Below are 72,089 nucleotides of genomic sequence, written 5' to 3'. Positions count from 1 at the left end.
TGATGGCAAGATTGCATTGACTGGTGTAAGACATGCTAGTTTATATGAATCCAGGGTCTCCACAAGTATTGATAATTCAAAAGTTTGTCTACTGAGTAGAGCATCTGTGGAAGACAGCTGGAATTGGCATAAAAGACTTTCTCACCTCAACTTCAACAATATCAATGAACTTGTGAGGAAAGATCTTGTGAGAGGATTTTCCAATGCAGTTTTTACTCCTGATGGCTTATATGATTCATGCCAGAAATCCAAGCAAAGGAAAACTTCTTTCAAGAGTAAAACTGAATCCTCCATTGTAACACCCCCAAATCCGGGGTCGGGGATCCGGGTTGTCACGAGTTCCATTTCCCTAAATAACACCCAATCTTAATAATTAATCAACTACTCTGTACTGTGACCCCATAATAAACACACACACCACACATTATAGTCTCAGAGATGAACATCCAAAAATAATCACAAGTCATTTTATTCCACAATTATCTGCCAATACATCTTAAAAGGTTTTCTGAATAAATTTACATTTTCTTTGACATTATTATAATTCATAAATATACATAAATCTGGTACATCAAAAGTTGAAAGCCTAGCCTATTGGTATTTCCTACCTCAGCTACAGTGACTTCAATGCCTATAGGAAGCTTCGGAACGCTTCCTATCCGCTCGCGAATTGGGAGCTTGGTCTTGTTCATCTTGTCTATCTGATGTTGTGTGATGAAAGAAGAAAGCAAGGGTGAGCAACAAGCCCACCAAAATAATATGTATATAATGATTAACAATATATGAGCCTTCTCATAGTACTCATGAAAGTCTTGGTCAAAAGAAATGAACCAAGTTTGATATTTTAATGCGATGAAGTCGCAAAATATTTAGTATATATACATATATACTTTTCAAAATCTTGGAAATCCTCTGACATGTATAATATACACAAAGTTCCATTTTATAAATGTATAAAAATATCGTTGCAAGGTGATCTCATATATCTAACCTTGTCTCAACATTTTTCTGAAAATCTTTGTCATTCATAAGACAACCATTAACTAGATATAAGTTTAAAAGATGAAGTTACAAGATACTCCAATATGCTTATATCTTTTCCGAATACTACTTGAACTACCACCGTTCAAGTTATAATGAGCTTTCAACAGTTCATCACATAGATGAGACCACAAGACAAGATTTGAATAGATTAAATCTTTGAAATATTATTAAAGGAAATGAAGTTATGATATACTTCATTAAGTAGTGATATATATATATATCCACATATACATCTTCTTTATACATTTCCTGAAAACCTCTGTCATGTAAAGTATGAACAGAGTTTGAAACATCTAATGAATTTTGGAAAGGAAAAGAATTTTAGCATAAACCAGATATCTTGCTGATCAGGCAAAGATACCAATAAGTAACCTTTTCTACTAGTAGATGGACGAATTCCCCACTGGTCATCACCCTGGTCGCAATAGGACCTTATGTTGGACTGCCACTCAGCCACTTATGCATTTGATGGACTCCCACTGAGCCACTTACACTATCATGGACGCCCACTGAGCCCATGTTGCTTATGCCGACTCGATAGATGGACTTACTTCCCGAACGTTGGGTAAGTAATCAATTCATTTACCAAAACTGCAACCTTGTTGCGAATATAAAATACACCATAGAGCCGGATCCCTTAGATTTTTGAGCGAGTATTCAAGTCCCCTTAAAATGGAAGATCTTGAATTTGAAAACAAGTTTTGGGATCCGCTCTACCCTTTTTAAATTCATTTTGAAGACTCGAAAACATTTTTAAGAATGTTTGGAGTAATGCTGATTTAATAAAATAAATCAGTCACAATATGAAAGAAATATCTGAATATTATTATTTAAATAATATTCCCATAAAGAATAATTGAGGTATAAGTTGGAAAAACTTATACTTGAAATGAATAGCAAATAATCAAAGATATACTTATACGAAAGTAATATCTTTATTTGAATAATCAAAAATAAGTCTGATTATCGACACCTTATTCTTTAATACAATAAAGAATATTATAATAAGCGGAGTCATAATACCTCGAATGAATACTATAATTAATATTCATAAAATAAAGGATTCATACATCCTCAAATGAATATCCAAGTAATATTCAATAATAAATAAAGGAGTCATAAGCCCTCGAATAAATATTCGAAATAATATTCAATAAATAATATAAAGCTATCGAATAACCCTTATTCAATTAATAGTTTTGAAAAATATAACCATATATATATATATAAATATATATATACATATATACAAAATCTACTCGGGATCCTCGACTCCCGGTTTTAGAAAATGTTTTCACCTTTTGGGTCCCTATACTAAGGGTATATGCAAGTTACCGCTATCCTCTAGCATAGGTATTATCAACTGAACCAACAGATATATATGGCAAGAATACGAAGCAGGCATGCATACGTACCATATAACATGCTACAATATATCGCAAGAATTTGCTATAACAAATATGCATTTAACGCAAGGTCATGCATATACACATATACATCACAACAACAGTTATAACGGGTAGAAAACTTACCTGAGCAGCTGGGGGTTACGAATGGCTCGGGACGAGTCTGGTAACCTATAAGCAACAAGTAAGTTGGAATTAAACCAAAGTCACTTGTAAATCTATACTCTAACCAACTCAGACTCTAACGCTCGTTTTGCGCTTACTAATTCTCTTAAGTCACTCGAGTACCCTCGGCTCCACCATTTTTAATAATTTAACCATTACGAGTTTTAAGGCGATTCCTTCGCGAGTATCTTACCAACTGCCTATTACACCTTACATAAATGTTTCATACTTCAATTAGTCCTTTAAGGTCTTTAACCTATGTTTCAAAGTAAGGCGAGGGGAAATGTTTCGTTCGCGAAACGCCGTTACTTGAAACGGTCGTTTCTCCTAAACCGTGCATCGGAATCGAACGAACTACATATCAAAACGAAGCTCGTAACATGAGCTATCTAGAAATGGCAATGGTCAACATCTAGCAGGGGGTTCTCGGGTCCTAATGTTATGAACAAAAGCAGTCCAAAGTAAATCGGACATTACGACGGCTATGTTTACGCGATTTCCCAAATTAAACCATTCCAAATCAACCACAATCACAACCCAATAAAAACTCCATCCAAACTACATCATAACAGCCCCAACAACTCCACATTAACAATTTATACTTATTCCCCACATGAACTAAAAGCTTTACTTAGGTTCATTAACTAATAACCAAGATTTCCAACTCCAAAAATATCACAAAATCAACCCATCTCTAAACACACAATAATCATGCCTCTCACCAACTAAACTACTCATAACAAGCTTTAAACATGATTACAAACCCATTACACTAACCCAACATCTCAACATTAGGAAATCTAAACAACGAACTTAAAACTAAGATCATGAAGAGTTATACCTTCCTTGAAGCTTTTAATCCATGAAAGATCCTTGGAATGCCCATGGAAGCCTTAATCTAACCTCCTACAAGCTTGTTCTTTCAAAGAAATCAAGAACACAAAAATTAATTTCAAGAAAGTACTATTCACCATCTTCTTCCTTGATTTCTAGAAAAAGATTGGCTTGGAATTAGAAGCTTAAACTTATAGGAAGTATGTAACTTAACTAGGAGAAGCTAGGATAATTACCTTGTAAAATAGCAAGTGGAGGAGCTTGGACTTCCCATTTCTTAAGAAAGAAGCCGAGAGCTTCATGAAGAAATGGAGGGTTTGGTATTTTGTGATTTGTTTTGCTTGGTTGCTAGGTTTTTTTTTGTTTTAGGTCAATTACCCATTTACCCTTGATTTTGTGTGGTTAATATTCCACCACATTTCCTTCCCTCTTATGTCATGCTTGCATCACTTTGTGATGTCATCACCCCTCCTTTGTCCTCTTTCTATTGGTTGGATGACACCATCCTCTCTTATCCTTTTGATTAACTTCCTAATTGTTTGCCTAATGACCGCTGATCTGTTATACGGTTCGCTTAACTTTCGTTTTCGTTTATCGTTTGAGGGATCATACCCGGGATCTTATTACTTAGGTTCCCTTAACCTTTCTCCATATATTATATTCCTTTTATGATCCTCCCTTATAATCCTTTAATTTAAATCCTTTTTATCCTGTTACCTTATACTCAATTCTTTCCGTATCTAGTGGATTTCCGGGAAAAAATCAAAGTGTTCGGAATTGGATTCTGACGATCTTTACATACACTTATATACCATATAGAGTACTAATAAAATCTCAGTATATCCATAACAGAACCCCTACATAGTGTGGCATGAAAAGTTTTCTCATTCAGCTAAAACACTATTCATAAGGGTTTCAAAAATTTCCAAAAATTGGGGTTATTACAGTCTCCCCTCCTTAAAAGGATTCCGTCCCGGAATCAGATAGAAAATGAATAGGGATACTCTCTTAGCATTGCACTTTCTAACTCTCGAGTAAATTTTCCCACATTGTGGTCCTTCCATCAAACTCTGAATAGTTTGATAACCCTTCTCCTAAGCACTTGTTCCTTTTTCAATCTATAACCCTTCCTGGTTGCTCCATATAGGTTACGTCTGGTTGCATGTCTATGCGCTCATATGCCCCTATTTGCCTGGCATCCGAATTATACTTCCTTAACATTGATACGTGAAACACGTTATGACTTGCTACATGTTCTGGGGTAGGGCTAGCTCATATGCTAACTTCCCAATACTTCTTAATATATCCAAGGGTCCAACAATTCGTGGACTTAAACTTTCCTTTCTTTCCAACCCTCATCAATTCCTTTTTTTAAGAGAATACTTTTAACAATTCAAGGTTCCCTCCTTCATACTCTTTGTCCTTTTATTGTCAAGCCAGCATACTTCTTATGTCCATCTTGGGCTACTACCAGCCGTCCTCTGATTAGATCTATCATACCCTTGGTCCTTTGGACTACTGCGGGTCCGAGCATCTTGCGTTTTACAACTTCATCCAAACATAAGGGAGATCGACATTGTCTTCCCTCAAGGATCTCATAAGGCGATATCTCAATACTGACATATGATCTATTGTCGTAAGAAAACTCAATCCATGTTAAGTGATCATTCCAAATTCTTTCAAGTCTATTGCACAGACTCTCATTATAGCTTTTAGCATTAGAACTTTTGCTTCTCAATACCCATTCTTTTCCAGTTCGTAATCGCTATCCCCTTCCGTTCCGAATATTATACTGGTTATACTTTTGCCCGCTAGCGTTCTAAACCTTTTAATAACCACGTCAACCTTAGTATCACGAATGTGTTTCCATTCCGAATACCACCATAACTTTACTACTCCTTTTTCAGCTGTTTCTATTTTCCAAAATTTGATCAATCATATAGAAGTAAAGGAATTTGTTGAGAGATCACTATGATCATGAACACTTGTTATATTGTATAGTTAGTACAGCAGGTGGCCAGCCTTTAGTACTTGACAAGCAATTAAACAATAGCTGGTATCCTACTCGGCTTCTATCACACAAATAGATAGTCATTCGGCAATACCTCCCCTTCTGGAAGGGTTGTTCTTCTCAGCTTACATGAAATGAAAAGGAGAGAAAAGAACGAACTGAAGAGAATTGTATATACGAAAAAAAAAATTATTGCCATAAAATATCTGGCTTGGAATCTACTTCTGAACTATAGAGGTTTGTCATAGTAGAACAAAACATATATGTATTTATATCAACATCAAGTATTATAGCATCGTATTTCACATGCCTAAATATTTTTGTTATTCCGTCCATCACTCTATGGACCCATGCTCTTCCTCGAGCTTATACACAATCACCTTTGAAACTCCCTCGATATCGAAAATCGAATCTGGGATTTCATTCTAGATATCATCGTTACTAGAATTCTATGCTTGCATCGCAACCTTTCTCGTATAGTCATACGACCCTCTATTGATAAGGAGGAATATATATTCAATAGGTAAATAATCTACTTAATTAGTCTATTCAATGGTAACTTATACACCACCACGACCCGATTAGTGGTACTCAATCTCAACATCCATTCCAATACAACTCTCACGGTTGTAATCCGCTCATTACTCGCAGAATCATTGCTGCATTACTATGGTCCCCCACTGACCTACTGTCGTCATTCATTTTCCATGAAGTCTTAATAGCTAACCATACGAAGTCCATACATATCGTATCGAATTCTTCTAAGGAGTTAACATAATCACCATTCATAATTCATGAAGAACACTCCAAATTCTGACGTACTTTCATGACATGAAGCATATAAAATTGCAGAAGAGTTTCAATCAAAGCACCGATAGCAGGTTAATACCATTCTTAATCATATGCCTTCAATAAAAGACTTAACTCAAAGGTTTGTTTAGTCCTTTTTGAAATATGGTCCTGGCTTATTCTCAAGATAGTACCTTCTGAGATAGATAGCCCGCTCATGGCGATTACATAAATTAAACCTTTACCAACTACTATTACGGTTGGGTATTGCACAGTCATCAGAAGGAATGTCAATCTTCCAAACCATAGTACAACCTTCAGCTTTAACCATCATCACTGTATTCCTTTGGCACAAGCGCCTATAATTATCCTCTTACCTTTAAAGTGTCGGCCACCTCTTTGGCCTTTCCTGATAGTAATATTTCCTTACAATCAATGTCGTCTTAACCACTTTCACTAATTTTCTACCCTATTTCCGATCACTGCTTGAGTGAAGATGTTTTCCTTAAAATCAGATGAGACAAAAAAAATATCACCATTTTTCCATAAGTTATTGCCTCAGTCTTTAGAGGTTAATCACTGTCACGACTGACTTTCAATTATACTTAGAACATCTTTTATCTTAAGTCCTAATTGCCCTGAACAATTTCGACCATTACTGGTTCGATCCATACTTTCTCGTGGTTTAACATGCGCCCCACTTGGCAACATTATAATTACGTCATATTTCCTTTATCAACATTTCTATTCTTGAGAATTTTGAATATTACCTTTCTCCTTATAAAACCTCTAAGGTTATCCTTGAATCGTTCCTCCTGTATTCCCTAGATACAGGGCATATCGAAATACCCTTTACTAATACTAGAACCATTGTCTATATGTTTCTGAAAAATTTCCCCACTGATACTTAAAGGTTGTTATTACCTTAATCCTTTCCAATTCATACTGTCAAGACTCATACTATCCCTATTAAGGGTGAAATGCCAACCTTTATGCATTCCCCTAGGATTCATTTTAAGTTACCGATGTTCTATCCTTAATTCCACCTTTAAAAAGGTACTTGCATCCTTCCATGGATAAATCAAGTCTTATATCCTTGATAGATTATCTTATTCAATCATTCCCACCTCGATAGTTTATACCAATTTCACGATAGTATCCTTATTCAAACTGAGGTCAACCCATATGGCCTTCAAAAGATAACAATGGTTACCCGCTTTTCTTTCCTAATTTGGTAATGACAACAGGGATGTTCTGGAAGATATTGGTCGTGTTCAACGTGAACTTCTTCTTAATAATTCCTCATTTACTTTTGTTATTTATCTCAACAGTCATCTCAATGCTGGGATGTCTTTTATACCTGGTGTCTCCCTTTCTGGGTATCATGCCACCGGTCTTACACTTCACATTCTTGAAGGTCACTTCCTTCATCCAATTTTCTTAATTTCTTACTTTCTTATCTCCTCAGTCTATCCGCGTCTCATTATTTATCCTTCGAACTATCTCAAGGTTTCCTCGAATCCTCCCAACTTACAGGGGATAGAATATATGTATCTCTTATTCCTTCAATCATCAACTTTAACTCATGGTGAATCACCCTCATCCTGACGATTATATACTTTTCTATTTCTATTGCTACGAGTCTTTAGGGTTTCCTCATACCCAACTCCCTTATCATTCCTCAAACTCTATTGCCTTTATATTCCTTTCCACTTCAGTTTCTTTTTTTTTTATTTTCCTTTCTCTTATCATTATTTCATGAACCCACTAATCATTGACTTCAAACATCACGTCATTCTGGGTTCGTGTCCTTAGAACGAATCTTGACAACTTTTACCACTTAGCTTCATATTTCATCATACTCGTCCACCTTTGCTCTGGCTCTAAAGCTTTTACACTATCTCCATAACCTTGGTAATTACTTTCCCGAAAACAATTGACTGAACTTTAATCAGTTTATTCTAACCTCTGGGTCCGTGCCTTTCTTGGTCTTTCACCAGCGGGTGGTCTCTCTCTTAGGAGGGTAAGTGACAAAAACAGTATTTTGTGGTTCATCAATCATTTTGAATCTCAAACGATTCCTATATTTCCTTTAGCCAGGCTCTTGCCTCGACTGGGTCAGCTTGTTCCTTGGAACTCTAAGAGCTTAGCGACTTAAAGAACCTGAAAGAATTTCTCACCGCATTGTTTCCTCAGGGTGGTAGTTGGGGTAAATAGTCTAAGTTCTTTTTAGACAGGTCCATGAATTGCCGTATAGGAGTACCGTCTCGGGTCTCCTTTCCTTTCTCGACTTTCTATTTCCTTAGTATGAAATGTTTCATCCTTCTCCCACAATCAGGGTTATCTTATACGTAAAAATCCTTGTTTTCCACTTCATTATATTATGGGTTCCTCCTATCTTGATGGCGTCCTCCCTGACTATCATATTCAGGGTTTGCCCTTAATCTTATTCCTTGAACTATGACTTTCATCTAAGATCTCATCTTTAAGCTCTTGAACATTTGGAACCCAAATTCTATAGGAATACCTCATTATTCCCTTATCATCTTTCTCGGTATTAATCTTTTATCTAATTGTTGGCTCTCTGCCTTCATTCATCACTTTTTCTTGGCACAATAATAAATTTTCCAATAATTCAGACCGCATAGCGATCTCAAACAGCTTTTCGGTACCGGCTCCAGTTACCTTCACTTCTATTTCCATTTTCTCAAAATCTCTTATAAACTCTCTCAAAGACATTATCATCTTGAGTCTCTCCTTTTTACTAAGGGCATCAGCCACCACATTGGCTTTCCCCGAATGATAAAGAATCTCCCAATCATAATTCTGGATTAGCTCTAACCGCCTCCTCTGGCGTATGCTGAGCTCTTTCTACGTGAAAATGTATTAGAACTCCTATGGTTTGTGTAAATCTCGCACTTCTATCCATACCAGTAGTGCCTCCAATATTTAGGGCAAAATTATTGCCACGAGCCCAAGCTCATGGGTGGGGATATCGAATTTTATATTCCCTTAATTGTCTTGACGCGTACGCGATTACCTTGTTGTGCTGTATAAAAAGCACCATAATTCCTTATGCGAAGCGTCACTAAACATCACAAAATCTCATTTTCCATCCGGCAACGCCATCATAGGGGCTGTCACCAATCTTTGCTTCAGTTCTTGAAAGTTGTTCTCGTATTTCTCTGTCCATTCAAACTTCTCAGTCTTACGAGTAAGCCGCGTTAAAGGGGGCTACTATCTTTACAAACTTGAACGAACCTCTGGTAGTGACCGGCCAATCCTACCTCTGGTAGTTGCCCTAACCATGGTCATCAATTCCTCAGTGGTCCTTTATTCATTCTTGTCAGGATCCTCCATGGGATCCTCCTCAGCAACTATCCCTTCTAGGACAACATCCTCAACCGCTACATCCTCAATATCAACATCATCTGGTCCTGCATTAGGACACTCTATCGGATCCACAATTCGATCTCCAATTAGTAATAAAACATCATCGCGCTGTTGCTCCTCAACCTCAGGGTTCGGAGTCCTGCTACCATCTACGATAACGAACTACGCTTCTATCACGATATTTATAAGGGTTCCCATAAGGGTTTTAACTGTCGGTACTACGTTAGGTAGCCCGACTATGAACTTGGCAAGAGTTCTTATTATCTTAGTGAACTTATTATCTTAACGTCACATCATCTCTGAGGTTTATAACGCTTAGCTCTGATACCACTTCTGTAACACCCCCAAATCCGGGGTCGGGGATCCGGGTTGTCACGAGTTCCATTTCCCTAAATAACACCCAATCTTAATAATTAATCAACTACTCTGTACTGTGACCCCACAATAAACACACACACCACACGTTATAGTCTCAGAGATGAACATCCAAAAATAATCACAAGTCATTTTATTCCACAATTATCTGCCAATACACCTTAAAAGGTTTTCTGAAAAAATTTACATTTTCTTTGCCATTATTACAATTCATAAATATACATAAATCTGGTACATCAAAAGTTGAAAGCCTAGCCTATTGGTATTTCCTACCTCAGCTACAGTGACTTCAATGCCTATAGGAAGCTGCGGAACGCTTCCTATCCGCTCGCGAATTGGGAGCTTGGTCCTGTTCATCTTGTCTATCTGATGTTGTGTGATGAAAGAAGAAAGCAAGGGTGAGCAACAAGCCCACCAAAATAATATGTATATAATGATTAACAATATATGAGCCTTCTCATAGTACTCATGAAAGTCTTGGTCAAAAGAAATGAACCAAGTTTGATATTTTAATACGATGAAGTCGCAAAATATTTAGTATATATACATATATACTTTTCAAAATCTTGGAAATCCTCTGACATGTATAATATACACAAAGTTCCATTTTATAAATGTATAAAAATATCGTTGCAAGGTGATCTCATATATCTAACCTTGTCTCAACATTTTTCTGAAAATCTGTGTCATTCATAAGACAACCATTAACTAGATATAAGTTTAAAAGATGAAGTTACAAGATACTCCAATATGCTTATATCTTTTCCGAATACTACTTGAACTACCACCGTTCAAGTTATAATGAGCTTTCAACAGTTCATCACATAGATGAGACCACAAGACAAGATTTGAATAGATTAAATCTTTGAAATATTATTAAAGGAAATGAAGTTATGATATACTTCATTAAGTTCTGATATATATATATATATATATCCACATATACATCTTCTTTATAAATTTCCTGAAAACCTCTGTCATGTAAAGTATGAACAGAGTTTGAAACATCCAATGAATTTTGGAAAGGAAAAGAATTTTGGCATAAACCAGATATCTTGCTGATCAGGCAAAGATACCAATAAGTAACCTTTTCTACTAGTAGATGGACGAATTCCCCACTGGTCATCACCCTGGTCGCAATAGGACCTTATGCTGGACTGCCACTCAGCCACTTATGCATTTGATGGACTCCCACTGAGCCACTTACACTATCATGGACGCCCACTGAGCCCATGTTGCTTATGCCGACTCGATAGATGGACTTACTTCCCGAACGTTGGGTAAGTAATCAATTCATTTACCAAAACTGCAACCTTGTTGCGAATATAAAATACACCATAGAGCCGGATCCCTTAGATTTTTGAGCGAGTATTCAAGTCCCCTTAAAATGGAAGATCTTGAATTTGAAAACAAGTTTTGGGATCCGCTCTACCCTTTTTAAATTCATTTTGAAGACTCGAAAACATTTTTAAGAATGTTTGGAGTAATGCTGATTTAATAAAATAAATCAGTCCCAATATGAAAGAAATATATGAATATTATTATTTAAATAATATTCCCATAAAGAATAATTGAGGTATAAGTTGGAAAAACTTATACTTGAAATGAATAGCAAATAATCAAAGATATACTTATACGAAAGTAATATCTTTATTTGAATAATCAAAAATAAGTTTGATTATCGACACCTTATTCTTTAATACAATAAAGAATATTATTAAGTAATAAGCGGAGTCATAATACCTCGAATGAATACTATAATTAATATTCATAAAATAAAGGAGTCATACATCCTCAAATGAATATCCAAGTAATATTCAATAATAAATAAAGGAGTCATAAGCCCTCGAATAAATATTCGAAATAATATTCAATAAATAATATAAAGCTATCGAATAGCCCTTATTCGATTAATAGTTTTGAAAACTATAACCATATATATATATATACATATATACAAAATCTACTCGGGATCCTCGACTCCCGATTTTAGAAAATGTTTTAACCTTTTGGGTCCCTATACTAAGGGTATATGCAAGTTACCGCTATCCTCTAGCATAGGTATTATCAACTGAACCAACAGATATATATGGCAAGAATACGAAGCAGGCATGCATACGTACCATATAACATGCTACAATATATCGCAAGAATTTGCTATAACAAATATGCATTTAACGCAAGATCATGCATATACACATATACATCACAACAACAGTTATAACAGGTAGAAAACTTGCCTGAGCAGCTGGGGGTTACGAATGGCTCGGGACGAGTCTGGTAACCTATAAGCAACAAGTAAGTTGGAATTAAACCAAAGTCACTTGTAAATCTATACTCTAACCAACTCAGACTCTAACGCTCGTTTTGCGCTTACTAATTCTCTTAAGTCACTCGAGTACCCTCGGCTCCACCATTTTTAATAATTTAACCATTACGAGTTTTAAGGCGATTCCTTCGTGAGTGTCTTACCAACTGCCTATTACACCTTACATAAATGTTTCATACTTCAATTAGTCCTTTAAGGTCTTTAACCTATGTTTCAAAGTAAGGTGAGGGGAAATGTTTCGTTCGCGAAACGCCGTTACTTGAAACGGTCGTTTCTCCTAAACCGTGCATCGGAATCGAACGAACTACATATCAAAACGAAGCTCGTAACATGAGCTATCTAGACATGGCAATGGTCAACATCTAGCAGGGGGTTCTCGGGTCCTAATGTTATGAACAAAAGCAGTCCAAAGTAAATCGGACATTACGACGGCTATGTTTACGCGATTTCCCAAATTAAACCATTCCAAATCAACCACAATCACAACCCAATAAAAACTCCATCCAAACTACATCATAACAGCCCCAACAACTCCACATTAACAATTTATACTTATTCCCCACATGAACTAAAAGCTTTACTTAGGTTCATTAACTAATAACCAAGATTTCCAACTCCAAAAATATCACAAAATCAACCCATCTCTAAACACACAATAATCATGCCTCTCACCAACTAAACTACTCATAACAAGCTTTAAACATGATTACAAACCCATTACACTAACCCATCATCTCAACATTAGGAAATCTAAACAACGAACTTAAAACTAAGATCATGAAGAGTTATACCTTCCTTGAAGCTTTTAATCCATGAAAGATCCTTGGAATGCCCATGGAAGCCTTAATCTAACCTCCTACAAGCTTGTTCTTTCAAAGAAATCAAGAACACAAAAATTAATTTCAAGAAAGTACTATTCACCATCTTCTTCCTTGATTTCTAGAAAAAGATTGGCTTGGAATTAGAAGCTTAAACTTATAGGAAGTATGTAACTTAACTAGGAGAAGCTAGGATAATTACCTTGTAAAATAGCAAGTGGAGGAGCTTGGACTTCCCATTTCTTAAGAAAGAAGCCGAGAGCTTCATGAAGAAATGGAGGGTTTGGTATTTTGTGATTTGTTTTGCTTGGTTGCTAGGTTTTTTTTTGTTTTAGGTCAATTACCCATTTACCCTTGATTTTGTGTGGTTAATATTCCACCACATTTCCTTCCCTCTTATGTCATGCTTGCATCACTTTGTGATGTCATCACCCCTCCTTTGTCCTCTTTCTATTGGTTGGATGACACCATCCTCTCTTATCCTTTTGATTAACTTCCTAATTGTTTGCCTAATGACCGCTGATCTGTTATACGGTTCGCTTAACTTTCGTTTTCGTTTATCGTTTGAGGGATCATACCCGGGATCTTATTACTTAGGTTCCCTTAACCTTTCTCCATATATTATATTCCTTTTATGATCCTCCCTTATAATCCTTTAATTTAAATCCTTTTTATCCTGTTACCTTATACTCAATTCTTTCCGTATCTAGTGGATTTCTGGGAAAAAATCAAAGTGTTCGGAATTGGATTCTGACGATCTTTACATACACTTATATACCATATAGAGTACTAATAAAGTCTCAGTATATCCATAACAGAACCCCTACATAGTGTGGCATGAAAAGTTTTCTCATTCAGCTAAAACACTATTCATAAGGGTTTCAAAAATTTCCAAAAATTGGGGTTATTACATCCATTCTTGAACCATATCATCTACTTCATGTTGATCTCTTTGGTCCAGTGAATGTTATGTCAATTTCCAAGAAGAGGTATGCACTCGTAATTGTTGATGAATATACAAGATATACATGGGTGTATTTTCTGCACACCAAGGATGAATCTCCATCCATTCTTCTTGATCATGTGAGGGAGTTGGAAAAAGGATCAACATACAAAGTAAAGATCATTAGAAGTGATAATGGAACTGAATTCAAGAATAGCTCTATGAAAGAGTTCTGCAAACTCAAGGGGATAAAACAAGAGTTTTCTGCTCCTGGAACTCCCCAACAAAATTGAGTTGTTGAAAGAAAGAATAGAACTCTGATAGAAGCTGCAAGAACCATGTTAGAGGAAGCAAGATTGCCTACCTACTTCTGGGCTGAGGCTGTGCAAACTGCTTGCTTTACATAAAATGCAACATTGATCAACAAGCATGGAAAAACACCATTTGAGATGGTGAAGGGAAAGAAGCCAAATTTGAAGTTCTTTCATATTTTTGGTTGTGAGTGTTTTGTTCTCAAAACTCATCCGGAGCAGCTGACCAAGTTTGATCTGAAAGCTGATGAAGGAATTTTTGTGGGTTATCTGTTGACCACAAAGCCTTCAGAGTTTACAATCTGAGAACAAGAATATTCATGAAATCTATACATGTATCTTTTGATGACAAGAACTTAACAGGTCTAGAAGATGCAGAGGACAATTACATATTGAGATTTGAAAATGAAGTACCTTATGCTGAACTTTTAAGTCCTGATTCTGATACAGTAAGTCCTGATATCACTCAAAGCTCTGAGGCTCCATAAAACAGTGAAAATACTTCCAACGCTGAAGCATATGTTGAGAGGAAGCAACATAACTCAAATCTAGAGACTACTACAAGTGATTCAACTCAAGAGACATCGGAAGAAAGATCATCATACTCATCTTCCTCAAATTCTGATGAGTCAAATACTGATAACAATGGGAACACTGATTCAGGGGGAGCATCAGGAAATAATAGTGGTACTAATCAAAGAAATAACAAAGAGTTCATGGATTAAGGGGGAGGTTCTTCTTCAAGGAGTCAACTTCCATCTGCAAGAAAATGGTCTAAGTTACACACACCTGACTTAATCATTGAAAACTCTGACAGTGGTGTAAGAACAAGAAAAGCCACTCGGAATAAATGTCTTTACCATTCTTTTCTATCTCAAACTGAACCTAATAAGGTTGAAGAAGCCCTGCAAGATGCTGACTGGGTTACAGCAATGCAAGAGGAACTCAATGAATTAGAAAGGAACAAAGTCTGGACTCTTGTTCCAAGACCAAAGAACAGATCTGTAGTTGGCATAAAGTGGGTGTTCAGAAACAAAACTGACAGTGAGGGCATTATTACAAGGAATAAATCAAGACTGGTTGCAAAGGGTTACTCACAAAAAGAAGGCATTGATTATGATGTGACATTTGCTCCATTTGCAAGGCTTGAGGCAATTAGAATCTTTCTTGCTTATGCTGCTCACAAGAAGTTTAAGGTGTTCCAAATGGATGTGAGGAGTGCATTCGTAAATTGAAAACTCGAAGAGGAAGTTTATGTTGAAAAGCCTCCAGGGCTCATTGATCCAAAGTATCCAGATCATGTCTAATTACTGGATAAAGCACTCTATGGACTGAAGCAAGCTCCAAGGGCCTTGTATGAAACACTTGCTCTATTTATGCTAGAGAGTGGTTTCACAAGAGGTACTATTGATAAAACTCTCTTTTATAAATACCATGGTAAGGACTTATTATTAGTACAAATACATGTTGATGATATCATTTTTGGATCTACTAATGATAAACTTTGTGAGAAATTTGCAAAGCTAATGCAGCCCAGGTATCAAATGAGTATGATGGGAGAACTGAGTTATTTTCTGGGGTTACAAGTTAAACAGAATGATGAAGGAATCTTCATAAGTTAGAACTTACATCAACGGATGATGATGACATCGACGGATGATGATATTGATGGATGATGATGTTAACTGATGATGTAATCAGTATTTGTCACATCAGTTGATCTTCGATAAGGAAAAGGAAACAGGAACTCAAGGCGATGAAGGACTTTATCTCAGAAGCATTGTATAGGTTTCCTTGTTGTTATTAGAATAGGATTCCTTATACATTGTGTAGTTGTGCTCTATATAAAGCACAGATTAGGTTCATGTTATAAGCATTGCAATATTGTTATATCTTTCGCATAACCTAGCAGCTCTCAAGGATATTTGTTCATCCTTTCGACGGAGTACGTTTGTAATAAGTTTTTATCTGTTAATAAAAAAATGTTGATTTTGTTGAAACTTTGTCGAATTGATTGTATTAACTGTATTCACCCCCCCCCCCTCCTCTACAGTTGATTAAGGGCCTAATACACTTTCATGGAACGCTTTAGATTAATCGTGACATAATCTTCTTCCTTCTCCCTGATGAATTATCTTCCCAATACTTTTTGGGCATTTTCAATGAATTCCTTCAACCCCGTTTCCGAACTCACATAATTATCAAAGAAATAATTCATCCCCTCACCCCTTGATGTACAATTTCGAAACGCCGAAATGTGTTTCTAGTATATGAAATAATCCACTTACGCTTCAACTCATATAACCCATTTAATCATTTATGCTCTTGCAACCGATACTTATCCACAAATGATTCCCATCTAGCCTCAAAAATATCTTCGGTGAGGGAATTATAAATACAATGGTTGAAGTCCTTGAATTCCGGGAAAGCCGAATAATAATGAGAAAATTTCTCGAGGAATTTCTGACTAATGTGCCAAGAACACAATAAATGGGTAGTACGAGGGAGTACCTCCGCAATAGCGCTTGCCATGGTTTGATCTTGATCCGTAATTATAGTCATTGGAGTCTTATTCCCCACATCTTCAAGCCAAGTACGAAGAATCCACTGAAAAGTCAACGCGTGTTCATCCCCCATCAGTGCAAACCCAAAAATCACCGATTGATAATAATGGTTGATTCTGGTAAATGGGACAAATGGCATTGCATATCTATTTGTCCAATAAGTGGTATCTAAAGCCACAACATTGCCAAAATTTTGGTAGGCCATTAAACATCTCAGATCAATCCATACTAGACACTTCAAACGATTCTCTTCATCAACTTCAGTCCTAATAAAATATTTAGAACCACTTTCTTCATTCAATCTATGCAACAAGTCCAACCCCGCTTGGGCATCACTAATATCAAACCTTTTCTTCCTCTCATCTCTTATCACATTCCTAACATGTTTAACATTGAAACCAACTTTATCATTACCTCCATGAATGTTACCAATCACAATCATCACTTGACAATTACGAACTCCTGAACCAAAAAGAGTTTTAATCAAACTACGGGTAGCGGTGTTGACATGTCTTTCGCGTTATAACAAATTCATCTTACTATGGGAAACAAGACCGTGGTTGTGTACCAACTTAAGGCTAGTTATCTCCCAAAGACATTTTTTCTTTTGATAATTTACATACATTCTCACCTTGCACTCATTTTTAGGAAAAACCTCTCTACGCCGTTTATTTTTACTACTCTCGGCGACGACACTTTTTACCAAAAGCCTACAAACATATAAACGATCATATATCTCGTTCTCTTTATTACAATGGGTCGCTTGAATTTTAATAAAAAAATCCATTTCTTAAAGCATAAGACCTAAAAAATGTCCGGCCTCATCCAAACTTTAGAAAAATTGATTCATATATGGAACTCCTCCCCTATCAACATTTTCATACATATTTGTATCCTCTACATTATCTTCTTCATCCTCACCCTCAACATTATCATTATCATTTTTAAGCTCATTTTCATCCTCTACATTATCATCTTCATCCTCAACATCAACCAAATCGTCATCTACATTAATAAATTCCTTATTATTTTCAATATTATCTACAAACTCATCATCTTCAACAAAACAGGGGTTTTAGGTTCTTCACTAGTACTTAAATCATCAAGATATAAAACATGACCAATACCCTATGTTATGCAAGACATGCATATATTATAATAAGACTAAGTCAAATTGACAGCCCTAAGAATTAGTTGTATGATAGTCTAAATCTGTATTTTATATTGTACTACTTGAGTCTGTAAAATTGCTAATGATCATACTAGAGTATTTTTCTGTGAACAGTCTCAAGTCTAAGAATAAACTCTGGAAGAAGATCAACAAGATCATGCCTCAGACGAAAAGGTGAAGAAGCTTGGAGTTGAATAAATTTATTTTAGAAAAAATGTTCCAAGTCAAGAAATCTACAAGTCACAGATCAAGTCATATAGGGAAGTCATTCAAGAAATACAAAATGACTTATCGAGAAGTCCAAAATGGCTTATAGAGAAGTCTCAGAGATATCGATAAGTCAAATGAAGATTGGTGATATCGACAAGTCAAATTTATCATTAGAGATCTCAGAGATTTCGACAAGTCAAAATGTATATAGAGATCTTTGAGATATTGACGAGTTATTTCTACATATAGAGAACTCAGAGATATCGACAAGGCAAAATGAAGACATGAAGATTGGATATATCGACAAGTCAAATTCTCATTAGAAATCTCAGAGATATCGACAAGTCAAAATGCATATAGAGATCTCAGAAATATCGACAAGTCATTTCTACATGCAGAGTTTGGAGGCCTCGACAAGCCAAGTTCACTTATAGAGAACTCAAAGACATCGACAATTCAAAGACACTTATAGAGAACTCAGAGATCTCGATAAGCCACTATACTTATCGAGATGTCAGTTCACTATAAAACAAACTGGAGATCTCGATATGAACCTCAAGTACAGAATGCAGACCAGTTAAAGATTCAAGATTATCAATCAACAAATGATCTAATTACTTAGATTGAAAAGTCTACAAAAGCAGTTTGAAGAGTGTAAGATCAAGGGCCAAGATTAACTGACAAAGGAAGGTCACAGACCTAGGAGATTTGCAAGGATTTACTAAGTCAGAAATGAAAAACTTTAGAGATAAATTAAAGTAGGATTTAGTACATTTTATTGCATGTTGTGTAAATCTGCGTTTACTAATCTATAAAGTAAACACCGCTCCTTTATTTTTAAAAGTAACAAACAATTCTAGATTTTCTTGTACTATCTCAAGATAGAAGCTTAGAAGCTGAGTTTTTTACTTTCAACGAGCTCATGATTTGTAGCAAGACATGACTTGATTTTAATACAAAATTAAGTGAGTTTTGAAATATTGTGTTTGTTTTTTTATTTCTGCTAACATAATATAATTGCATTTCTTATCTGCTTTGTTCATACAACCAAACAAATCGAAAAAGACTTAAAATATCCAAAACACATTCGTCCCCTCTGTGTTGTATTCAATATCTAACACCCTCTTTTTTTTCTTATTTTTACGTTTATGACAAAATATGCGAGCAAATAAATTTTTTACCATGCCAAATTAAAATTGAAGAGAAAAAAGATACCTTGAATTGAGAAATATGCTTGAATTCCTTGATAAAAAATTCCCTTAAATCGCCTAAATGTTAACTTGGAGAATATTTTTTGAGTTTTTGGTGTAATTGTATGTAGTGAAATGAGAGTGAGGGGACCGCTGGGGTTAAGGAAACAGTATCAATCGCGGACAATATCTGCGGTCCGTCCATACGAGCTGCTAACATTGTCCGCCCTTGTTGTCTTTATCCCAGCCGTTACTTGCCTCATCCAAAAGTCTGGAAACCATTTGTTACACAAACGATTTGAGGCAAACGCTTGTTACAGACCGTCCAAATAGACTGTCCAAAACTTGGTTTTGTTTTTGAAAATAACGTCATGTTATATTTGCTTGGTTTATACTCCCTCCGTCCAGTTTGACTTTTGCACGTAGTTTAAGGTGCATTGACCGCAAAGTTCCGTTTATTTTTTAAATTTTTTTTTGTGAATAAAAATTTAAGATTTTAATATTTATTTACAGAAAAAAAAATTGAAAAATAATCAACGGAACTATGCGGTCAATGTACCTTAAGTTACGTGCAAAAACTGGACAGATAAATTGGGACGGAGGGAGTAATTGATATGACGGCCACCTTAATGTATCCTCCCCCTGCAAACCTCCAAAACTATCTTGTGGCACTATTTCTCAGAATAATTAGGCTTCTCTGCGTCAGCTTAATAATGGCTTCAATTAGGACATGGATGTAGACATTCTCAAACTTCAAAAGGTACAATCAGGTCCTCATTCAATTCCTTGGCATTATTCTTGATATCTCCAAAAGTTCAAAACAGAACAATCAATTGGGTATTCAACTCGATTATATTGATCACTTCTCCCTTCAACACTTTTTTTGCCATTTCGTTGGAAAAGACCCAAGACTATTCGCCACATTAAGATGCTAATCTGAACATAGGTACATTAACAGATACTGATCTCAAGAACAAAAACGCTACACCATGTAACTACATAATTCGTTATTGAGATGCTATTGGAGAGGAAGGAATTACATATGTTTGCGGAGAAGATCGAGTTATTACATAGATGAAGACACGTATGTATATGTACAGAAAGTCAGAAAAACATAATTGAATTGTACTTGAAAATGTTACACTAAACAAAATGATTAACTCCGTAATGAAAGATTCATAATCCACTAAACAAAGTTCAGCATGTAATCTTACTCCAGCAGATAGCAGGAACAACAAAAGATCTACTGGGGGTTCGGTGGGCGGCTGTTGGCAGCAGAGACCAAAGATCTACTGGGGGTTCGGTGGGCGGCTGTTGGCAGCAGAGACCCTAGATCCCCACTCGAGCAGCTCTTTGCTTGTATCATCCTTGTGACAAATCACTTCAATGAAGCAAAGACAATCTTTTTTGGCTCCCGTTGCTGTCTCTATTGCTTCAACAAGATCTTCCTCACAGCGGACCTGAACAATTCAAGAAATGCCGGTGTCAACAATACTTTTTTTAAAAAAAATAAGCTTCGCTGTTCTAACTTGTAAGTAACTGATACATTATGTATTAGGTTTTCTCGACTGACCTTAGTCGTCCAGCATTTGCCTTCACCATTGTGAATCGCATCAACCAGTGCAGTGTAGTTCCAGTTCTTGATCACATTGTATGGTCCATCATGGATCTCAACTTCAATGGTGTAGCCACCGTTATTTATCAGAAAAATGATTTGATTCTGACCGCATCGCAACATTGTCGACACATCTTGAGCAGTAACCTGCAAGGGATATAGAATTTGTTAATGTGAAATTAAGAAGGATTCCGGTAAAAATGGTGGGATTTCCAACAGTTAACACCATATATGGTCCATTATTGGAAAAACTTACCTGAAAGCTTCCATCACCAATGCAAGCAATTACTCGCTTATCCTTAGCAGCCTGTGCATACCCTAGAGTTGCACCAACTGACCACCCAATGGATCCATACTGCATTTGGAACTCATACCTGCATTATTGCACTTACATTAATACATGCAAACACATTATATACCTTTAGGAAATTATATTGAAAGGGATGCTCACCCGCATCCTTTTGGCAATTTCAGCTTCTGGCAATTGAACCAAGAATCCCCTGTCTCAGCAATTACAGCAGTATCTCCGGACAACATGTTCTGTATATGTTGGAACAGAACATTGACCCTTAAAGGCTCCTTGGGTGCACATTTGAGAGGGTGCCCTTCTGGAACATAAATTCTGTGATAGTTCTCGTAGGCAGTAGTGTTGCACTTTAGTCTTTTCGCAAGGGCATGAAGAAAATCCTTCATCAGAATACACCCAAATGTTGGACCATTTGCTATCACCACACGGTCGGGCTGCAAAATGATAGCCTTCTCCTTCTTGAGGAGGAGTGAGTACCCAACAGAACTGTAGTCATTAAAGATGGGTCCAGCAAACAAGTAAGCATCAGCTGATTCGACAATCTCTGCACAAAAAGCAGTGCTCACCGCACCCCAATACGTTCCAATGAAATGTGGATGATGTTCAGGCACCATCCCTTTAGCTGATGGCATCACAGCAACAGGATACCCACAGACATCTGCTAATTCAACAAAAGCTTCACAAGCCTTGGCCACACGCATCTTCGGACCACCCACCATCACGGGCTTAACAGCCTTGTTCAAGAACTCTGATGTGGCCTCCACAGCAGCATCCAAACCCATCTTATTACTCAATCTACACAACCCAAAACCACATTCATAAAATTAGCACACAACCCATTAAAAAGGAACTTATAAACAATACCAAAACCAGATGATTAAACATAACTAAACATAGTAGATTGATAGTTAGCAAACTGAAAATTCTTACTTCGGAGAAAGTGAAAATGGAACTGGTTCCCGGCTAAAAGTAGGATGTGGTATTGCAGCCAAATTACATCCCACACTAATATATACAGGTTTGCTTTCTTTCAATGCAGTAGAAATCGCAGTATCGATCAATTCATGAGCATCTTCTAGATTATTCACCACAGCCTAATAAAAGGTTCAAAAAAAAAACAAATTAACAATCATAATACAATAACATTTCAAAAGTATTACAGCAATCACCAACAGCAACATAAGCATTTCAGCAGACAGATTTGCAAAAACAACACCATGCAAGATTGGAATCGTAATCTACTTTTTCAAGTATCAAAATAAACACTAAAATAGTAATAAATTTAATCTCATAATAATGAACAAATCAAATTAAAATAGTCTTTCCTCAATACTTAGATCTGTTTTTATACAATGACATGAACACAATCTTAGGGTAATTAACACAAACTAAGAGAGAGACAGAGAGAGAGAGAGAGAGGGAGAGTTGTACCTGAAAGCAAGTGACAGTTTGGAAGCAACGAAGCTCCTGAGAGAAATCAGGCAAGCCAATAGTATGATGAAGCACTCTACTAGTTCCATAATCATTACTATTAGGTCCTCCAACTATACAAATCAACGGCAAATTCTCACTATACGCTCCCGCAATCGCATTTATAACACTCAATCCTCCAACCGTAAACGTCACCACACAAGCACCTACGCCACGTGACCTTGCGTATCCATCAGCCGCGTATCCAGCGTTCAGCTCATTACAACATCCTACAAGATTAAGCCCTGGCTCAGCTAGTAAATGATCTAAAAGCGTCAAGTTGAAGTCGCCGGGAACGGAGAACACGTCGTTGACGCCGATCTGAACGAGTCGCCGTGCGATGTGACGGCCGAGAGTCGCTTCCGATGAGTTAAAGCTGATCGGAGTGTGAGAGATCGTTGAAACGGCGCCGTTCGCCGGCGCAGCGATGTCGTTGCATGCCGCCTTACAGGCGTCTACTGCTCCGACTTTAGTATCCATGATTTTGGTGATTATAAAGACAGAAAAGTGTATGTATTTTGTAAGTATTGTGAATGTGTGATTGGAGAGATAGAAATGTGTAAGTATTTATAGTGGGGTGTTTAAGAGGGGGTAAATAAGGGAAGAGAGTGGACGAAAAGAAAAGAAAAGAAAAGAAAAGAAAAACCAGGGGCGGTTTGGACTGAGAAGGACTCACAGTAATTATTTGTTGTTTCCGGTGTTTTGTAGAGGCGGTGGGGCTAATTTCGACTTTTTACTGTCGGCTGTTTAGAGGGTTAAAAATGTTTTAAATTTGCATGATTAGGAGAGCACTATCGGTAATTTGTACGAAAGTTTTGGAATTCTAGGATTATGATTTATGCTGCGTGTATAAATTTGTGTCAATAATTTAATTTTATGAAGGGGTTATATATGTTCGATATATAGGCGCTTTTCTAGAAATTGATCAATGGGAAGCAAGTCTCGTTTCGATTAATCAGAAATTAGATTAAAATGTGTTTTTAAATAAAATTGGTTAAAATTGTTCAAAACAGTTAGTTCGGTCAAATTGTGAAAAATATAAAATAAAATAAAATTTAAAATAATAGTTAATATTTAATAATAATATATTAACTTATGTTGAGTATCATATGCCCTTAAATCATAATCCCTGTATTTGAATAAGTTTAATCAGTTAAATTACTCTTATTTCTCCTCAAACTTTTATAATCTCATGTAGTTGATTTGGTACATTAAAACCTCTATACAGTAATATCGTTTCACTGACAAAAAATATTATTATAGAGAAATTTTTCTTTAGTAGAGGTTGACATAAATTTTGAATTTCAAAAATTAATTAAAATATTTATTATAAATTTTGAATACATGAATTTAAAATATGAATCCCACGGGAGGAGAGTTTATGATTATGTCTCCTGAGTCAGAGCATGTCGCTTAAATGCGGTTTAACTTGGTTCACGTGGTTTGCAGGGTATTATGTGAGCCCGTACGGTTTACCCAGTACGCATTCGAAGAATAGCGGTTGCGGGTTAACTACGATTTAAAAAAATATATGTATCATAACTTTTTAAGACAAAATATGTAATATAATAAGCATGTTTGTCTACGGGCTTATAAGTTACTTATAGCTTATAAGCCCGAAATTACTTATCTCGGATTGTTTGTCGACCCAACTTATAAGTCGAATTTACAACTTATAAGCTGATAAGTTGAATGTTAGCAACAACGTACTTTTTTTCAACTTATTTTAATTTTTCAGTTTTTTATTAATTTTAGTTTTTAATTATGTTATGGATAGAAAACTAGGGTGTATTAATTGTTGTATTTATTACTAGGGTTTGGGAGCTCAAGGCTTTTAATGGTTGCACTCGTGTTTCGTAGCTTAACTCTGCCTTTACGAGATGCCTACGTATCTTTGTAAATTAGAGAATCAAGCCAAAAACGTAGTTCTGATTGATAGAGTGAGACCCTTTATATAGATGTTGAATGTCCTTGAATTGGACTAGGGTTAGGAGTTTTGGTGAACAAGTCTCATACTTTGGATAAACTTTGAAGTCTTAGAATGAAGGAATCAGACTCCTTGTTGGTGTAGGTGCCCTCAAGGCAGTCTTCTATAGATTTATATCACCGATTGGACTCATTTAATGAGCTGTTAATCCCCCTATTTATTATTTACGAAATTAATAAATAATCAGGGCTTCGGGCCTCGTTAATTGGGCTTCGTTATTGGACCGTATCAGGTCTAATCAATTCAACATGAATTATATTTCTAGGCTAATTTTAGGCACATATCATTTGCCCCCAACTTTTGTGAAACCTTACAAAGATTTCGCAGAAGTTAAAGTTTATACCTTTTCTGGTTATCGTTTTTATCGTAAATTGTGGAGCGACCTACATGTTAGGCACAAAACAGCGCTAATAATTCACGCAAGTATACGCGTTCGCAAGTAATATAGAATAATTTCTAGTTCGTTCCCACATAGACTCAGAATAATTATGTTCAATTAACACTTACTCACCAATGTATGATTACTTCTCAATGTCAAGACAATAACACGTAGATTTGATTAACTAATTATTAACTATAATTAACTACGAGAATTAAACACTTAATTGACACTTGAATTAACAATATTAACACACATGAGATCATAACTTCATTACTACTTACTTCAATAGTTATTGTTATTACCCTTAGCATTTAACGGTGATGATATTAACTGAACAACAAGAAACTGATAAAAGCCAACTTTCGTTGTACTAATACATTCTACCAAACATCCACAATTAAGATAGAAGTTGAATACGCATCAATTATGTTGAGACCCTATATATCTATAGCTATTAACAACATAACGATTTAAGCATAAGTTATTCCTTATGATTACACAGGGCAAGTAAAACGGTTAGAGTTACCCACAAATCATGCATACACATACATGAACCTATGCTAGCATGGCAAGTTCTAAACCTCAAGATCCACCGTCGCTTCACAAGAGATTAACAACCTATCTTATATGTTCGCGACGCACATAAGACGAATAAGCGCAACCTATGCTAGATATCATACAATCATCACATACTAAGATATTAAACAAATAACTAAAGACTTCCATAGTAAATCCGTTACGACCTCATGATCACGATTAGCCCATGATAGAACTCATCGTCACCATGGGTTCATATGAAAACATGATAATAACACACAAGATAAACTAATAAAAATACTTATTAAAACCAGAGTACGTCAAAAGAGTAATAAGGTTCAAAGTAAAGAAAACTAGCATCCACTGATACAACGAATAAAAGAATCACAAGAAAACGTATGTTTCCTCTTCTTCGTTGCGATGTGCTAAAACGGTCTTCTTCCTTCTCTCATTGCTCCTTGATTGATACCACGATTCATATGTGAAACGTCTCTGAAAACTACTTATATAGAAGCCCCACAAGACCCAGCCATCTCAGAAGTCAGAAGTCCAACAGAATCAGGAGTCTAAAAATCAGTATTTTAATTTACGCCCCTGAGCGGCCGCCCAGCAATCCTGAGCGGGCGCCCAGCTTCCTGAGTGGTCGCCCAGCCAGGCTGAGCGGGCGCCCAGCGGCCAACACCTTACTGGAAAAAACTTTATTCTGCTCCTGTTTTTTGCTGCGTTCTGCTCCTAACTTCCTACTTGCAATGCCAAGCACTCCCCTAAAATTATTCCTAATGAAATCTCCCCACAAACGCAAGTTATACCCTGAAATGCACAAACACTAGAAAAACGCATCAAATACATAAAATACTTGATTTCAAGACATCAATTCAAGCCATTATAAGACGTTCTAAGTGGTATAAAATGCCACATATCACACCCCCAAACTTAAATCGATGCTTGTCCTCAAGCATCACACACTCAAAAACAAAACAAAATTATGCATTCAAATGCAGCGATCCCCCTCACAATGACTAAACCAACCAACTCATAACATCTCAACAAATGCAGTTAGGCGAATAAAGATCAATCAAATCATGCAATCTAACATATAACTAGAAACGTGGTGTGTGCGGATGCTTAACAGATATGCTTCGAAATTAGATCAATTATCATAACTCGACTATCCTCAAGGCAATCACATGATTATACGAAGAATAAATTCTAGGCACAAAATGACTTATAACACTTCAAGATCACTGGAGCTTATTACGGAATCATGCTTTTTATTCAACACAATGACAAATGCTTATTTGACCGTGCAATGAGTGAGGTCCACAAAAGACTTATGCAATGGCATCCATTTAGCGAGCGTTAGGTTAGCGGATCCCAGACTATAAAAGCCTTAGGTCACTAGGCACAAAGTCCCCTAAGAACTTAATAACTCGAATACCAAAGAGCCCACTCGTGATCAATTATGCATTAACTCTTTTTTTTCTTTTCTTTCTTTTTTTTTTCTTTTTCTATTTTTTTTCTCTTCTTTGTTTTTCAAATTTCTGAGCAAGTGCGTTTCGCTCCATCTAGCTCAACCCTAAACTACTCGCATAAAAATATGAGCCGGCTACTGGCCATTTGACGCCTAGCCACAATTAGCAATGAATTCCAATTTTTACTCCATTTTTTTCTTTTCATGCTTTTTATCATTAAGAGCCTATCATAAATTCTAAGCATAATCAATAGATTAACCTCAAAAACCATCAAACCATGACAACAATCTAGTCATTAAGCATACTCTAATACTTAGTGAAATTACAAGTGTTTCTAGCATGCATGTCAACCTACAAGACTCAACATCACTCTAACGCTATCACTACACTCGCATCAATATCACAAATCAATCGGTAAAGCAGCGCAAAAGGGATCATGATATATGCATGAGCTAAATGACATGATAAATAAAGCTATAAAATAAAATAAAATAAAACTGTATAGCAAAAATATGTAATTATATGAACTAAACTATCATGAATATGCAACTACATGACACACACACAAAAATATTCCTTAACTACCACCCCCAAACTTAAAATCTTCACTGTCCCCAGTGAAGGTAGTAGAAATGAACAGAGGGTATACCTACTCGGAGAAATCATCATCATCACCCTTAGAGGGTGGAGTATCAGGAGGCGGATAAGCAGAGTCCTCACCAAAAATAGGCCACTGGATGTCAGCTCCAAGGCCTCTGAAAGCAGTCCCAAGTGCAAGGGTGAGCTCCTGAGCGAACCTACTTTGCGACTCATACATCGCATCCATTCTCCTCGACTGTAAGTCATATGTCATAGGCCTATTTGTATATTCGAGGATTCAACTCAACTCAAATAAGAATGTAATAAGTAAATAGTGGATTGACCGTCAGAGAGATCTCGTAAAGTAATATCTGTCAAAGGATTCAGAAACAAGGTTCATCTACAGACTTGAGGAGTTAATTCACTGGAAGAAGTTCAAGAAGTTGATCATGCCTCAGTGATATAAATCAAGATCGTGGATTTAATCAAGTGACAGAGATCTCGTCAGAGTATCAATTAATTACAAGGATTTAATCTGAAGAAAATCAAAGTGTCAAAGTCAAGACATGAAGAAACGTCACGGAAGTTAGTCACTCATGAACCAGACAGTACATCGAGTGTCAACATTGAAGTGGTGGAATTGATTCATAATTTCAGTGATTTTCAGAAGATATTCAGAAGATTGGTTGCTGCTCAGGATTAGTGTTAATTCTCTATTAATTAATTAAGTCATATAATTTAATTAAGAAAATAAATTATATCTGCAAAGATTAATTTATTTGATTAATTAAATTAATTGATTAATTAATTCAGAATTAATATTAAGGTTTTTCAGAATTTTTAATTGGTTAAAATCTGTTTTAATTCCAAAAAGACAACTGATTGTATTAGTATGACAATCGGTATGACAATCAATAGTCATACCGAAAGTCATGCTAATTCAGTTGATTGTCTTATCAGAATTAATAATAGATTAAAATCTGTTATTAATTCAGTAAGACAATCTGATTTGAACTAATATGACAATCGGTATGACAATCAATTGTCCTACCGAAAGTCATTGTAGTTCAATCAGATTGTCTTGCTAGTTCAATCCATTGTCCTACCGAAAGTCTTGCCAGCTATAGGATTGTCATTCCAGTTCAATTCAATTATGGTGAATGAATTAAAAAGACAAAGAAGCAGCAGAAAGAATTACTAACTCAATCAATCAAAAAAAACAGAAGTCAAGAACACAGCAGCCGCCTAAGAAATATTTCATTATTCTCTGCTGAATTTCAAAGATCAATTTCTAGATTGCAAAGTTAAATCCAATCAACTAGAAATCTTTATCTTGTTCTTGTGTAACAATCTAGCGGATCAAAATCCCTAGAACTTAATCTCTAATCGCGTTTAGCATTTGATTCTAATTATTGCAAAAATAGAAAAAGTTCATGTCGAATTTATTCTAGATTTGTGATAATTGATTTGAGATTAATTCCTTGTAATCGATACAGTTGTTGTAACACCCTTCAAGTTTAATAATATTCTTATTTAACTTGAATTTTGTTTCACATTTTTTTTATTCCGCATTTATTCGATTATTTGGTACTGTTTGTATTCAACCCCCCCTTCTACAAACACATTGGGACCTAACAATTGGTATCAGAGCCTTCTGATTAACGAACAAATCAAGATCCTAGACTTTTGTGATTTTTCAACTCTTTGAATTTTTATTCATTCAAAAATTCATAATGACTTCACATAAAGTTGGAACTGTTAAAATTCCACAATTTGATAAAGAGAATTATATCATGTGGAAGAAGAAGATGCTATTGTTTTTACAAGTTGCAAATCCCAAATATTCAAGCTTATTAAAGAAGGGTATAAAAACTCCGATGGTTATTGAACCGGAGGTAATAATAGATGATGTGGTGACTATTAAAGCTAGAACCTATCCAAAAGAGCCCGAAGATTTTACTCCTGCTGAGAAGGAAGAAGCCTCCTTGGATGCCAGCCTTCAATTAATATTAATTGATTCCCTTGATCCCTTGATGAACAGACATGTGATGAACTGTAAAAATTCTAAACACATGTGGGAAACTATTGAGGTAATTAATGAAGGCACAGAGGAAGTTAGGGAGAACAAGTTGGAAATCCTAACCTCTGAATATGAACATTTCAAATCAAATCCAGGAGAAGGAATTACTGAAGTGTTTGAGAGGTACAATGCGTTGATCAACAACCTGAACATCAATGGAAAGTATTATTCAATCAGGGAGGTCAACAAAAAGTTCCTTTTAACACTGCCAGCTCATCTTGAACATAGAATCACTGCCATTAGAGAAGCTAGAGATCTGAGTGAGATTTCTTTGGACAGGCTCTATGGAGTGTTAAAAACCTATGAGTTGGAGCAGATTCAACAGAAGGAAGTCTACGGGAAGGATAGAATGGTCAGCACATCTACTGCACTTGTAGCTGAAGGTCAACAACAACAACAATCTCAACAGTTAGAAAGAATGGTACAGTTTTCCAAGGGTGAGGAAAATGAGTTAGTAGCAGAATATGATCCTCCTACTACAAATCAATCAAGTGATGATTTTTATTCCTTGGAAGAGCTGGAGCAATTGGAAGATGAGTCAATGGCCCAAATTGTCAAGAGATTCTCCCATGTCAGATTCAAGAGGAATCCCAAGCTTAAGTACAAGTCCAACTACAACAAATTCCAGAAAGGTGGATCTTCATCCTCTAACACCAGCAGTGGTGGGTACAAAACATGGATGGTTGATCGAAGCACCATTAGATGCTATAACTGCAATGAGTTGGGACACTTTGCCACAGAATGTAGGAAGCCAAAGCAAGTAAGAAAGAACTCTGAAAGGGCTTATCTGGCAAAGGGAAGAAGCTGGGATGATACTGACAGTGAAGATGAAGAAGAAGGAAATCTTGCTCTTATGGCTGTTGATGGAAAAGCTTCATCGTCAAGAATAGAGGTAAAACTTTCTGATACTGAAATGGTTTATCATCTAAGAGGTAACTTTGATTGTGCACGTCGTGATAATGAACTGTTAAGTTTACAGATCACAGACCTTGAGAAAGAGGTCAATGAATTAAGACTTGTGCACATTAATCAAGACAAATTAAAAGAACAGGTATCTTTTCTAGAGAATAGAGTTGACTGTTATAGAAAACTCGAAACTATTCTCAAAGACAAGATCACCGGTCTTGAGACTAAGGTTAGAGCCTACTTCAATTCTTGTTCGAAGGCTAAAGAGTTCTACAGTAAGCAAGCTGTTAATCAAACATCTGGAATAGGTTATGATTATAATGTTGCTATTGGAGAATTAGGCATAAACTCCCCTTCTCATGTCTGTGCTAAAGGGAGGGAAGTACCACATGTGCTTAAGGGTGTTGATGAACCCCTCTATAAAGCATCAATTGCTGAACCATTTGATACGACCTCTTCTGTTATTCAAGAAGAAATACGTGCTGAGGATCATGCTTATGAGAAGATTGTTTCCAAGTCAAGTGAGTCAAAAGTTCCAGTCAAAGTTGTGAAAGCAACTGAGACTAACTCAGACACACATGAGTTGGATAACAATAATGCCATGTCTACCATGCATAAATTACCTGCTGTTAATCACTCTCATAAAGCATGTGGTGTTGCTAATTGTATGTCTTGTGCTTTTAATATGATGTATGCTTATTTTAATGGTAAGCATGTGTCTAATGATAAGACTACATCTCGTCAACATGTGAATAACAAGAAGCATGATAGGTCTAAGACTTCTAGTCCTTCTAAGGCTAGAAAGGAGACATTTGTGCCTAAGCTTAAACAGAAATTTGTTAAGGCTGTTTACAAGGTCAAATGTTCAGTCATTGAGAAAGTTGAGACAATTAGAATTAAAAATGTTGTTTTGTCTGACAAAGGACAGTTCTACAAGTATGCCGGGCCCAACCAAGTTTGGGTTCCGAAGAAGGTCTAATCCATTTGTAGTGCAGGGCATTAAACAGGTGAAACCGGGAGTGTGGAGTCTTGATAGTGGATCATCAAGACATATGACCGGAGATAGAGCCCTGCTATCAAATGTGGATTGAGAAAGCTGGCCCCCTGATTACCTTTGGAGATAACATCAAAGGTTTATCTGAGGGATATGGCTGTTTGCAAGCTGGGAATGTTATCATTGTAATTTTGTATATTGTGCTAGGTTATTATCAGGAAGCAGTATCTAACATATAGCACCAGTGACGAGACTTGAGAATATTACGACATATCAGGCACCTGCTGCACATTACACTTGGAATTGGACTCTAGTAAGATGTGTACAAGTGTACTCCTGGTTGGTGAGTCAAAAGAGGAAGTCAGTGCACCACAGTTCATGGACTTTGCAGCTGCAGATCTATTGAACTATGCAATCTCTTCTTCACAGTCTCACTTCAGGTTGGTATGAACTAGTGTACTACTCAAGCAATCGTCAAGGACATGGTATGGCACTCTAACAGATGTTATAATTTTATATGAACTAGTAGAGTCGTCATATTTATAACTCTCTTATCACTAGGCACAATCATATTGTTTTATATGTGCAGTGGTATATTGTTAATGCAACATAACAATTAGTATCTAAAGTACTTGACAAGTATCGATCAATGATATCTTGTTAACATTATGTTGCAGATATTTGTAAGCTTTTGACATGAATGAGAATTACTTAGACTTTACCCTAAGTGATCAATATTTTATCAAAAACTCATTCATATTGAAAAACAAAATCAAACTTCTTTCTACATTAGTGATTTCTTATTTCATGTAAAATCTTTTGAAATCACTATTGTAAATCATTTTCTCTCTATTACCATATATTCTGTGATACAGGTTCAGTCTCCAATGACTTTCTTTCATTGACAGTCATGAGGTTGAAAACCCACAACGTCTATCCCAGACTGTAAAGACAAACACAAAAACAGAACCAACCAACACTCTCTTACCACTAAATGTAGTATGAATGAGCGTGAGGGAGATAGTGCCTTAGTGCACCACATAAGGAAGGTTCTGTAGTCAACCCAGTAGCTCTGTCTCTTACATAGATGAGTAGTATTTAAACCGAGATAACTGCTAGCCCCCATACATCTTCTCAAAAAGATGTAATGGCTGATAAGGCACAAAAACAGTTACTAGATTCATTCTCTCAACAGGGTGCGTCTATTGAATTTGGCATGTCAGCTAAGGCATCCGATGTAGTGTCACCACTTCAAACATAAACAATTCTTGATGCACAAGGAGAGGTTACACACACAAAGGATGAGTTGACGGAAATAAGAGTTTCGACCATTTTAAGGTCAGATTCGATTGTTCAAGGTTCGTTAGTGGACCAATTGCCTTTACAGGTGTTAGGAGAGGATACTGATCCAAAAGTCATATGTCAGTGGTCAGTGTCTACCTCCCCAGGCTTAAATCCCCTGGATGCATCTGCGGATAGTGGATCTGACATAGGTGCAGATCGGCAACTTGTTGACAATGATTCAGATATTACCTGATGAGTCACAAGGAAATGTCTTCACAGACATTAGAAGGGAACTTTGATCTTTATGCTAAATTCGTTAGATCATTGTTTACCTTCCCAGAATTCGAATCTGGAACCCTAAAAGGGAAACTAGCAACTTGTAAATTATGACTCAGATTCATCTGACGAGTTTAACAAGGATGGGGATTTGCGAACTCCCATTGCACCACCTGTGACCTCCTTAAGGATGGCTAAGGTGATTTTCCTTGCAGGTACAGCTGGATTATGGAGCTATGAGAGAAGAGTGATACACTTGTGAGAATGAGTGTAAACACGAGTGGAGAGAAGAGTGAAACATATGTGAGGTACACTAAAATAGAATCACACACTCACAGTGAGGAAGAAAGAGAAACTACTTGTTATTTCTTTTCCAACCAAGTGAAATATGAGAACTCCTTCAGACGATGGCATACATTCCTTCTTTAAGGGGGAGATAAAAGCTTAAGTAATAGTTTGGAGGATTCCTCAACTAAGGGGGAGAAATAGCAGGGAGGAAGAAAAAGATCCTACATGTACACTACACCACATCATTGTTGTTTGTAACTACGGATCCTATTGTACGGGAGAGGTGGTAAACACAAGGTGATTTTCTGATAAGGGAAGAAGCTGTTAGGGGAGTACCATTAGTTTTTATCTGCGGATCCTATTGTACGGGAGAGGTGGTAAAACGAAGGTGATCTTCTTTAATCAGTTGATTCTCATAGGGGGAGAAGCAAGAGATATGAGCTTCTCAACAGGAAATGTGGTTGTACAAATGAAGATGGAACTACTTGAAGATATGTTCAGTCTAGAGGAACATCTACTTGGAATCTGGAAAATGTTAAATCTAGTCCAGAACTTTTCTACTATTTACTTTGCATTTATGTTTATATCTTTTTCTTATTTGTTAGTTGAGTTATCCTCTAGGTATTTGCGTGTTATTGTCTAACAAACAAATAGGGGGAGATTGTAAGTCATATGTCATAGGCCTATTTGTATATTCGAGGATTCAACTCAACTCAAATAAGAATGTAATAAGTAAATAGTGGATCGACCGTCAGAGAGATCTCGCAAAGTAATATCTGTCAAAGGATTCAGAAACAAGGTTCATCTACAGACTTGAGGAGTTAATTCACTGGAAGAAGTTCAAGAAGTTGATCATGCCTCAGTGATATAAATCAAGATCGTGGATTTAATCAAGTGACAGAGATCTCGTCAGAGTATCAATTAATTACAAGGATTTAATCTGAAGAAAATCAAAGTGTCAAAGTCAAGACATGAAGAAACGTCACGGAAGTTAGTCACTCATGAACCAGACAGTACATCGAGTGTCAACATTGAAGTGGTGGAATTGATTCATAATTTCAGTGATTTTCAGAAGATATTCAGAAGATTGGTTGCTGCTCAGGATTAGTGTTAATTCTCTATTAATTAATTAAGTCATATAATTTAATTAAGAAAATAAATTATATCTGCAAAGATTAATTTATTTGATTAATTAAATTAATTGATTAATTAATTCAGAATTAATATTAAGGTTTTTCAGAATTTTTAATTGGTTAAAATCTGTTTTAATTCCAAAAAGACAACTGATTGTATTAGTATGACAATCGGTATGACAATCAATAGTCATACCGAAAGTCATGCTAATTCAGTTGATTGTCTTATCAGAATTAATAATAGATTAAAATCTGTTATTAATTCAGTAAGACAATCTGATTTGAACTAATATGACAATCGGTATGACAATCAATTGTCCTACCGAAAGTCATTGTAGTTCAATCAGATTGTCTTGCTAGTTCAATCCATTGTCCTACCGAAAGTCTTGCCAGCTATAGGATTGTCATTCCAGTTCAATTCAATTATGGTGAATGAATTAAAAAGACAAAGAAGCAGCAGAAAGAATTACTAACTCAATCAATCAAAAAAAACAGAAGTCAAGAACACAGCAGCCGCCTAAGAAATATTTCATTATTCTCTGCTGAATTTCAAAGATCAATTTCTAGATTGCAAAGTTAAATCCAATCAACTAGAAATCTTTATCTTGTTCTTGTGTAACAATCTAGCGGATCAAAATCCCTAGAACTTAATCTCTAATCGCGTTTAGCATTTGATTCTAATTATTGCAAAAATAGAAAAAGTTCATGTCGAATTTATTCTAGATTTGTGATAATTGATTTGAGATTAATTCCTTGTAATCGATACAGTTGTTGTAACACCCTTCAAGTTTAATAATATTCTTATTTAACTTGAATTTTGTTTCAAATTTTTTTTATTCCGCATTTATTCGATTATTTGGTACTGTTTGTATTCAAACCCCCCTTCTACAAACACATTGGGACCTAACAATTGGTATCAGAGCCTTCTGATTAACGAACAAATCAAGATCCTAGACTTTTGTGATTTTTCAACTCTTTGAATTTTTATTCATTCAAAAATTCATAATGACTTCACATAAAGTTGGAACTGTTAAAATTCCACAATTTGATAAAGAGAATTATATCATGTGGAAGAAGAAGATGCTATTGTTTTTACAAGTTGCAAATCCCAAATATTCAAGCTTGTTAAAGAAGGGTATAAAAACTCCGATGGTTATTGAACCGGAGGTAATAATAGATGATGTGGTGACTATTAAAGCTAGAACCTATCCAAAAGAGCCCGAAGATTTTACTCCTGCTGAGAAGGAAGAAGCCTCCTTGGATGCCAGCCTTCAATTAATATTAATTGATTCCCTTGATCCCTTGATGAACAGACATGTGATGAACTGTAAAAATTCTAAACACATGTGGGAAACTATTGAGGTAATTAATGAAGGCACAGAGGAAGTTAGGGAGAACAAGTTGGAAATCCTAACCTCTGAATATGAACATTTCAAATCAAATCCAGGAGAAGGAATTACTGAAGTGTTTGAGAGGTACAATGCATTGATCAACAACCTGAACATCAATGGAAAGTATTATTCAATCAGGGAGGTCAACAAAAAGTTCCTTTTAACACTGCCAGCTCATCTTGAACATAGAATCACTGCCATTAGAGAAGCTAGAGATCTGAGTGAGATTTCTTTGGACAGGCTCTATGGAGTGTTAAAAACCTATGAGTTGGAGCAGATTCAACAGAAGGAAGTCTACGGGAAGGATAGAATGGTCAGCACATCTACTGCACTTGTAGCTGAAGGTCAACAACAACAACAATCTCAACAGTTAGAAAGAATGGTACAGTTTTCCAAGGGTGAGGAAATTGAGTTAGTAGCAGAATATGATCCTCCTACTACAAATCAATCAAGTGATGATTTTTATTCCTTGGAAGAGCTGGAGCAATTGGAAGATGAGTCAATGGCCCAAATTGTCAAGAGATTCTCCCATGTCAGATTCAAGAGGAATCCCAAGCTTAAGTACAAGTCCAACTACAACAAATTCCAGAAAGGTGGATCTTCATCCTCTAACACCAGCAGTGGTGGGTACAAAACAGGGATGGTTGATCGAAGCACCATTAGATGCTATAACTGCAATGAGTTGGGACACTTTGCCACAGAATGTAGGAAGCCAAAGCAAGTAAGAAAGAACTCTGAAAGGGCTTATCTGGCAAAGGGAAGAAGCTGGGATGATACTGACAGTGAAGATGAAGAAGAAGGAAATCTTGCTCTTATGGCTGTTGATGGAAAAGCTTCATCGTCAAGAATAGAGGTAAAACTTTCTGATGCTGAAATGGTTTATCATCTAAGAGGTAACTTAGATTGTGCACGTCGTGATAATGAACTGTTAAGTTTACAGATCACAGACCTTGAGAATGAGGTCAATGAATTAAGACTTGTGCACATTAATCAAGACAAATTAAAAGAACAGGTATCTTTTCTAGAGAATAGAGTTGACTGTTATAGAAAACTCGAAACTATTCTCAAAGACAAGATCACCGGTCTTGAGACTAAGGTTAGAGCCTACTTCAATTCTTGTTCGAAGGCTAAAGAGTTCTACAGTAAGCAAGCTGTTAATCAAACATCTGGAATAGGTTATGATTACAATGTTGCTATTGGAGAATTAGGCATAAACTCCCCTTCTCATGTCTGTGCTAAAGGGAGGGAAGTACCACATGTGCTTAAGGGTGTTGATGAACCCCTCTATAAAGCATCAATTGCTGAACCATTTGATACGACCTCTTCTATTATTCAAGAAGAAATACGTGCTGAGGATCATGCTTATGAGAAGATTGTTTCCAAGTCAAGTGAGTCAAAAGTTCCAGTCAAAGTTGTGAAAGCAACTGAGACTAACTCAGACACACATGAGTTGGATAACAATAATGCCATGTCTACCATGCATAAATTACCTGCTGTTAATCACTCTCATAAAGCATGTGGTGTTGCTAATTGTATGTCTTGTGCTTTTAATATGATGTATGCTTATTTTAATGGTAAGCATGTGTCTAATGATAAGACTACATCTCATCAACATGTGAATAACAAGAAGCATGATAGGTCTAAGACTTCTAGTCCTTCTAAGGCTAGAAAGGAGACATTTGTGCCTAAGCTTAAACAGAAATTTGTTAAGGCTGTTTACAAGGTCAAATGTTCAGTCATTGAGAAAGTTGAGACAATTAGAATTAAAAATGTTGTTTTGTCTGACAAAGGACAGTTCTACAAGTATGCCGGGCCCAACCAAGTTTGGGTTCCGAAGAAGGTCTAATCCATTTGTAGTGCAGGGCATTAAACAGGTGAAACCGGGAGTGTGGAGTCTTGACAGTGGATCATCAAGACATATGACCGGAGATAGAGCCCTTCTATCAAATGTGGATTGAGAAAGCTGGCCCCCTGATTACCTTTAGAGATAACAGCAAAGGTTTATCTGAGGGATATGGCTGTTTGCAAGCTGGGAATGTTATCATTGTAATTTTGTATATTGTGCTAGGTTATTATCAGGAAGCAGTATCTAACATATAGCACCAGTGACGAGACTTGAGAATATTACGACATATCAGGCACCTGCTGCACATTACACTTGGAATTGGACTCTAGTAAGATGTGTACAAGTGTACTCCTGGTTGGTGAGTCAAAAGAGGAAGTCAGTGCACCACAGTTCATGGACTTTGCAGCTGCAGATCTATTGAACTATGCAATCTCTTCTTCACAGTCTCACTTCAGGTTGGTATGAACTAGTGTACTACTCAAGCAATCGTCAAGGACATGGTATGGCACTCTAACAGATGTTATAATTTTATATGAACTAGTAGAGTCGTCATATTTATAACTCTCTTATCACTAGGCACAATCATATTGTTTTATATGTGCAGTGGTATATTGTTAATGCAACATAACAATTAGTATCCAAAGTACTTGACAAGTATCGATCAATGATATCTTGTTAACATTATGTTGCAGATATTTGTAAGCTTTTGACATGAATGAGAATTACTTAGACTTTACCCTAAGTGATCAATATTTTATCAAAAACTCATTCATATTGAAAAACAAAATCAAACTTCTTTCTACATTAGTGATTTCTTATTTCATGTAAAATCTTTTGAAATCACTATTGTAAATCATTTTCTCTCTATTACCATATATTCTGTGATACAGGTTCAGTCTCCAATGACTTTCTTTCATTGACAGTCATGAGGTTGAAAACCCACAACGTCTATCCCAGACTGTAAAGACAAACACAAAAACAGAACCAACCAACACTCTCTTACCACTAAATGTAGTATGAATGAGCGTGAGGGAGATAGTGCCTTAGTGCACCACATAAGGAAGGTTCTGTAGTCAACCCAGTAGCTCTGTCTCTTACATAGATGAGTAGTATTTAAACCGAGATAACTGCTAGCCCCCATACATCTTCTCAAAAAGATGTAATGGCTGATAAGGCACAAAAACAGTTACTAGATTCATTCTCTCAACAGGGTGCGTCTATTGAATTTGGCATGTCAGCTAAGGCATCCGATGTAGTGTCACCACTTCAAACATAAACAATTCTTGATGCACAAGGAGAGGTTACACACACAAAGGATGAGTTGACGGAAATAAGAGTTTCGACCATTTTAAGGTCAGATTCGATTGTTCAAGGTTCGTTAGTGGACCAATTGCCTTTACAGGTGTTAGGAGAGGATACTGATCCAAAAGTCATATGTCAGTGGTCAGTGTCTACCTCCCCAGGCTTAAATCCCCTGGATGCATCTGCGGATAGTGGATCTGACATAGGTGCAGATCGGCAACTTGTTGACAATGATTCAGATATTACCTGATGAGTCACAAGGAAATGTCTTCACAGACATTAGAAGGGAACTTTGATCTTTATGCTAAATTCGTTAGATCATTGTTTACCTTCCCAGAATTCGAATCTGGAACCCTAAAAGGGAAACTAGCAACTTGTAAATTATGACTCAGATTCATCTGACGAGTTTAACAAGGATGGGGATTTGCGAACTCCCATTGCACCACCTGTGACCTCCTTAAGGATGGCTAAGGTGATTTTCCTTGCAGGTACAGCTGGATTATGGAGCTATGAGAGAAGAGTGATACACTTGTGAGAATGAGTGTAAACACGAGTGGAGAGAAGAGTGAAACATATGTGAGGTACACTAAAATAGAATCACACACTCACAGTGAGGAAGAAAGAGAAACTACTTGTTATTTCTTTTCCAACCAAGTGAAATATGAGAACTCCTTCAGACGATGGCATACATTCCTTCTTTAAGGGGGAGATAAAAGCTTAAGTAATAGTTTGGAGGATTCCTCAACTAAGGGGGAGAAATAGCAGGGAGGAAGAAAAAGATCCTACATGTACACTACACCACATCATTGTTGTTTGTAACTACGGATCCTATTGTACGGGAGAGGTGGTAAACACAAGGTGATTTTCTGATAAGGGAAGAAGCTGTTAGGGGAGTACCATTAGTTTTTATCTGCGGATCCTATTGTACGGGAGAGGTGGTAAAACGAAGGTGATCTTCTTTAATCAGTTGATTCTCATAGGGGGAGAAGCAAGAGATATGAGCTTCTCAACAGGAAATGTGGTTGTACAAATGAAGATGGAACTACTTGAAGATATGTTCAGTCTAGAGGAACATCTACTTGGAATCTGGAAAATGTTAAATCTAGTCCAGAACTTTTCTACTATTTACTTTGCATTTATGTTTATATCTTTTTCTTATTTGTTAGTTGAGTTATCCTCTAGGTATTTGCGTGTTATTGTCTAACAAACAAATAGGGGGAGATTGTAAGTCATATGTCATAGGCCTATTTGTATATTCGAGGATTCAACTCAACTCAAATAAGAATGTAATAAGTAAATAGTGGATCGACCGTCAGAGAGATCTCGCAAAGTAATATCTGTCAAAGGATTCAGAAACAAGGTTCATCTACAGACTTGAGGAGTTAATTCACTGGAAGAAGTTCAAGAAGTTGATCATGCCTCAGTGATATAAATCAAGATCGTGGATTTAATCAAGTGACAGAGATCTCGTCAGAGTATCAATTAATTACAAGGATTTAATCTGAAGAAAATCAAAGTGTCAAAGTCAAGACATGAAGAAACGTCACGGAAGTTAGTCACTCATGAACCAGACAGTACATCGAGTGTCAACATTGAAGTGGTGGAATTGATTCATAATTTCAGTGATTTTCAGAAGATATTCAGAAGATTGGTTGCTGCTCAGGATTAGTGTTAATTCTCTATTAATTAATTAAGTCATATAATTTAATTAAGAAAATAAATTATATCTGCAAAGATTAATTTATTTGATTAATTAAATTAATTGATTAATTAATTCAGAATTAATATTAAGGTTTTTCAGAATTTTTAATTGGTTAAAATCTGTTTTAATTCCAAAAAGACAACTGATTGTATTAGTATGACAATCGGTATGACAATCAATAGTCATACCGAAAGTCATGCTAATTCAGTTGATTGTCTTATCAGAATTAATAATAGATTAAAATCTGTTATTAATTCAGTAAGACAATCTGATTTGAACTAATATGACAATCGGTATGACAATCAATTGTCCTACCGAAAGTCATTGTAGTTCAATCAGATTGTCTTGCTAGTTCAATCCATTGTCCTACCGAAAGTCTTGCCAGCTATAGGATTGTCATTCCAGTTCAATTCAATTATGGTGAATGAATTAAAAAGACAAAGAAGCAGCAGAAAGAATTACTAACTCAATCAATCAAAAAAAACAGAAGTCAAGAACACAGCAGCCGCCTAAGAAATATTTCATTATTCTCTGCTGAATTTCAAAGATTAATTTCTAGATTGCAAAGTTAAATCCAATCAACTAGAAATCTTTATCTTGTTCTTGTGTAACAATCTAGCGGATCAAAATCCCTAGAACTTAATCTCTAATCGCGTTTAGCATTTGATTCTAATTATTGCAAAAATAGAAAAAGTTCATGTCGAATTTATTCTAGATTTGTGATAATTGATTTGAGATTAATTCCTTGTAATCGATACAGTTGTTGTAACACCCTTCAAGTTTAATAATATTCTTATTTAACTTAAATTTTGTTTCACATTTTTTTATTCCGCATTTATTCGATTATTTGGTACTGTTTGTATTCAACCCCCCCTTCTACAAACACATTGGGACCTAACATCGACAGCCTCCTATACTGGGCATCAGCCATCCCAACACCCTCCTGAGCTCTAGAAGAGCCTGCCTCATCACGAACATGATTGGGCCTAGCCATGGTAGCACCAGCTGCTGGATGTCCTCCTGGAAGATGATAACCCAACCCATGCTCCTCGGGCTCTCCACCCGTCTACTCCTGCATCACATTCATAGTCGCTGAATTAATAGGAGCGGCCGACATCTGCAACTGCTCGTGAGAAGGCCAATGAACTCCCACTGATCGGCATAGCTTCATGACAGTAGATGCATAAGGGATGTTCATGTGTTTCGCTCCTTTCAAAAACTTCAGAATCCCTTGGTAGATGAACTCACCAAGGTCCACATAATACTCCTCATTCAAGATCCCCCATAACAACCTTGCTCGCTCAACTATAACCTCATGTGCATTTAATGTAGGCAAAATATTAGCACAAATAAAGGCATTCCATGCACGGGCATACCTATTCATCGCAATCGCTGGAAAAGAACGATACTCGTTAGAACCAGTCTTGAACCTCCACACTGTGCCCGGCTGACAGAGAGTAGCACAAATCAAATCCAAATCAAAGTCCTCGGGGGTCTTCTCATTCCAATTCTCCTCCGTGGGCTTCCGCTGTCGCTTTCCAATCACACGGCGAATCGCCTCAGGATGATAATCCACAGTAAGCCCATGAACAACAGTAAACCCATTCTTTTCACCCTTTGCGTTCGCATAAAACTCGCGAACCACGCTCATCAGAACCGCCTCCGGCGACTCACAAAAAGAAATCCACCCCTTTTCAGCAATCAAAGGCAACAACTCACCATCCCTTCCCGATGGTAAGAATCCCCTCTCCTTCAAAATCGGCTTAGCCAGAAGCCTAGTATACTCCTCCTCAGCAGCCCTATCAAACAAATGAGGTCTCGCAGCAGTTCCCCTCGAAGAATCAGCAGTAGGAACGGTGCTGCTGCTATCAATAGTTCGGGATCTCTTAGGTGCCATTGAAACTGAGAAAAAGTGTTTAAGAGTTGTGTTTTGAATATGGGAGAGAGTTTTAAGGTTGAAAGTATATGGGAGTGTATATGGAGGAGTTGTATGTATATATAGGGTAGGGATTAGGGTTAAAATTTGAATATAAGTGGGGTTTGAGGGAGATAAAACGTGGGTAGTGGAAAAGAAATCGTGGGTTGTGGGTTTATATTTTGATTTTTTGTTTTCTGATTTTTTTTGACTTTTTCTAAGGCAAAAAGAATCTGGAAGACGGGTCCTGAGCGGTCACCCAGCTGAGCTGAGCGGGCGCCCAGCATCCTGAGCGACCACCCAGCAAAGCTGAGCGGGCGCCCAGAGGGTCCCTGGAAAAAAATTTCTTGCCCAAATTTTTCTGATTTTTTTATGGTTTTGGATAGGTTACTAACTTCTAAGGGTTCCTATAGTAACAAATCTTGGGTTGCCTCCCAAGAAGCGCTTCTTTTACGTCATTAGCTTGATGTAGAGTACTTCGATCAAGTTGACAATAAAACGGCACTAACCACTTCCTAGTTTGCCGTGTCCCCATAGTAATGCTTCAAGCGCTGACCATTAACCTTGAATGCTTGGCCCGGATCATTCTCAAAAATCTCCACCGCTCCATGTGGAAACACAGTTTTGACAATAAAAGGTACAGACCACCTTGATTTCAACTTTCCAGGAAAAAGTCGGAGACAAGAGTTGAATAAAAGAACTTGTTGCCCCGGCACGAATGACTTAGGAGATAGCTTCCTGTCGTGCCACCTTTTCACTTTTTCCTTGTACATTTTGTTGTTCTCGTACGCTTGAAGTCAAAATTCATCAAGTTCATTTAACTGAAGCATTCGCTTCTTCCCAGCTGCATCTAGATCAAGGTTCAACTTCTTCAACGCCCAATAAGCCTTATGCTCAAGCTCCGCAGGTAAATGACATCCCTTACCATAAACAAGTTGAAACGAGGACATCCCAAGTGGAGTCTTGTATGCTGTTCTATAAGCCCAAACAGCTTCATCGAGCTTTAAAGACCAATCCTTCCTTGACGGACAAACAACTTTCTCTAGAATGCGCTTGATCTCTCTATTAGACACTTCAGCTTGACCATTTGTTTGTGGATGATAGGCAGTAGCAACACGATGATTCACATTGTAGCGCTGCATCATAGAAGTGAACTTACGATTGCAGAAGTGCGACCCTTCATCACTTATGATTACTCCTGGCATTCCTAACCTTGTGAATATCTGCTTATGGAGAAAACTCAACACTACCCATGCATCATTCGTCAGTAGAGCCTTGACTTCTACCCATTTTGAGACATAATCGATTGCCAGCAAGATGTACTGATTATTGCAGGACGAGACAAATGGTCCGATGAAATCGATTCCCCAAACATCAAAGACCTTGACTTCAAACATCACATTTAACGGCATCTCATCATTCCTCGTAAGATTCCCCATTCTTTGGCAATGATCACACCTTAAAATGAACTGATGTGCATCCTTAAACAAAGTAGGCCAGAAAAAACCTGCTTACAGAATACGAGCTGCTGTCTTTTCACCACCATAAACTGTGGAATGGCAGTCTCGTAATATCCCCTCCGTCTCACAGAATGGGATACATCTCCTGATGATCTGGTCAGCTCCTTGTCGAAACAAATACGGTTCATCCCAAATGTACCACTTCACCTCATGCAAAAACTTCTTCTTTTGAGCTGCATTCATATTAGGAGGAATTATATTGCTGACAAGATAGTTCACAATATCTGTGAACCATGGCTCTTCCTCCTGAACTGCGAACAACTGCTCATCCGGAAAAGATTCGTTGATCAATGTCTTATCATGTGATGTAGAATCGGGATTCTCCAATCTAGAGAGATGGTCAGCTACTTGATTCTCAGTACCTTTTCGATCCTTGATCTCTAACTCAAATTTCAGTAGCAAGAGCACCCAACGAATAAGTCTAGGCTTCAAATCCTTCTTTGAGACCAAATAGCGAATGGCAGCATGATCAGTGAATACTGTCACCTTTGTCCCAAGCAGATAAGATCAAAATTTTTCGAAACCAAAGACTATAGCCAAGAGCTCCTTCTCAGTAGTAGTGTAGTTCATTTGAGCTCCGTTTAGAGTCTTACTAGCATAGTAGACCATATGAGAAAGATTATTTTTGCGCTGCCCAAGAACTACTCCCACCGCATAATCACTCGCATCACACATCATCTCAAAAGGCTCTGTCCAATCAGGTGCCGTAATAACTGGTATAGTTACCAAACTCTTCTTGAGAGTCTCGAATGCTGCCCAGCATTCATCATCAAATTTGAAAGGCACGTCTTTCTCGAGCAAGTTGCACAATGGCTTAGATATCTTCGAGAAGTCCTTGATGAATCGCCTATAAAAACCCGCATGACCAAGAAAACTACGGATTCCTTTCACAGAAATATGTGGTGGAAGATTTTCAATGACTCCCACCTTGGCTTTGTCCACCTCAAGACCCTTGCTAGAGACCTTATGCCCAAGAATAATGCCTTCACGCACCATAAAGTGACATTTTTCCCAATTGAGCATCAAATTAGTTTCCACACACCTTTTGAGCACCGAACGAAGATTATTCAAACATTCATCATATGAATGTCCAAAGACGGAGAAGTCATCCATGAACACTTCGACATTGTTTCCAATCATATCAGAGAATATAGCCATCATACATCTCTGAAAAGTGGTCGGTGCACCACATAAGCCAAGCGATACTCTGCGAAAAGCAAACGCGCCGAATGGACAAGTGAAGGTAGTATTTTCTTGATCTTCTGGTGGAATGCAAATCTGATTATACCCCGAATAGCCATCCAGAAGACAATAATACTCATGACCGGCCAACCTGTCAAGCATCTGATCAATAAATGGAAGAGGGAAGTGATCCTTTCTCGTGGCTTTGTTCAACTTTCTGTAATCCATGCATACCCTCCATCATGTGACTGTTCGAGTGGGGATGAGCTCGTTCTTCTCATTTGCTACCACAGTTATACTTCCTTTCTTAGGTACACATTGCATGGGGCTCACCCAAGAACTGTTAGAAATAGGATATATGATTTCTGCATCTAGCCATTTCAGAATTTCTTTCTTCACCACTTCTTTCATGATAGGATTAATTCATCGATGTTGCTCAACAGTCGGCTTACTACCTTCCTCTAGCAGAATTTTATGCATGCAGTACGAAGGGCTGATCCCTTTGATATCTGCTATAGTCCATCCGATAGCCGATTTGAATTCTCTCAAGATTCTCAAGAGCTTATCCTCCTCACTACCTGAAAGTTCAGATGTAATAATAACAGGTAAAGTAGATGCATCACCTAAAAAGGCATACCTCAAGTGTTCAGGCAATGGTTTAAGCTCCAAAGTAGGTGCTTCCTCAATAGATGGTTTGAGCTTTCCTTCAGCATTCTTGTGATTAGAAGTACCAAGAGATTCAAATGGCATGTCTAGCTTTCACCTCCAAATAGAAGCATTTAGATATTGTAGTTGCTCATTTCCATCCTCATCGTCACTGTCAAACTCCCCCACTAAGGCCTTTTCTAAGACATCAGACATTAGCATATGATCAAGTTCTGAAGTGACCGCAGAATCAATCAAATCCACCTTTAAGCACTCCTCATCTTCTGTAAGGAATTTCATCGCTTTGAATACATTGAATGTCACATCCTGATCATGCACCCTCATAGTAAGTTCACCTTTCTGTACATCTATCAAGGTACGGCCTTAGCCAAGAAAGGTCTTCCCAAGATTATGGGAATCTTCTTATCTTCCTTGAAATCCAAAATGACAAAGTCTGCAGGGAAGAAGAGCTTATCCACCTTTACTAACACGTCTTCCACTATGCCTCGTGGGTATGTAATAGAACGATCAGCCAATTGTAAAGACATGTAGGTGGGCTTTGGATCAGGCAAATTCAACTTTTTGAAGATAGACAATGGCATCAGATTGATGCTTGCTCCCAATCGCACAGGCATTTGTCGAAAGACAACTTGCCAATGGTGCAAGGAATGGTGAAGCTACCTGGATCTTTAAGCTTAGGAGGTAATTTTTGTTGCAGCACTGCACTCTTCCGTTAGAGCAACGATCTCAAGGTCATCCAGTTTCACCTTCCTTGAAAGAATACTCTTCATGAATTTTGCATAACTAGGCATTTGCTCCAAAGCCTCAGCGAAAGGTATGTTAATGTGAAGTTTCTTGAACACCTCCAGAAACTTACCGAACTGCTTATCCAGCTTTTGTTGTTGCAATCTCTTAGGGAAATGTGGTGGAGGATAGAGCTATTTCTCCCCTGTATTACCCTCAGGCAGAGTGTGTTCAATAGTTGTCTTCCTTGGTTCCGCCGCTTTCTCCTTTTGCTTCTCTTCTTCATCAACAACTTCAGCTTCTCCGTCTTTCACTTTTTCAGCATCAACAACTTTTTCAGACCTTAAGGTAATAGCCTTGACTTGCTCTTTAGCTTCCTTCCTACCTGGCACTTCAGTATTGCTGGGAAGTGTGCCAGGTTGACGGTTGAGCACTGCATTGGCTATTTGACCGATTTGATTTTCCAAGGTCTTGATAGAAACAGCCTGACTTTTGCACAACAACTTGAGTTCCTCGAAATCAGCACTAGAAGGTGGAGCAGCACCTCCTTGTTGAGGATATGATTGCCTTTGAGCATAATGTTGTGGTTGCTGGAATCCAGGTAGATTAAATTGTTTACTCACGCCTTGCCGATACGGTTGCTGAATATTATTCTGAGTATTGCTCCAGCTGAAATTGGGATGATTTCTGTTGTTAGGATGATAAGTAGCTGGCACAGGCTGTTGCGGTCGCTGATAATTGTTCACATACTGAACAGATTCATTGACAAGAGAACACTGATCCGTAGCATGAGAACCTGCACAAAGCTCACAGACCATAGCTATCTGATTGACTCCATAGGTGGCTAAAGAATCGACCTTCAAAGACAGCGCTTGGAGATGCGCTGCAATAGCTGTAGCTGCATCAACTTCCAGAATACCTGCTACCTTCCCAGGCATCATCCTTTGAGTTGGGTCTTGATGCTCATTTGCAGTCATAGTTTCAATAAGATTATAAGCCTCAGTATAGCTTTTGGCCCACAAGGCGCCTCCAGCTGCTGCATCGAGCATTGGCCGAGATTGGGCCCCCAAACCATTATAGAAACCAGTGATCACCATCCAGTCAGGCATACCATGATGTGGACACTTTCTCAACATCTCCTTGTAGCGCTCCCAAGCTTCACACACAGATTCTGTTGGTTGCTGCGCAAACTGAGTAAGAGCACTCCTCATAGCTGCAGTCTTCGCCATTGGATAGAACTTCACTAGAAACTTCTGTGCAAGATCTTGCCAAGTAGTGATGGACCCAGCTGGTTCAGAATGTAACCAGTCCTTAGCTTTATCCCTCAGAGAGAATGGGAAAAGCCTCAGCTTGATAGCCTCATCAGTCATACCATTATATTTGAAAGTACTACAGATCTCGAAAAAATTCCTGATGTGCATGTTGGGGTCTTCAGTCGCAGCACCTCCGAAAGAAACATAATTCTGCACCATCTGAATAGTGCTCGGCTTGATTTCAAAAGTGTTAGCCTGAATAGCCGGATGAAGGATGCTTGACTGAATGTCATCAATTTTAGGCCGAGAAAAGTCCATAAGAGCTGGATCTGCTGGAACTATACGATCACCCATGATTATTGGTTCTTTCTGCTCACTCTCTTTATCTGAATCTTCAAAATCTATCTTCTCCGGAATATCAAGAACCGAGTCTATCTCCTCAGCCGTATCTAAAGTCCTCTTGCGAGTACGAGAACGTGTTTGTATAAATGCTACCTAAAGTCCCTGAAACACAACCGGAAACAATAAGTAACACGTCTTAATCAATGAGTCCTAATGAACACCGATGGTAAGTACATAAACTAAACAAATACGCCGAGCCCCCGGCAGCGACGCCAAAAACTTATTAGGCACAAAACACGCACTAATAATTCACGCAAGTATACGCGTTCGCAAGTAATATAGAATAATTTCTAGTTCGTTCCCACAGAGACTCAGACTAATTATGTTCAATTAACACTTACTCACCAATGTATGATTACTTCTCAATGTCAAGACAATAACACGTAGATTTGATTAACTAATTATTAACTATAATTAACTACGAGAATTAAACACTTAATTGACACTTGAATTAACAATATTAACACACATGAGATCATAACTTCATTACTACTTCGTTCAATAGTTATTTTTATTACCCTTAGCATGTAACCGTGATGATATTAATCGAATAACACAAAACTGATAAAAGTCAACTTTCGTTGTACTAATACCATTCTACCAAACATCCATAATTAAGATAGAAGTTGAATAGGCATCAATTATGTTGAGACCCTATATATCTATAGAATTTGACAACATAACGATTTAAGCACAAGTTATTCCTTATGATTACACAGGGCAAGTAAAACGGTTATAGTTACCCACAAATCATGCATACACATACATGAACCTATGCTAGCATGGCAAGTTCTAAACCTCAAGATCCACCGTCGCTTCACAGGAGATTAACAACCTATCTTATATGTTCGTGACGCACATAAGACGAATAAGCGCAACCTATGCTAGATATCATACAATTATCACATACTAAGATATTAAACAACTAACTAAAGAATTCCATAGTAAATCCGTTACGACCCCATGATCACGATTAGCCCATGATAGAACTCATAGTCACCATGGGTTCATATGAAAGCATGATAATAACACACAAGATAAACTAATAAAAATACTTATAAAAACCAGAGTACGTCACAAGAGTAATAAGGTTCAAAGTAAAGAAAACTAGCATCCACTGATATAATGAATAAAAGAATCACAAGAAAACGTATGCTTCCTCTTCTTCGTTGTGATGTGCTAAAATGATCTTCTTCCTTCTCTCCTTACTCATTGATTGATACCACGATTCATATGTGAAACATCTTTGAAAACTACTTATATAGAAGCCCCACAAGACCCAGCCATTTCAGAAGTCAGAAGTCCAACAGAATCAAGAGTCTAAAAATCAGTATTTTAATTTACGCCCCTGAGTGGCCGCCCAGCAATTCTGAGCGGGCGCCCAGCTTCCTGAGCGGTCGTCCATCCAGGCTGAGCGGGCGCCCAACACCTTACTGGAAAAAATATTATTCTTATTGCATTTTCTGCTGCGTTCTGATCCTAACTTCCCACTTGCAATGCTAGCACTCCCCTAGGCTTATTCCTAATGAAATCTCCCCACAAATGCAAGTTATACCCTGAAATGCACAAACACTAGAAAAACACATCAAATACACAAAATACTTGATTTCAAGACATCAATTCAAGCCATTATAAGACATTCTAAGTGGTATAAAATGCCACTTATCACTACACGTTTACAACGATTTTCCATACTCGAGGCTTCAACATATATTTTTAGAAAATTTTTACAATTTTCAATATATGTTTTCGTACCTACTCCTATTTTTAGGAATTTTCTAGTATTTTCACTAATTTTTTCCGGGACTTTTTCGTGTCTCAAAATAATTTTTGCAAATTTTCCTAATAATTTAGGAATTTTTTATATTTTCACAAATACTTTTCCTAAATTTTTAGGAATTTTTCCCTACCTTGGGTATTTTTCTTGATTTTTCCTAATAATCTAGGAATTATTTCCTACCTCCGGGTATTTTTCTTGATTTTTCCTAATAATTTAGGAATTTTTTCCTACCTCCGGGTATTTTTCTTGATTTTTTCCTACCTCCGGGTATTTATCTTGATTTATCCTAATAATTTAGGAATTTTTTCCTACCTCCGGGTATTTTTCTTGATTTTTCCTAATAATTTAAGAATTTCCAATACTCACAGGTATTTTTCCTAAATTTTCAGGAATTGTTTTTGTCCAAAAATAATTTTTAGAAATAATTTTTTTAATTTTCTCGAATTTTTGGGATTTTTCCCTCCATTTTCCCTATTTTTTGAGAATTTTTAGCTATTTTTCCATTTTTGGCCCATTTCCTGATTAATTAAATAATCAAAAAATGGCTTGTATGGTGTCATACATCCTAGGCGTAGGTCACCCCCGCCTAAGAGACAGTTTGTGAACCACGCCTAGGAATCATGTCTCCTAGGCGTGGTTTAGCTTCCCATAGCTACAATGCATCCTAGGCGTGGGTTACTCCCGCCTAGGAGACGGTTTGTGAACCACGCCTAGGAATCATGTCTCCTAGGCGTGGATTAGCTTCCCATAGCTACAATGCATCCTAGGCGTGGGTTACTGTTAAGTGGCATTTATGACACTTATTTATGCTCTAATAAGCTTTGAGTTGGTGTATTTGTACTCAAGTTATTTGTGTTTTAACGTGTTTTCTAGTGTTTTTGCATTTCAGGCTTTACTTCTTGGATCAGGTGAATTAGCATTGTTTTGATGCTAATATGGTGTTTAGGATGTGTTGGAATAAAAGCTTGAAAGTCTGGCTCGAAGCTGCGAGGAATAAAGAAAAGGAAAATAAAGTTTTTTGGCAAAAGGTCGGCATGCCCGCGCTGATGTTGCACGCGGCCGCGCCAGGGAGCGGAATGTCAGCGCGCCTGCGCTGGTGAAGCGCGTGGTCGCGCTGGGTCGGGAATTAAAAATCCTGATTCTTTTATAATTCGATTTCTGGACTCCTGGGAATGCATGGACTGCTATATATATATAACTTTAGGTCGTTTTTATTATGTAATCAAGACATCAAGGAAGGAGAAGACGGCAAGAGACCTTTTGGCACAATTTAACAAAGGCGAAGACGATCTAGTTTATTCTCGTGAATCTTTGTTTTGAGTTGTAATTTGGATGTTTGTTTCTTGTTTTGTTGAAACTATATTCTTGTGTGTACTTTGGTTTATTTATTTGTGTAAAGACTACGTTTGCTATATCATGTTTTCATTGGAACCCACGTTGGCGATGAGTTCGATTATGGGCTAATCGTTATCGTGGGGTTCTAGCGGATTTATTTATGGATTTCTTTAGTTGATTTATTTAATGCCTTAGTGTATGGTGTTTGTATGATAACCTAGTATTGGTTGTGCCTATTCGTCTTATGAGCGTCGCGAACTTATAAGATAGCGTGTTAATTTTTAATGAAGCGAAAGTGAATTTAAGGATTTAGAACTTATCATGCTAGCATAGGTTCATGTATTGTTATGCATGATTTGTAGGTAATTTTACCCATCTTACTTGCCCTATGTAATCAAGATAGATAACTTGTGCTTAAACCATTATGTTGTCAAATTCTATAGACATATAGGGTCTCAATATAATTGGTGCCTATTTAGCTTCTATCTCTTTTATGGATGTCTGGTAGACTGGTACTCGTGCAATGAAATTTGGCGTTTATCAGTTTCGTGTTATCTGATTAGTGTCATCACCATTGCATGCTAAGGTTGGGAATAATAAAACTATTGAATGAAGTACTTAATGAAGTTAGAATCTCATGTTTGTCATATATATTAATCCAGTCTATTTTATTCTCGTATTTATAATTGTTAGCGTAATTCTTAGTTATAAACATCCTCAATTTGTTATAGTCTTAGCATTGAATAATAACCATACATTATTGTTTAGGTGCGTAATTTAGATAGTTAACCAATACAGTCTCTGTGGGATCGAATTTGATTTATATCTTATACTACTTGCGAACTCGTATACTTGCGTGTAATATTAGCGCGTGTTTAGCGACTAACAAGTTTTTGGCGCCGCTGCCAGGGACTACATTGTTAATTACTAGTTTATGTGCTTTCCATCAGTGGTCGTTAAAGTTCATTGACTTGGACATTGTTACTATTTGTTCCTTGTCCTATTTCAGGTTATCTAGCGAGGGTGTATGTATACGCATTCGCGTACTCGTAAGAGAACACTATATAAAGACGAGGAAGAACTTGCTGTAATTCGCAGGGAAGTTTCGAAGGAAGAAAAAAAGGTTGAAGAAGAAGAGAAAGTTGAAGAGCCAATTGTAGTAGCTATGGGTGATCAAGCAGGAAATCCGAAGGCTTTGACGAACTATTCTAAGCCTAAGATTAATGACATTCAGTCCAGCATCATTCGACTAGCCATCGCGGCTAACACTTTCAAGATCAAGTCAAGCACGATCCAGATGATACATAACTCAGTTTAGTTTGGGGGTTCTCCTACCGAAGACCCCAACATGCACATCAGGGATTTCATCGAGATCTGTGATACTTTCAAGTTCAATGGTGTGACTGAAGATGCCTTCAAGCTACGACTCTTTCCATTCTCTATGAGGGACAAAGATAAGTGTTGGTTACACTCTATACCGGCAGGGTCTATCAAAACTTGGGAAGATCTTGCTCAAAATTTTCTGACTAAATTCTTCCCCATGACGAAGATAGCAGCAATCAGGAATGCTCTTACCCAGTTTGCGCAGCAAACTGGAGAATCTCTGTGTGAGGCTTGGGATCGATATAAGGAGATGCTAAGGAAGTGCCCACACCATGGCATACCTGATTTGATGATCATCAACTGTTTCTACAATGGATTGGGTCCTACTTCTAGGCCCATGCTTGATGCAGCATCAGGAGGAGCCTTGTGGGCTAAGAGCTATGATGAAGTTTATGAACTTATTGAACTGATGGCTGCTAATGAGTACCAGAATCATTCCCAGAGATTGAATCAGGGAAAAGTTGCAGGAATTCTGGAGTTGGATGTAGCAACTGCTATCCCTTCCCAACTTAAAGATTTGACAATGAAGGTGGACACTTTGGCTAATTATGAAGTTAATCAAATCATTAGTGTCTTTGAGTTTTGTGCTGGTGCCTATTAGACTGATTAGTGCACAATTTCTAATCAATTGGATCAGTTCGTGAGCAACTTCCAGCAATCGCAGCAACCTGTGCCAGCCACCTATCATCCAAACAACTGCAATCATCCTAATTTCAGTTGGAGCAATGCTCAGAACGCGGTTCAACAGCCTTATCATCAGTATTCAGCTAAGCAGAACAACCCCCCTGGATTTCAGCAACCGTAGTATGAACCAAAACAACAACTCCAGCTGCAGCAAGCTAATGAAAAATCTGAATTAGAAGAGTTGAAGCTTCTGTGAAAGAGCCAAGCTGTTTCTATCAAGACCTTGGAAAATCAAATTGGGCAAATTGCCAATGCCTTGCTAAATCGTCAACCTGGTACACTATCTAGTGACACTGAAGTTCCAGGGAAGAAAGAAGCTAAAGAGCAGGTAAAGGCAATCACTTTAAGGTCTGGGAAGGTTACTAATCCCGAACAAACTCAAGAGTTGGCTGAAAAAGCTGGAGCTGAGAAAGAAGTAGAGCAGCAGGATGAAGAAGTGGAACAAAGGAAGACTAATGTTGAGCACACTCTGCCTGAGGGTAGTACATGGGAGAAACAGATCTATCCTCCACCGCCTTTTCCTAAGAGGCTCTAGAAAAAAAAAGTTGGACAAGCAATTCGAGAAGTTTCTAGAGGTGTTCAAGAAACTTCACATCAACATACCTTTCGCTGAGGCTCTTGAGCAGATGCCTAGTTATGCAAAGTTTATGAAAGGTATTCTCTCTCGGAAAGTGAAGCTAGATGACTTAGAGACTGTCGCTCTCATGGAGGAATGCAATGTTGTGCTGCAGCAGAAGTTTCCTCCAAAGCTTAAAGATCCAGGAAGCTTTACTATTTTATGTACTATTGGGAAAGTGTCTTTTGACAGATGCTTATGTGACTTGGGAGCTAGCATCAATCTGATGCCTTTGTCAATCTTCAAGCAATTGGACTTACCTGATCCAAAACTAACTTATATGACCTTCTAGTTGGACGACCGTTCTATTACGTATCCGAGAGGTATTGTGGAGGATGTCTTGATCAAGATGGATAAACTCATCTTCCCTGCTGATTTTGTCATTCTTGATTTTGAGGAGGATAAGAAGATTCCCATAATCTTGGGAAGGTCCTTCTTGGCAACTGGTCGTACCTTGATTGACTCGCAGAAGGGTGAGCTTACAATGCGTGTGTTGGATCAGGATGTGACTTTCAATGTGTTCAATGCTATGAAATTTCCTCCTGATAATGAGGAGTGCTTAAAAGTCGAGTTGGTCAACTCGGTGGTCACATTGGAACTTGACCAATTGCTAAGGTCTGATGCCTTAGAAAAAGCCTTGTTGGGAAATTCAGACAATGAAGATGACGAAGGAGATGAGCAATTGCAATATTTGAATGCTTCTCCCGGGAAAAGGAAGATTGAAATGCCTTTTGAATCTCTTAGAATAGAGGAATTGAACAAAACTCCTAAACGCCTCAAGCCTTCTATTGAGAAAGCTCCTACTCTTGAGCTTAAGCCTTTACCTGAACATTTGAGGTATGCTTTTTTAGGTGATGCATCTACTCTGCCTGTTATTATTGCATCTGACCTTTCAGGTAGTGATAAGGAAAAGCTTTTGAGAATTTTGAGGGAGTTCAAATCGGCAATTGGATGGACTATAGCAGATATCAAGGGAATCATCCCTTCTTAATGCATGCATAAAATTCTGCTAGAAGAAGGTAGTAAGCCTACAGTCGAGCAGCAAAGAAGACTGAATCCAATCATGAAGGAAGTAGTGAAGAAGGAAATTCTAAAGTGGCTAGATGCAGGGATTATTTATCCTATCTCTGACAGTTCATGGGTAAGCCCAGTCCAATGTGTACCAAAGAAAGGTGGTATCACTGTGGTAGCAAATGAGAAGAATGAGCTTATTCCTACAAGAATAGTCACGGGGTGGAGAGTTTGTATGGACTACAGGAAGCTAAACAAGGCCATTAGGAAGGATCGCTTTCCTTTGCCCTTCATTGATCAGATGCTTAACAGGTTGGCTGGTCATGAGTACTATTGTCTTCTGGATGGTTATTAAGGTTACAACTAGATTTGTATCGCTCCAGAAGATCAGGAGAGAATTAACTTCACTTGTCCATTCGGTACTTTTGCCTTTAGACGGGTTTCTTTCGGTATGTGTGGTGCACCAGCCACATTTCAGCGCTATATGATGGCCATTTTTCTGACATGATTGGCCATAATGTGGAAGTGTTCATGGATGACTTCTCAGTCTTTGGCGATTCTTTTGATGAATTCTTGCAAAATCTTGGACACGTCCTCAAGAGATGCGTTGAGACCAATCTGGTTATCAATTGGGAAAAATGTCACTTCATGGTGCGTCAAGGAATAATTCTCGGGCACAAGGTTTCTAATAAGGGTCTTGAAGTGGATAAAACCAAGGTGGGGGTCATTGAGAATCTTTCACCTCCCATTTCTGTCAAGGGAATTCGCAGTTTTCTTGGTCACGCAGGTTTCTATAGGTGTTTCATCAAAGACTTCTCGAAAATTTCAAAGCCATTGTGCAGTTTACTATAGAATGATGTCCCTTTCAAATTTGATGACAAGTGCCTTGCAGCGTTTGAAACATTGAAAAAGAGTCTAATTACGGCACCGATCATAACTGCACCCGATTGGAATGAACCTTTTGAGATGATGTGTGTTAGGCACAAAGCATGCGCTAAATAAATCACGCAAGTATACGCGTTCGCAAGTAATATAGAATGATTTCTAGTTCGTTCCCAACGAGACTCTGATTAATTATATTTAATTAAAACTTACTCAACAATATATGATTATTCTTCAATGCCAAGACAATAACAATTAAGGTTGGTAAACTAATAATTACTATGAGAATTAAACACTTGAATTAACAATATTAAACACACATGAGATCCTAACTTCATTACTACTTCATTTAATACTTATTGTTATTAACCTTAGCATGTAATGGTGATGATATTAATCGAACAACACGAAACTGATAAATGCCAACTTTCGTTATACGAATACCAATCTACCAAGCATCCACAATTAAGATAGAAGTTGAATAGGCATCAATTATGTTGAGAAACTATATATCTACAGAATTTGACAACATAACGATTTAAGCGCAAGTTATTCATGATGATTACACAGGGCAAGTAAAACAGTTAGAGTTACCTACTAATCATGCACACAATACATGAACCTATGCTAGCATGGCAAGTTCTAAATCTCAAGATTCACTGTCGCTTCACAAGAGATTAACAGGCTATCTTACATGTTCACGACGCATATAAGATGAATAAGCACAACCTATACTAGATATCATACAATCACCACATACCAAGGCATTAAACAATTAACTAAAGAATTCCATAGTAAATCCGCTAGGATTCCATGATCACGATTAGCCCGTAATGGAACTCATCGTCACCATGGGTTCATATAAAAGCATGTTAATAAAACAACGATATAAGGCTAATAAATACTTAATAAATAATATAGTACGTCACAAGAGTATTAAGGTTCAAATCATAAAGAAAACTAGCATCCACTGTTACAAGGAATTGAAAGAATCACAAGATAAATGTATGCTTTCTCTTCTTCGTTGTTGCGTGCTAAAACGGTCTTCTCGATCTTCTTGCCCTTGCACTTGATGAAGAAAACGTCTTCCCATAAGGTTTATATAATAGCCCAAGAGAACCAGCGCCAACAGAAGCCCAATTGTACTTAAATTAATAAAATCCAGATTCTGAAATTCCGCACGCACGCGGTCGCCTGCTGTCTCGACGCGGCCGCTTGCTAGCACACGGTCGCCTGCTCCTGGCGCGCGGTCGCCTGCTACCCTTCTGGAAAATATTTTATTTTGTTTCTGTTTTTGCTGATTTTTTCGTTCATCACCCCTAGACTGATTCCAAGCACTTCCTTAAGCTTTATTTGATGAAAACCACCTATTTAAGCAAGTTATACCCTGAAATGCAAAAACACTAGAAAACGCGTCAAATACACAAAATACAGGAGTTCAAGACACCAATTCAAGCCGTTATGAGAGGCTCTAAGTGGTATAAAATGCCACTTATTACACCCCCAAACTTGAATCGATGCTTGTCCTCAAGCATCACAGACTCAAACTTAGAATAAAACATGCATGAATGCAACTTATATGAATGCAGCGATCCCCTCGCGATGACTAAACCAACCAATACATGACATATCAACAAATGCAATTAGGCGGCTAATGATCAATCAAATCACGCAAGCTAACATATAACTAGAAACATGGTGTGTGCGAATTCTTAACAGATATTCTTCGAAACTAGATCAATCACCATAACTTAATTATCCTCAAGGCAATCACAAGCTTATATGAAGAATATATTCTAGACACAAAATGACTTATAACACTTCAAGATTATTGGAGTTTATTATGGAATCATGCTTTTATTCAACACATAAAATAAATGCTTATTTGATCGTGCAATGAGTGAGGTCCACAAAAGACTTATGCAATGGTACCCATTTAGCGAGCGTTAGGTTAGCGGATCCCGGACTATAAAAGCCTTAGGTCACTAGGCACAAAGTCCCCTAAAAACTTAATAACTCGAATACCAAAGAGCCCACTCGTGATCAATTGTGCATTAAACCATATTTTTTTATTTTTCTTTATTTTTCTTTTTTTTCTTTTTCTTTTTCAATTTCTGAGCAAGTGCGTTTCGCTCCATCTTGCTCAACCCTAGACTACTCGTATACAATAGGAGCCGGCTACTAGCCATTTGACGCCTAGCCACAACTAGCAATGAATTCCAATTTTTTTTCCAATTTTTATCTTTTTAATGTCTTTTATTATTAAGAGCCTAGCATGCATTCTAAATATAAGTAATATATTAACCTCAAAAACCATCAAATCAGGACAACAATCTAGTCCTTAAGCATACTCTAAGGCTTAGTGAAATTACAAGTGTTTCTAGCATGCATATCAACCTAACAAGATTCAATATCACTTTAACGCTTTCACTACACTCGCATCAATATCACATATTAATCGGTAAAGCAATACAAAGGGATCATGGTACATGCATGAGCTATATGACATGATAAATAAAGCTATAAATTCTTTAAAAAAACTATATGGCAAAAATATGCAACTATATGAACTAAACTAACATGAAAATGCAACTACATGACACACACACAAACATGTTCCTTAAAAACTAACCCCAAACTTAAAATCTTCACTGTCCCCAGTGAAGGTAATAGAAAGGAACACAGGGTATACCTACTCAGACAAATCATCATCATCACCCTCAGAGGGTGGAGTGTCAGGAGGTGGATAAGCAGAATCCTCACCAAAAATGGGCCACTGGATGTTAGCTCCAAGGCCTCTAAATGCAGTCCCAAGTGCCTGGGTGAGCTCCTCCGTAAATCGACCCTGTGACTCATACATCGCATCCATCCTCCTTGAAAGCCTCCTGTATTGGACATCAGCCAATCCCGAACCATCTCCTCCCTGAGCTCTCGAAGAGCCTGCCTCTCCCTGAGCCTGACTGAGCCTAGCCATTGTAGCACCAGCTACTGGAACTCCTCCTGGAAGGTGATACCCCAAACCATGTGACTCGGGCTCTCCACCCGTCCAATCCTGCATCGCATTTAAAGTCGATGAATCAATAGGAGCGGCCGGCATCTGCAACTGCTCATAAGAAGGCCACTGGACTCCAACTGCCTTGCAAAGCTTCGTGACAATAGAGGCATACGAGATAGAGTATTACGATTTCCCCCTCAAAAACTTTAAAATCACTTGGTAGATGTACTCACCAAGGTCCACATAATATTCATCATTCAGAATTCCCCATAACAACCTAGCCCTCTCCACTGTAACCTCATGTGCATGCAAAGAAGGAAGAATATTAGCACATATAAACGCATTCTAAGCACGAGCATACATGTTCATCACGACAGTAGGGAAACTACGATAATCGTTGGATCCCCTTTTGAACTTCCACCTTGTGCCCGGCTGACAGAGAGTAGCAATAATCAAGTCCAAATCAAAGTCCTCAGGGGCCTTTGCATTCCAAAGCTCCTTTTGTGGTTTCCTTTGTCGCTGTCCAATCACCCGGCGAATCGCCTCGGGCTGATAATCAACAGTAAGCTCACGAACAACAGAAAATCCATTCTTGTCATCCTTGGCATTCGCATGGAACTCGCGAATGATACTCATCGGAACCGCCTCAGGTGACTTGCAGAATGTAATCCATCCCTTCTCAGCAATCATCGGTAGCAACTCACCATCCCTCCCTGATGACAAGAACCCCCTCTCCCTCATAATAGGCTTAGTCAGAAGCTTGGTGTACTATTCTTCAGCATCCCTATCCAACAATCGGGGCCTCACAGCAGTATTCCTCGAAGAATCAGTAGCAGTCGGGTTGGTGCTGCTCTTACCCATAACTCGTGATCTCTTTGAGGCCATTAAAACTGAGAATAAGAGTTGGATTGTTTGTGTTTGGTGTGTAGTAGAGATTTTGTAGAGTGAAACTGTATGGGATGGGTATGGAGAGGTTGTATGTATTTATAGGGCAAAATTAGGGTTAGAATTTGATTAGGAGTGGGGATTATGGTAAGGTATGGGGGGAAAATCGTGGGTTAATGGGTTATATTTTTTGTGATTTGTTTTGTTTTGTTTTTTTTAGGCTGAAAATGATTTTTCAACAGTCAGAGACGCACGCGGGCGCCTGCTGCCACGTGGTCGCGCGCTCCTAGCACGCAAGCGCCTGCTAGGCTTCTGGAAAAAAAAAATCTGCAACTTTTTGATTTTTTTGGGTTTTTGGATAAAGTACTATATTCTAAGGTGTCCTATGGTCTCATATCTTGGGTTGCCTCCCAAGAAGCGCTATGTCATTAGCTTGACGTGGAGTTATACGATCATGTTGACAATAAAACGGCACTAACCATTTTACGGTTTGTCGTATCCCCATAATAGTGCTTCAATCTCTGACCATTTACTTTGAATGCTTGGCCCGGATCGTTCTAAAAAATCTCCACCGCTCCATGTGGAAACACAGTTTTGACGATAAATGGTCCAGACCACCTTGATTTCAACTTTCCAGGAAAAAGTCAGAGACGAGAGTTGAATAGAAGAACTTGTTACCCCGGCACGAATGACTTAAGCGATAGCTTCCTGTCATGCCACCTTCTTACCTTTTCCTTGTACATTTTTTTATTTTCGTACGCTTGAAGTCGAAATTCATCAAGTTCATTTAGCTGAAGCATTCGCTTCTTCCCAGCTGCGTCTAGATCAAGGTTTAACTTCTTCAATGCCCAATAAGCCTTATGCTCAAGTTCCGCAGGTAAATGACATCCATTACCATAGACAAGTTGAAACGGGGACATCCCAAGTGGAGTCTTGTATGTTGTTCTATAAGCCCAAACAGCTTCATCGAGCTTCAAAGACCAATCTTTCCTTGACGGACAAACGACTTTCTCTAGAATGCGCTTGATCTCTCTATTAGACACTTCAGCTTGACCATTCGTTTACGGATGATAGGTAGTAGCAACACGATGATTCACATTGTAGCGCTGCATCATAGAAGTGAACTTACGATTGCAGAAGTGCGACCCTTCATCACTTATGATTACTCGTGGCGTTCCAAATCTCAACTTTAAGTAGCATATTTAAAGGCATATCATCCTTTCTGGAAAGATTTCCAACTCTTTGGCAATGATCACATCTTAAAACAAACTGATGTGCATCCTTAAACAACGTAGGCCAGAAAAAACCTGCTTGAAGAATACGAGTTGCTGTCTTTTCACCACCATAATGTCCACCATAAGCTGTGGAATGAAAGTCTCGTAATATCCCCTCCATCTCACAGAATGGGATACATCTCCTGATGATCTGGTCAGCTCCTTGTCTAAACAAATATGGTTCATCCCACATGTACCACTTTACCTCATGCAGAAACTTCTTCTTTTGAGCCGCATTCATATTAGGAGGCATTATATTGCTAACAAGATAGTTCACAATGTCTGCGAACCATGGCTCTTCCTCTTGAATTACGAACAACTGCTCATCCAGAAAAGATTCGTTGATCAATGTCCTATCATGTGAAGTAGAATCGGGATTCTCCAATCTAGAGAGATGGTCAGCTACTTGATTTTCAGTACCTTCTCGATCCTTGATCTCTAACTCGAATTCATGTAGTAAGAGAACCCAACGAATAAGTCTAGGCTTCGAATCCTTCTTTGAGGCCATATAGCGGATGGTAGCGTGATCAGTGAACACTGTCACCTTTATCCCAAGTAGATAAGATCGAAATTTTTCGAAACCAAAAACTATAGTCAAGAGCTCCTTCTCAGTAGTGGTGTAGTTCAGTTGGGCTCCATTTAGCGTCTTACTAGCATAGTAGACCACATGAAAGATATTAGTCTTTCGCTGCCCAAGAATTGCTCCCACTGCATAATCACTTGCATCACACATCATCTCAGAAGGTTCTCTCCTATCAGGTACCGTAATAACTGGTGCGATGATTAAACTCTTCTTGAGAGTCTCGAATGCTACCAAGCATTCATCATCAAATTTGAAAAGCACGTCTTTCTTGAGCAAGTTACACAATGGCTTAGATATCTTAGAGAAGCCCTTGATGAAATGCCGATAAAAACCTGTATGATGTAACACCCCCAAATCTGGGGTCGGGGATCGGGTTGTCACGAGTTCCATTTCCCTTAATAACACCCAATCTAAATAAACAAACAACTACTCCGTATTGTGACCCCATAATAAACACACACACCACAAGTTATAGTCTCAGAGATGAATATCCAAAAATAACACAAGTCATTTTATTCCACAATTATAAACCATTTCACCATAAAAAGGGTTTCCGTATAATTTATATATTCTTTGCCATTATTACAATTCATAAATATACATAAGTCTGGCACAATAAAAGTTGAAAGCCTAGCCTACTGGTAGCTCATACCTCAGCTACAACGGCATCGACGCCTACAGGAAACTGCGAAATGTTTCCTAACCGCTCACGAATTGGGAGCTTGATCCTGTTCATCTTGTCTATCTGTTGTTGTGTGATGAAAGAAGAAATCAAGGGTGAGCAACAAGCCCACCAAAATAATATGTATAATGATTTACAATATGTGAGCATCCTCATAATACTCATGAAAGTCTTGGTCAAAAAGAAATGAACCAAGTTTGTTATCTTAACGCGACCAAGTCGTAAAATATTCAGTATATATATATACTTTTCACAATCTTTGAAATCCTCTGACATGTATCATATACACAGGGTTCCAGTTTATAACTGTATAAAAATATCGTTGCAAGGTGATCTCATATATCTAACCTTGTCTCAACGTTTTTCTGAAAATATTTGACATGCATAAGATAATCATTTACTAGATATAAGTTTAAAAGATGAAGTTACAAAATACTCCAATATACTTATATATTTTCCCAATACTACTTGAACTACCACCGTTCAAGGTATAATCAGTTTCCAAAGTTCATCACATAGATGAGACTACAAGAAAAGACTTGGATAGATTCAATCTTTGAAATATCATTATAAATAATGAAGTTACGAGATACTTCATTAAGTCCTGATATATATATACACCTATATATATATACATTTCATACACTCCTTGAAAACCTCTGTTATGAAAATTATAAACAGAGTTGCAATATCCAATGAATTTGGAAAGGAGAAAACCTTGGCATAAACCTGATATCTTGCTGATCAGGCAAAGATAGTAATAAGTAACCTTTTCTACTAGTAGATGGACGAATTCCCCACTGGTCATCACTCTGGCCGCAATAGGACCTTATGCTGGACTGCCGCTCAGCCACTTACGCATTTGATGGACTCCCACTGAGCCACTTACACTTTCATGGACGCCCACTGAGCCCATGTTGCTTATGCCAACTCAAATAGATGAACTTACTTCCCGAACGATGGGCAAGTAATCAAGATGTTTCTCAAAACAGCAACCTCGTTGCGAATGTAAAATACACCACTGAGCCGGATCCCTCAGGTTTTGAGCGAGTATTTAAATCCCCTTCGAAAGGAAGATCTTAAATATAAAAATGAGTTTTGGGATCCGCTCTAACTTTTAAAAATCATTTTGAAGACTCGAAAACATTTTTAAGAATGTTTGGAGTAATGCTGATTTAATGAAATAAACCAGTCCCGATATATTAGAAAATATCTGAATATTATTGGTTAAATAATATTCCCATAAAGAATTATCTTTATAAAAATAATTGAAGTAGAAGTTTTAAAACTCATACTTGAAACGAATATTAAATAACCAAAGATATACTTATACGAAAGTACGATCTTTATTTGAATAATCGAAAATAAGTTTGATTATCGAAACATTATTCTTTAATAAAATAAAGAATATTATTTAATAAATAAGCGGAGTCATAAGTCCTCAAATGAATATTCAAAATAATATTCATTAAATAAAATAAACGGAGTCTTAAGTCCTCGAATGAATATTCAAAATAATATTCATTAAATAAAATAAAAGGAGTCTTAAGTCTTCGAATGAATATTCAAGATAATACTCATTAAATAAAATAAAAGGAGTCATGAGTCCTCGAATGAATATTCAAGATAATATTCATTAAATAAAATAAAAGGAGTCATGAGTCCTCGAATGAATATTCAAGATAATATTCATTAATACAAATAAAGTTATCGAATAAACCTTATTCGATTAATAGTTTTGAAAATGATATCTATATATATATATATATATATATATTATACTCGGGAACATCGACTCCCGGTTTAGAAATATGTTCACCTTTGGGTCCCCTATACTAAGGGTATACGCAACTACTGCTTATCTCTAGCATAGGTATTATGCAACTATAAGCATTTGAATCAACAAGCATGCATATATATACCATATCAACATGCTCCAATATATCGCAAGATTTGCTAATAATAATCATGCACTTATCACAAGATAATGCATATACATATATACATCACAACAACAGTTATATGGGTAGAAAACTTGCCTGAGCGACTGGGGTGGTAAAAGTCCTGGGATGAGTCTGGTAACCTATAAACCACATATAAGTTGGAATTAAACCAAAGTCGCTTACGAATCTATACTTTAACCAATTAGACTCTAACGCTCGCTTTGCGCTTAATGATTCTCTTAAATCGCTCGAGTACCGTCGGCTCCACCATTTTTAATAAATTAACCATTAAGAGTTTTAAGGCGATTCTTTCGCGAGTACCTTACCAACTGCCTAAACCACTTTACATAAATGTTTCATACTCCAATTAGTCATTTAAGGTCCTTAACCAATGTTTCAAAGTAAGGCGAGGGGTAATGGTTCGTTCGCGAAATGCCGTTACTTAAAACGGTCGTTTCTCCTAAACCGTACATCGGATTCAAACGAACCACATATCAAAACGAAGCTCGTAACATGAACTGTATAATCATGGCAATGGTCAAAACCTAACAGTGAGTTCACGGGTCCTGATGTTAAGAACAAAAGCAGTCTAGGGTAAATCGGACATTACGACGGCTATGTTTACGCGATTACCCAATTTGTACAACTCCAAATCAATCCACAATCAACCCACAATCATTGATACAACCCAACTTCATCCATAAACTACTACAACAGACCCAACAACTCAATATTTCCAATTTATACTACTTCTCAATCATGAACTAAGAGCTTACTTAAGTTCATTAACTAATCATCAAGATTTACAACTCCAAAACATCACAAAACCAATCAATCTCTAAATACACAATAATCAAGCCTATCATGAACTATACTGCTCATAATAAGCTCTTAACATTCAATAACAATGCTAGGTTAAGAGATTATACTTTCCTTGTGAGTAGGAGTAAGTAATGAGCTTGAAACAACCTTGGAAAATCCTTACTAAAGCTTTATCTAAAGAAAAACACAAGATCAAAATTTCAAGTTCTTGAAAAACACTATTCACTCTCTTCTTCCATAAATTTTAGGAAGAGATTGTGAAGGAATTTGAAGCTTAAACTTATAGGATATCTTTATCTATGTACAAGGATCCTTAGATAATTACCTCACTTATTAACAAAGCTTGGAACTTGGATTTGAGTTTTTTCTTCCTTTGAAATGGACAAAGCCGAGAGCTCTTCTTGAAAATGGAAGTGTTTTGTGTTTTTTGATGTTTATGATTTGTTTTTGGCTTGGTTGATCCACTTTGTTTGTTAATTAGATTATTACCATGGTAAATTTTGTGTGGTTCACAATCAACCAACAACATACTTCTTTTTGTCATGCTTAGGTCATCATTCTTATGTCATCTTCCCATGCTTGTCCTCTTCTTATTGGTTTGATGACATCATCATCACTAACCTCTTTGATTAACTCCTAATTACTTGCCTAATGACCGCTGATCTGTTATACGGTTCGCTTAACTTTCATTCTCGTTTATCGTTTGAGGGATCATACCCGAGATCTTATTACTTGGGTTTCCTTAACCTTTCTCAATACATTATATTCCTTTTATGATCCTCTCTTATAATCCTTGAATTTAAATCCTTTTTATCCTGTTACCTTATACTCAATTCTTTCGGTATCTGGTGGATTTTCGGGAAAAATCAAAGTGTTCGAATTTGGATTCTGATGATCTTTACATACACTTATATACCATATAGAGTACTAATCAGATCTCAGCATAACAATAGAAGAACCCCTACATAGTGTGGCATGAAAAGTTTTCTTATTCAGCATAATCAGCAAAAACACTATTCATAAGGGTTACAAAAAGTTCAAAATTTTGGGGTTATTACATATGACCAAGAAAACTACGGATTCCTTTCATAGAAATAGGTGGCGGAAGATTTTCAATGATGCCCACCTTGGCTCTATCCACCTCAAGACCTTTACTAGAGACCTTATGCCCAAGAATGATGCCTTGTTGTACCATGAAGTGACATTTTTCTCAATTGAGCACCAGATTGGTCTCAACACACGGAGATTATTCAAGCATTCATCATACGAATATCCAAAGACGGAGAAGTCTTCCATGAACACTTCGACATTATTTCCAATCATAACAGAGAATATGGCCATCATGCATCTCTGAAAAGTGGCAGGTGCACCACATAAGCCAAAAGAAACTCTGTGAAAAGCAAATATGCCAAATAGACAAGTGAAAGTAGACTTCTCTTGATCTTCAGGTGCAATGCAAATTTGATTGTAGCCTGAATATCCATCCAGAAGACAGTAATACTCATGACCAGCCAACATGTCAAGCATCTGATCAATGAATGGAAGAGGGAAGTGATCCTTCCTCGTGGCTTTATTCAACATCCTGTAGTCCATGCATACCCTCCATCCTGTGACTGTTCGAGTGGGGATGAGCTCATTCTTCTCATTTGCTACCACAGTAATACTTCCTTTCTTAGGTACATATTGCACGGGGCTCACCCAAGAACTGTCAGAACTAGGATATATGATTCCTGCATCTAGCCATTTTAGAATTTCTTTCTTCACCACTTCTTTCATGATAGGATTAAGCCTTCACTGTTGCTCAACAGTCGGCTTGCTACCTTCCTCTAGCAGAATTTTATGCATGCAGTACGAAGGGCTGATCCCTTTTATATCTGCTATAGTCCATCCGATGGCCAATTTGAATTCTCTCAGAATCCTCAAGAGCTTGTCCTCATCACTACCTAAAAGGTCAGATGCAATAATAATAGGAAAAGTAGATGCATCACATAAAAAAGCATACCTCAAGTGTTCAGGCAGTGGTTTAAGCTCCAAAGTAGGTGCTTCCTCAATAGATGGTTTGAGCTTTCCCTCAGCATTCTTCAGATCAGTATTACCAAGAGATTCAAATGGCATGTTTAACTTCCTTTTCCAAGGAAAATCATTCAGATATTGTAACTGCTTATTGCCTTCATCATCTTCACTGCCAAAATCCCCCAATAAGGCTTTTTCTAAGGCATCAGACCTTAGCACATGATCAAGTTCTGAAGTAACTACAGAATCAACCAAATCCACCTTGAAGCACTCTTCATCTTCCGTGGGGAATTTCATCTCATTGAACACATTGAATGTCACATCTTGATCTTGCACCCTCATAGTGAGTTCACCTTTTTGCACATCTATCAAGGTACGACCTATAGCCAAGAAAGGTCTTCCCAAGATTATGGGAATCTTCTTATCTTCCTCGAAATCCAGAATGACAAAATCTACATGAAAGATGAGCTCGTCCACATTTACTAGCATGTCCTCCACGATGCCTCGTGGGTATGTAATCGAATGATCAGCCAATTATAGAGACATGTAGGTGGGCTCCGGATTAGGCAAATTCAGCTTTTTGAAGATAGACAAGGGCATCAGATTGATGCTTGCTCCCAAATCGCAAAGGCACTTATCAAATGACAACTTGTCAATGGTGCAAGGAATGGTGAAGCTACCTAGATCCTTAAGCTTTGGAGGTAACTTTTGTTGCAGCACGACACTGCACTCTTCCGTCAGAGCAACAGTATCAAGATCATCCAGTTTCACCTTCCTCAAAAGAATACCTTTCATGAATTTTGCATAACTAGGCATTTTCTCAAAAGTCTCAGCGAAAGGTATGTTGATGTGAAGTTTCTTGAACACCTCCAGAAACTTACCAAATTGATTTTCCAGCTTTTGTTTTTACAATCGCTTAGGAAAAGGTGGTGGAGGATAGAGTTGTTTCTCCCCTGTATTACCCTCAGGCAGAGTGTGTTCAATAGTAGTCTTCCTTCGTTCCCCCTCTTTCTCTTTTTGCATTCCTTCTTCATCTACAACTTCAACTTCTACATCTTTTGCTTTTTCAGCATCAGCAACTTTTCCAGACCTTAAGGTGACAGCTTTGACTTGCTCTTTAGCTTCATTCCTGCCTGGCACTTCAATATCGCTGGGAAGTGTACCAGGTTGACGATTAAGCAAGGCATTGGCTATTTGTCCAATTTGATTTTCCAAGGTCTTGATAGAAACAGCCTGACTTTTGCACAACAGCTTTAACTCCTCAAAATCAGCATTAGAAGGTGGAGCAGCACCTCATTATTGATGATATGGTTGCCTTTGAGCAAATTGCTGAGGTTGCTGGAATCCATGTGGATTAAACTGTTTATTTGCAGCTTACTGATATGACTGCTGAAAAGCATTCTGATTATTGCTCCAGCTGAAATTGGGATGATTTGTTATTAGGATGATAAGTAGCGGGCATAGGCTGCTGCGATTTTTGGAAATTATTCACATACTGAACAGATTCATTAACAAGAGAACACTGATCTGTAGCATGAGAGCCTGCACAAAGCTCACAGACACTAGATAATTGATTTACGCCATAGTTGGTTAAAGAATCGACCTTCCTGGTCAGCGCCGTGAGCTGTGCTGCAATAGTTGTAGCTGCATCAACTTCCAGAATACCTGCTACTTTCCCAAGCATCATCCTTTGAGTTGGGTTTTGATTTGCAGCCATAATTTTAATGAGATTATAGGCCTCAGTATAGCTTTTGGCCCACAAGGCGCCTCCAGAAGCTGCATTGAGCATGGGTCGAGATTGGACCCCCAAACCATTGTAGACACCAGTGATCACCATCTAGTCAGACATCCCATGATGTGGACACTTTCTCAACATCTCTTTGTAGTGCTCCCAAGCTTCGCACATAGATTCTCCTGGTTGCTGCACAAACTGAGTAAGAGCACTCCTCATAGCTGCAGTTTTGGCCATTGGATAGAACTTCACCAGAAACTTTTACGCAAGATCTTCCCAAGTAGTGATGGACCAAGTTGGTAAAGAATGTAACCAGTCCTTAGCTTTGTCCCTCAGAGAGAATCGGAAAAGCCTCAGTTTGATAGCCTCATCAGTGACACCATTATATTTGAAAGTACTGCAGATCTCGACAAAATTCCTTATATACATATTGGGATCTTCAGTCGTAGCCCCTCCGAAAGAAACAGAATTTTACACCATCTGAATAGTGCCCGGCTGGATTTCAAAAGTATTGACCTGAATAGCCGGATGAATGATGCTTGACTGAATATCATCAATTTTAGGTCGAGAAAAGTCCATAAGAGCTTGGTCAGCTTGAGTTAGACGATCTTTCTTTTCACTCTCTTTATCCGAATCTTCAAAAACTATTTTCTCCGGAAAGTCAAGAGCTTTATCTGTCTCCTCAGCTTTATCCAGATTTCTCTTGCGAGTGCGAGAACGTGTTTTCATAAACGCTCGCTAGAGTACCTGAAACACAACCGGAAGCAGTAAGTAACAAGTCTTAATCAATGAATCCTAATGACCACTGATGGCAAGTACATAAACTAAACAAATTAACATCGAGTCCCCGGCACCGGTGCCAAAAACTTGTTAGGCACAAAGCATGCGCTAAATAAATCATACAAGTATACGCGTTCGCAAGTAATATAGAATGATTTCTAGTTCATTCCCAGAAAGACTCTGATTAATTATATTTAATTAACACTTACTCACCAATGTATGATTATTCTTCAATGCCAAGACAATAACAATTAAGGTTGGTAAACTAATAATTACTACGAGAATTAAACACTTGAATTAACAATATTAAACACACATGAGATCCTAACTTCATTACTACTTCATTAAAAACTTATTGTTATTAACCTTAGCATGTAATGGTGATGATATTAATCGAACAACACGAAATTGATAAACGCCAACTTTTATTGTACGAATACCATTCTACCAAGCATCCACAATTAAGATAGAAGTTGAATAGGCATCAATTATGTTGAGACCCTATATGTCTACAGAATTTGACAACATAACGATTTAAGCGCAAGTTATTCATGATGATTACACAGGGCAAGTAAAACGGTTAGAGTTACCCATTAATCATGCATATAATATATGAACTTATGCTAGCATGGCAAGTTCTAAATCTCAAGATTCACTGTCGCTTCACAAGAGATTAACATGTTATCTTACATGTTCGCGACGCATATAAGACGAATAAGCACAACCTATACTAGATATCATACAATCACCACATACCAAGGTATTAAACAATTAACTAAAGAATTCCATAGTAAATCCGCTAGGATCTCATGATCACGATTAGCCCATAATGGAACTCATCGTCAGCATGGGTTCATATGAAAGCATGTTAATAACATAACGATATAAGGCTAATAAAAATACTTAATAAATAATAAAGTACGTCACAAGAGTATTAAGGTTCAAAGCATAAAGATTCTAGCATCCACTGTTACAACGAATTAAAAGAATCACAAGATAAACGTATGCTTCCTCTTCTTCGTTGTTGCGTGTTGAAATGGTCTTCTCGATCTTCTTGCCCTTGCTCTTGATGAAGAAAATGTCTTCCCATAAGGTTTATATAATAGCCCAAGAGAACCAGCGCCAACAGAAGCCCAATTGTACTTGAATTAATAAAATCTAGATTCTGAAATTCCGCACGCACGCGGTCGCCTGCTGTCTCCACGCGGCCGCTTGCTAGCACGCGGTTGCCTGCACCTGGCACGCGGTCGCCTGCTTCCCTTCTGGAAAATACTTTATTTTGCTTCTATTTTTGCTGATTTCTTCGCTCATCACCCCAAGACTGATTCCAAGCACTTCCTTAAGCTTTATTTGATGAAAACCACCTATCTAAGCAAGTTATACCCTGGAATGCAAAAACACTAGAAAACGCGTCAAATACACAAAATACTTGAGTTCAAGACACCAATTCAAGTTGTTATGAGACCCTCTAAGTGGTATAAAATGCCACTTATCAATGTGTGATGAAAGTGATTATGCAGTTGAAGCAGTTCTTGGGGTAGAGGAAGAACAACATTTTTCATGTGGTCCACTATGCTAGTAAGACCTTGAATGGCACCCAACTAAATTATACTACTACGGAGAAAGAACTTTTGGTTATTGTCTACGGTTTTGAGAAATTTTGATCTTATTTACTTGGGACTAAGGTGACAGTTTTCACTGATCACGCTGCAATTTGATATCTTGTCTCGAAGAAGGACTCGAAACCTAGATTGATTCGATGGGTTCTTTTACTCCAAGAATTTGAACTAGAGATCAAGGACAAAAAAGGAACTGAAAATCAAGTTGCTGACCATCTCTCGTGATTAGATAATCCTAATGCTACTTCATTATATAAGACCTTGATAAATGAGTCTTTTCCCGACGATCAGCTGTTTGGAGTGCA

At 37.5% G+C, this 72,089-nt stretch overlaps 1 protein-coding gene and 3 non-coding genes across 4 annotated transcripts; 2 read left to right on the top strand and 2 right to left on the bottom strand.

Moving 5' to 3' along the window:
* Positions 1-20,520: 20,520 nt before the first annotated feature.
* On the bottom strand, positions 20,521-23,516 carry LOC141707489 (pyruvate decarboxylase 1). Its single transcript, XM_074510682.1, has 6 exons — positions 22,907-23,516; positions 22,406-22,569; positions 21,620-22,270; positions 21,425-21,542; positions 21,127-21,315; positions 20,521-21,013 (listed from the first exon to the last, which is right to left on the bottom strand). Exons 1-6 carry the CDS (start codon positions 23,423-23,425, stop codon positions 20,843-20,845), a joined length of 1,812 nt encoding a protein of 603 aa, XP_074366783.1. The 5' UTR covers positions 23,426-23,516; the 3' UTR covers positions 20,521-20,842.
* Positions 23,517-48,217: 24,701 nt separating this feature from the next.
* LOC141709717 (small nucleolar RNA R71) lies at positions 48,218-48,324 on the top strand. The gene has a single exon (XR_012570281.1). It is a non-coding gene; the product is annotated as a small nucleolar RNA R71 (small nucleolar RNA).
* Positions 48,325-53,435: 5,111 nt separating this feature from the next.
* On the bottom strand, positions 53,436-53,542 carry LOC141710093 (small nucleolar RNA R71). Its single transcript, XR_012570632.1, has one exon. It is a non-coding gene; the product is annotated as a small nucleolar RNA R71 (small nucleolar RNA).
* A 15,958-nt stretch (positions 53,543-69,500) lies between these two features.
* LOC141709890 (small nucleolar RNA R71) lies at positions 69,501-69,608 on the top strand. The gene has a single exon (XR_012570444.1). It is a non-coding gene; the product is annotated as a small nucleolar RNA R71 (small nucleolar RNA).
* Positions 69,609-72,089: the final 2,481 nt, after the last annotated feature.

The sequence above is a fragment of the Apium graveolens genome, chromosome 2 (assembly GCF_009905375.1).
Source record: "Apium graveolens cultivar Ventura chromosome 2, ASM990537v1, whole genome shotgun sequence".
Classification (NCBI taxonomy): Eukaryota; Viridiplantae; Streptophyta; class Magnoliopsida; order Apiales; family Apiaceae; genus Apium; species Apium graveolens.
This window is presented reverse-complemented; position numbering and strand designations above follow the sequence as displayed.

Bases quoted from the DNA above. Each gene is read 5' to 3' on its own strand.
- LOC141707489 (XM_074510682.1), bottom strand. From the start codon at position 23,425: ATGGATACTAAAGTCGGAGCAGTAGACGCCTGTAAGGCGGCATGCAAC. The intron at 22,570-22,906 runs GTACAACTCTCC...ACCTTTTATTAG, and splicing joins AAACTGTCACTTGCTTTCAG to GCTGTGGTGAATAATCTAGA. The intron at 21,014-21,126 runs GTCAGTCGAGAA...TGAATTGTTCAG, and splicing joins GCAAATGCTGGACGACTAAG to GTCCGCTGTGAGGAAGATCT.